We start from the raw sequence: 50802 nt of genomic DNA, 5'->3' as shown, positions 1-50802 counted from the left end.
CTTCTGCTGTTGTATTGTTTAAACAAAAACAAAATTGGATTCATAAAAAAGCGATATTGTCGATATTTTGACGATTATCAATAAAGAAATTTAAAAGCAATTTTGTTTGTGCTTAATTACACTTAACCTCACAAATTTATTAACGAAGGTAAAAAGGATCAATGATTTGATTAATTTAAATTTGACGGTTTCCCCGGTATACAAGCAACTTGATGTTTATGGGATACAATGTGATAATTTGATTTTTTAAATTTGCAACCAGTTTTCATGTTAAAATTGTTTATTAATTATGCTGCAAAAAGAACCAGTGTATAAAGAAAAAAATATTGTACCAAGGCAAGAATAGGTCAGTTGTATCTTTGGTTTTTGTAATGTTTGAGCTGTTGCTTTTGCGATTTGTTGTGGGATTTTTATCATGTTTAAGATTTAACTTTTCCTCGAAGTTTTGTTTTGTATTTTTGGAATATTGTTTGAGTAAGAAATGTATACGTGATACAGGGGTACAGTTTTGTATATTGCTTCGAAGTAGGAAACCGTATTTTCCCGTTCATACAAGCTTCTCAATAAAAGTATGAGGAAAAACAACTGAAAACGACACTTTGAAAGATTATCATAACTGTTAGATTGAGGGATACGATAAACGAGTATTTCATAAATCACATTTATGTTTTCCCTGTCTTATATCTCTAGATACGACAACAGTCGTCTTTTCATCGTACATGTCGTAGTTTTAACGATTGTGTAAACATTCACAATTTGACTGAATGTAGACTGACCTGGTATGGCATGCATCATTAAAAGGATAATCTTGTCTTGTGTAACAGTATTTGTCTGTTTGTCTTTTTGATTTTTTTAGCCATGGCGTTGTCAGTTAATTTTGATCTATGAGTTTGACTATCCCTGTGGTATTTTCCACCCCTCTTATACATTGTCGGCAGACCCGGTTTAGCCCATTCTTTTATCTAATCTTAATGTGTGTTATTATATTTTATTCATCGATTAATACAATGGGTATCACAGTAATAATGTTACGGTCTATCGATGTATACATCGTCTTTGTTCTTCTTACATGATATTCAACCGGTTGTACGAGGGTAATTAGCTTGATAAGTCATAAAGGCTTAATGATTCGATAAGTTCTTAATAGTACATTTATTATGAGTTAATATTAAAATGTGTTGAACGATGAACAAATCTTTTGCCCATTGACCAATGGAAATGTTATGAAGGATCCGCCATTAAACTATCTTTTAATATTGACTTTTCCCTAAGTACTACCAATAATTTCAAAAGTTGTATTTATCCGTTTGCAGGGTTACCATCAACAACTTTGAAGAACTCTGAAACGCACATGAATAGATCTGCAAAGTTTGCATCAACTAAAATAACATTGAATACGGAACTGGTACAGCAAATATGTATATGTATAGGGTTCCATAGACACCTGATTACATATTTTTTCACCATAGTAAAAGTGAATGGGTACTAAAACGTGGACAGAGGTAAACAAGAGGTGAAAATTTGATGGTTAACTTCCAGTGATGATTTTTTTCTCAAATGCATTAACATCGTTTTCTTTTTGAGCCATGGCGTTGTCAGTATTTTTTTATCTATGAGTTTGAATGTCCCTCTGTTATCTTCTGATATCAACAATCGTTGTTCGTCAATTTGAAATTTTGTCTAGAGTACTGTACAGGACAAAACTTTACTCATGCCAAGTTTTCCTTTATTTTTAACAAAGATAAATCCTGCTCATTTATTTTTAAAGTGCACTTTAAACAAAGACTAATAGGGGAACATCAATGGTGGTATAACATCTATTACTATGGTAGAATTTGGAGAGATGATATATAATACAAATTTATGTATTTCCTTTACAAAACGCTACAATAAAATATGAATCCAAAAGCCATAAAGTATAAATCTGTTCCTTTTGAGAAGAGTCAATGGAACTGTGGACAAGGGACCCCTTGGTACATAAAGTTAAATACTTATAGGGTTCTTCCTTAATTCTACTTGTTCAGTTGTACACTGTACATATCATTGTCATTTAGGATTTATTCTTTATTAATTTTGGTCACGAAATACAAATTATACAAACATTTCGACACGACAGACACTCAATGGCAAACAGTAAAAAAACCAAAATACAAACCTAATGAGTTGTTTATATATATTTCTCTTCTCATTTGTGTTAACATAATGTATCCCTCAGATACCAAGGATAAGACTGACATTATCATATATTATTTATTTTGATACATGTATTTTAATATAATTTTTTAAGCCAATTATCATTGTTATATTTTGTTGCCATATTTTATTTAAGATGATATCAATGTACCATTTTACTTACTTGCATGTTATAACATATGTATTGGTTTCATCTCATTAGTGAAAGTCACATGTCATGCATCCATTATAAAATCCACAATAAAACTATAGTATCTTTGAATAGAGGCGCCTTCACTATTTCATAAGGTTAATTAATTCCAGAAAATATGTTTCGTCCAGCAAAGAGTTAACCAAGAACAAGATAGAGGTACAAGAGGTACAACATACCAAAATATGATCTTATGCGGGAAAAGTCAAGTTATAACTATACTTTTGAAGGTATAATTCGTTTGTTCTACATGCCTTTGATAATATTCGTATTTAGAATTATACTCACCCTGGGATTCGGATCACAGAAGTGAATATAACTTAAATTCCACCATTTCGCAAGATAGATGATGTATTTTGTAATATTTCAGAGATGAGTGATCAGTGGTGGCCATTGATTATCACTTATCCCAGATATACGCGGTTAAAGCAGTATCAAATGACAGGGGTTAAATACTCCTTTCCCCCACACTAAGTGATCAAACGGGAGCGGTTGCTTTTTTTTTGCTGAATATTTTTTAAAGTAAAATATCAGGATGTTTCATTATTAGTACAACTAGAACACACCCGCGAAATCGCGGGCATTCAGAGCGGAGTTAAAAGTATGTAAAGTGTTGTTTGAAGTTTTATACCTCCTCCTTCATTTCCAAAATTCTTTGGTTTTCTATCAATTTCAATATGAACATACATTTAGTATGTTATGAACATTTAAGTAAGGAGCCTGTAGTTCAGTGGTTGTCGTTTGTTTGTGTGTTACATGTGTGTTTTTCGTTCCTTTTTTGTACTTAAATAAGGCCGCTAGTTTCCTCGTTTCAATTTTTTTACATCGTCATTTCGGGGCCTTTTAAAGCTGAGTATGCGGTATGGGCCTTGCTCGTTGTTGAAGGCCGTACGGTGACCTATAGTCGTTAATTTCTGTGTCATTTTGGTCTCTTGTGGAGAGTTGTCTCAACATAGCAATCATACCACATCTTTTTTATGGGCCAAGTGAGCTTTTCTCATCACTTTGCGTCCGTCGTCCGTCGTCGTCCGTCGTCGTCTGTTAACTTTTACAAAAATCTTCTTCTCTGAAACTACTGGGCCAAATTAAACCAAACTTGGCCACAATCATCATTAGGGTATCTAGTTTAAAAATGTGTGGCGTGACCCGGCCAACCAACCAAGATGGCCGCCATGGCTAAAATAGAACATAGGGGTAAAATGCAGTTTTGGGCTTAAAACTCAAAAACCAAAGCATTTAGAGCAAATCTGACTCGAGTAAAATTGTATATCAGGTCAAGATCTATCTGCCCCGAAATTTTCAGATGAATCGGACATCCCGTTGTTGGGTTGCTGCCCCTGAATTGGTAATTTTAAGGAAATTTTGCTGTTTTTGGTTATTGTCTTGAATATTATTATAGATAGAGATAAACTGTAAACAGCAATAATGTTCAACAAAGTAAGATTTACAAATAAGTCAACATGACCGAAATGGTCAATTGACCCCCTAAGGAGTTATTGTCCTTTATAGTCAATTTTCAACAATTTTTATAAAATTTGTAAATTTTTACTAACATTTTCTACTGAAACTACTGGGCCAAGTTCATAGACCAAGGTGAGCGACACAGGCTCTTTAGAGCCTCTAGTTTTTGTAATCAATGAATTTTGTAAAATATTTAATGAATGGAGAATTTCAGAAAAGGTATCAAAAGTTCACATGAATATTTTTTAGCGCTTATCTGTATATTACTATATAAATAAAGTGTATTTACTTTCAATTCTTAGTTTAGTAATCGATCCATGGTGGTCAATTGACATAGTATACAGACCCTCTCCATTTAATAAACTCTGAACAGAATTAAAATACACTTTATTCGTACTATTTGTTTGTTCAAAGTATACAGAAAAACGCAAACCGGAAGCATAATCTGACTTAAAATTTCGTCCAATGACGGGACAATATCCGGATGCCTTTTTTCTCGTTTTTCTCCCAAAATAACTCAATCTGAATAATCATATGAATGGATGACAAATGCGACTATGCACTGTACATATAGGACACAGAGTCGTGTTGATTAGTTTATTGTGGAAAGAAGAGAAGCGACACCAAAAATGAGGTCTTCTCGTTTAATAGTATAGATGATGCTTCGTATAACGAACTTTCCATTTTTTATGTGGTCATTGTTCTTGACTTTAGTTTTACAATTCAGTGACTATTTTAAAAAAGATTGAGATTTGGTGTATGGTATAATTGTAAAGTGTGTATTTCTGTCTGGCAGATGTAATTTGACCTTGACCTTATTTTCGTGAATCATCGATCAATGTTCAAATTGTTATGAGGTTTGTTTCTGAGAAACTTTAAATTTTCATGTGGTGTATGCAATGATCACAGATTAAATTTTTAATTTTCAAGAGATTATATCACCTTGACCTGGACAAATATATATTTTTTGATCATTTAAATATAAATTCGATGTAAATTATTGTAGTAAAAACTTGTGTATGCTTTCAATGTATTTTTTAATTCATTCATGAACACTAAACCAGGCGAGATATATCTATGTGTTCAAAATTGCTGATGAAGTAAAAACTACCAGTTTGAAATTTAGAACACATGCTCCTTATGATTTCGGTTTTCTATTTTATATGGTGAATTAAGATAATGACCCTACTTTTTCGTTTAACTGTAATTCAAAGTGAGATCGTGTTAAAAAGACCCAAACAGTATGCTTTCAGCAAGGTTTAATTGGTTGGTTGTGGTACCTGTAATATTCTGATGTTGAAGTCAAAACTACAAATGATCATCTGATCATTGTACTGTGGACACATGATCTTGTTTTAATAGATTTTGGTGCGGCAAGTTAAACACTAAAACAAGCGCATTTCATAGAGTAAGCATACTTAAAATTGTCGAGTTTGGGCAACACATTTTATCTCAAAATCGGTTTGAATACATTACGGACAGCGTATACAAATCCCGAGCTTACACACCTGATTTTTGGTTTTGTTTCTGTGGTATAAGAGGGTACCCACACCAAATCGTATCACTATATTCCTATATTCTCTTTCAGATAAAGATAAGTTGACCCTCTTAGATCCATCCAATATCATTTGCATAAAAATTGCTTACAATTAAAAGTTCACGGAATAGAGTAACACAAGTATGTGCGAACAGTTTCTTAAAATTGAGAGTTGTTGGCACATAATTTGTATTAAACAGCTTTTGCAGTACCACAAGCACGTCCCTAAAACGGCAATGAGATGTCAAAGCAATCCCGGAAGAGCATTCGCGATCCTGTTTGTTGCATTTTTAATATTATATGACGTCATTTAGTAAACAGTATTTTGAAAGTTGGAAATGAACTTGTAAGCACACTGTTTAATTCAGCTGGAGCCTGTGCTCTGTTTTTTGCTTGCTGTAATTTGTGTCTTAGTGATTAAAATATCAAGTGTTTGTTTTCCTATCCAATTATGTAACTCCTTCTTATTTGTACATTGCGTATTAGATCTAAATGATCAACCCGTTCTCAACAAAAGCTGTGCGAAAGATACCAGAGAGACAGTCATATTAATAGATCGAAAATAAACTGCATGATGACGCCAGGGCTTTAAAAGAAAAAGACAAACATACAAATAACAGTGCACAAGTCACAACATAGAAAACTACAAAATAAGCAACACGAACAATGAGGGTGGTCACAGGAGCTCAAGAAGGGTAATCAGATTCTGCTCCACATAAATGGAGTCATGTCTTTGGTGTTTAAGTTTAACAAATACAATATTGGCTGTCATCCGTAATTGCGTATGAACGCTAAGTGAGATCCCTGACTTTATACAATAATTGTAATAACATAATAGGTAATGATGCTGTTGTTGACTTATTTAAGGATGTACTAAGGTGATCTAAGGTAAAATTAAATAGATCAAGAATTCAAAATTGATACTTCAAGCTAAAAGAGTATTAGTTAAGGATCAAAATAAACTAAAAATATTGATAGGTTTTTGAACTCATTTTCGAGATATTTGATTTACAAAATATGGCTGGAAAAGGTTGACTCGTACTTTTAACTTATGATTGCATTGGTATTATTTGGGTCTCAAATCAAAAGAAATAAATATAGAATCAACTTAAATGTCAAATGATCTGTTATGTTCTATAATGTCTTGTTTTAAAAAGTATGTGTTATGGGGCTAGATATTATACCTTGTATTGTATGGAAAAACACCGAGGAGTCTGAACATTTGACACTTATTCCCAAACCTCATATAAGTACATCCTTAAAGTGTTATTTTGCAGTTTATCCTTTTTCAAAATTATTTCCTTATTTTAAAAAAAAAAGCATTATTTAGAACCTATAGTTTGGGTTATCTTGTTTTCCACATTCTAAAAATGACACATTATAAGTAGTGACATGATGCGATGTAAGAACGATATCTGACATTTTACACACAGTTCACGTATAATAGATCATTTTATTTTTTAACAAAATATGTACATATATTTAACTATGTTTTTCTGACCTGTTTTGCCAATCCAAAACCATTTTAAACCATTAAAAGAGAAAATAAAACAAATCACAGTTGACGAAAAATTAATGCCAGAAAAATGTGCCTTAGTTTAAAAATTTACGAAGTAGTAAATCTTTAATGCAACATTAAATGTCCAAATATTTCAGTTATCATCTGGATAAATTTTGGACTACATTTTGCTGACTTAGCTGATGTTTGAAAGATTTTTACCAGTGCAATACCCTGGTTAATGACCGATTCTCTGCTACGCCATATGTCCAACATTTTCAATGCTGGTCTTATAACTCCAGGGTGAATACTTTTAATGTGTTTGATTTCTTCAGCATGAAAGTCTAAAGTAAGTGCCAGATACTCCCAGTCTTCGTTTAAAACGAACGCCATCTTTTCCAGATTATCATTTGAAAAAGGACCTATGGAGGAAAATAAAAATTGCGGACAAATGCAAACACTATTTTAACTGTAGCAGATCTCTATTTCATACTCTAAATTAAGAATTTAAATATAAAGAATGGATAATTAAATACATATGAAGTATGTAAACACATTCGTATCGAATGCATAATGGTTTTTTTTCGTAAAGGTGTAGGCTTGTTTCCTGCCATAATCATAGGTTTAACATTATTGGCTATGCGCATTGTTAGAAGCCGTACGGTGATATAAAGTTGTTAATTTCTGTGTCAATTGGTCTCTTGTGAAGATTTGTCTCATGGACAAACATACCACATCTTCTATTTTATATGATATATATTGTATTAAATAAGTGTTGAAGATAAATATATGAAAAGATATGAAGATTTTTTTTAAATTTTCCATACATGCACATTGTATCATTTGCATATATTTGCTTTACTAACATACCTTTTCCTGGAGTATATAACTTTAGCATCTGGTTTACTTCTTTCTGTAATTTTTTATCGTGATGAGCACCAATAATTCTAGAAATCTGAAAAATACAGTTATGGACAAAACCATACCTCCATTTAAGTATTCGTCTAACATAGATGTAAATTGGCAGTTGTATGAGTCAAGAATTAAAGGTTTCCATGCTCAGCAAAAGTGTAGACAAATCGCGAGTTTTACCTACTAAATCATTAAATCTAAAGATATGGTAAGGTCATATAATTATAGCAATGTCACTGCTAGAGTGGCCAGCACTCCAGTGCATTTATAATGGTTGTTGTTTAAATTTAGAGTTATTCTTGAACAAACATACAGATGGCATATACCAGAAGGAGCACAACATTTTGTTTTACTCATCTACGTATAAAATTTTGCTATTCATAGTATTGATTGTCGAGTGATTGAAGAGTTTTTTTTATACTAATTAGAGTGACTAGTCCTGACCATGCAAAAAACATTTGCAACTAGACATTAAGCAACTTTCAATCAATATAGACGTTTACATTCGTGTATATGTGACCATTAAAGTTCTTCTACATGCAATACAATGCATGCCAAGTGAACTTAAACCATTGCTTATGTCGAAAATTCTTTCATTTTATTCGATATACTGTATATATATTGAGTTAAGCATGCTATCTCAAAAGGAAATCACAAGGTGTATAGACAAAAACCTTATTAATAATCGTTCATATTTAAGAAGCCCTTTTAATCTCTAACGTAATCACACTGTTTATTTCATAACCGACACGGATTCATGGATTTTTTAATGGTTTTAGGGATGTCGATTAAGTTTAAAGCAGAGATTTCATAAAATCGATTAATTGTGTCATATACGTTAACTTTGTATTGCAGATATATCAAATATCAGTCTTAATAAGCTTAACTAAAGGATAATCTAAAAAGCAATGATATCTTCGGTTGAGAAACGTCATTATTTCCATAATTAAAAACTACTATTCTTTAAAATTTCTAAAACGAATTATTGCTGACATAAAACGATATAAAAATGTTGATCATATTTTATTGATGTTATTATATATAATCATCAAGCAGGATTTCTCCAAAGAGGACGGGATTATTTTTATTTAGCTGCTTTTTGTTAACAGTATGAAAGAAGTCAGAAACTTTTGATATATTCTACAAACTTGACGTTTAGCATCAAACGAAACAGGAATAAGAGGCAATAGTGCAAAACATGATTGTTTCTATATAAATATTTAAATGTATATTTTACCTTGTCAGTTTCAGATGCATGATGGTTCGCCCAGTATAAAATAAATTTTTCGCATCGTTCAAGTTGTCGAGCTTCTTTGTTTCTATCATCTATAATTCTATATATGTTCGAATATAGATTTTTGTTGTCCGCTGTCAAAGTATTCGCATATACAACCCATCGAGTAGAGTCGGGGTTACCACCAGCCATTTGGCAGGCTATAAACTTTGCAATAACCTTAACTAAAGAAATATTGGAATAATTAATTTGCAAGTACTGAAATTATAAGCACATAACTAATTATTATATCACCAATTCGTCAGTACAATCCAGGAATCCGTCAATCATTCATATATTGCTGCATATTATGAGTAACACATCATTCTATTATGACTGATATACTACACAATTGTTTTTTCTGAAACTATAAGAACACAAATTTCGATGTTAAGGCATAGTTTAATAGGTGATACATATCTTATTTCAAATATTGTAATTCGATTACAACATAATAATGCAATCTATACCATTCAAACTATATTCTATAATAATATAATCTAGAATAGATGAATCAAACGTACATGTATTCTACCATGCTTAGATCTCCCCCCAATCAACACTAAATCAAATTGTCACAATCGTTAAAGTAAGGGCATGACAAAAACAAAACTTTGGTATATATTGGTTACGTTAAAATACAGATGAAGTTCACTTAAGTGCTCATAATTACAAATCTATAATGGTTTAGTACCAAATTAATGGTAAGATATTCATGTATTTTCAAAAACTATTACCTTGTATGTCTTCAGTAAATGGAAAGTTGAGTACAATTTCTTTTAATGGCTGAAATACAAATGAATATTTCTAAGGCAAAGGTCAACCTGTTACAACATTATTGTGTAAAACAAACCGTCTGTTATCAATGTAAATATTCTTGCAAACCATTGGAGACTACAATAAACATAAAGCAAACAAATACAAAACAATACAATTACTAAGTAAGTGTAATAGAATATAAGACCGGGTTCACACTAAACGCCATGTAGAGTAAACATGTTTACAATTAGTTTAATGCAATGTACACTAATTTCACATTTATTTTTTTCACATATATACACCTTGTTTAATTACCGGTACATACGATTTGTTCACACTTAAAAACAATACAGGCGGAAACCCCGTTGAAATAGAACAAAAGAATCGAAGCTCTTTGTTAGAGAAGGCGATAAATGCTTACTGTAATGTTTACTATAGTAACAAAAATTTTAAAAGTTAACAGAAAAAAATAAAATGACAATTTTTTTCTCAATTACGAAGTGTTCTATTTCCAAAACACCATTTGCATAAGGTTTCAATTTATCTATTACATAGTTAAGCAGAACAATTAGATATTAAGTCGACGACATGGGTATCTATCAAGTTGGATGTAGAAAATGCATAACCTCCGATTTTTTTTGAAAAAAATACCACAGACGGAGAACATATCAACCTATTAGTTCAGTAATTGTCGTGTCTGCCCTTCCATTATGTGACTCAAGAAAAAATTCTGAAAAATGGGTAACAATTCTATCGAAAAGAGAAAATCGAGTGCACCTTTTTATGTTAGGGCGTGTTTGAGTTGAACATTTTGCCTTGAAAACGTACAAATCAAGATTTTTTGATACATTATCTTGCTTTAGATTGTATCATTTTTATATATAAAAGCTACAGAGTGACTTTATAACATAAAAAAACACAGTACTAAAAGATGGAATATAATGGGTCAAGTGAAATACCTATCTAATGAATCATAAAAACAGGTAGGTGTGTTCGAATAACTATTTTTTTACTAAAAGTACTTGACGACAGTCTTTAAAGTTGGATGATGAAAATGCATATCTTCGAAAAAAAATATTTTTTTGTATGTGATAACTAAGGTTTATAGTCTTCAACCACAAAAAAAATCTAATCTGCGCTTCCACGAAATATTTAATTAGAATTTTTTTAAATGTTTATGAATTTTCAAAAATTCTACCTGACAACCGATAAGACAATAGTTTTAAGTTGAATCAATGCAGACAAGATCATTAACTTATGCTCATTAGCTAGTAGATAAATTTGTCTTTTAAAATACATCTGCCATATAAGGATCGTAATGGTGCTATGCTGATAAAATTTATCGGTTTACAAGAGCAAAATTGGCAGCACGTCTTCCCTACAATGGCTTTCATTTTTACGATTGTGAACTTTAACTGGCGTAATGGGGAGATAATTTTGACGAAGTAGAATCCTGACTTTATATGTCATTTAAATGTTCATAACGTAGAACTGATTGCAATTTTTTCGGACAACTTTTCAAGCAGCTAGGGAACGACCATTTAACTTGAAGAAAAAAGAGCAACTTTGGAGCCATTCATAGCTTGTTGTTCGGTGTGAGCCAAGGCTCCGTGTTGAAGGTCGTACATTGACCTATAATGGTTTACTTTTTTAAATTGTTATTTGGATGGAGAGTTGTCTCATTGGCACTCACACCACATCTTCCTATATCTAAAAGTAATGTTCTAAATGCCTAGTTTTGTGTACACTTGACCTATACAAGGCCTACATTGACTATCGACTGTATATAGACAAAACATGATTTACACTACATGTAAACATTGAGTTTTCTCAATGGGAACGTAATTGTGCTTAGTTTACGTGTGAGTTACACTATCACAACACCGAGTTTAGGTCAATGGGAACACGGCCTTAGATTAAGTGTTTTCCGTTGATCTAGAGAAGTTTGAAATTATATGTATTCCGGAATCTTAAATGTATATCTTAACATAATAACTATGAATAAAAATATAATTTCAAACATCTATAATACCAATTGTTTATCAACGGCAAAAAATACGAGAATGTCAGGAAAAAATTGATAACAAATTATGTTTTTGATGTGGGTGGAAGCTATTGTATCGCATTCTTATATATACAAAATAAACCAAGAATTTAGTATGAACTGGTTACCTATCAGAATCCCTTGAGTTTGAGAACGGTTGATTATGATTAATTTTCAGTGTTTGCGTGTAGTATTATTTTTTGTTAACTGTTTTTATTTCATTTGACCTCATTGCCAAATCATATATGAAAGAATATGCATGCTTTAACACCGTTCTAGTCTTTTCTTGAGTTTGGCACTTTTTTTCACAATTTGGCATGTTGTAAAGGGTACGTTGTTACGGGGGATAGAGAGGTGAGGGTTGTTAAACTAATAAACTTTAAAAAAAATTCAAAATAAAAAGTTTCGCTGGAGCTCTAAAATTCGTTTGATTTATTTTCGACTCTTTCAGGGAAAGCAATGGAAATTTAAAAGTTTGAAAGAGTTGTTTATACGCTCACATGCAAAGGTTTCAATGATTTAAGTCAATACCCTTAAATGATCTGACGAAAATCAAACTATTGATAATGATGAGTATTAAGAAATATCAGCACAGCATGCATTCCAACTTTTATGTGTTGCAACTCATTAAAAAAATAAATATATCATCATGATAATGTGTATTTAATTTTTATAAACATCGTGATAATCACTTACAACCAAAGCGTTTACTTGATACCTAGTGCTACAACGAATGTATGATTGTGTTTAATGAAGAACAACTAGACGGCTGGAAACGATATGGCCCTACTCTATCTATACAGTATAGTGTACTTTTTGTACCTATTTTATATGAAACATAATAATAAAAATTCAAAAATTATTATAATACCTTCGGTATGTATATTACGAATGAGCCTTTTCTCTGTAAAGAAAGTCTAGCAGGTGTTACTTGGTACTTCATATATCCGTGATAGGAGTCGTCGTCTGCTTGATCTCTTTTGTTAACAACTTCAAGGTGCATTGATATTTTTTCACATGGCAAATGTTTGAAAAATTTTATTTTCAAAGGTGTTTCCTTGTAATCTTCCAACCATAAATTAGATCCAAATTTGATTTCTATTTCCTCTCCGTCAACAACAGCAAGTTCGGCACTTTCTGGGGGACCAATAGTATATTCTAATTCCTTTAACATTTCTAATCTTTCAGCTTTTTCCTCGGGTTTAAGACATTCAATAACAAAATCATATTGGTTTGTTCTTTTCTGTCGGCAAACGATCGTCAGTCTCGATGAACAGTTCAAACTTTCTAGTATTTCTGCTGCTTTACATATGTCAGCGTTTGACATGTCTTCAGGAACAACTAAACCTAAAAATCTATTAAGAAAATGATGCTGATTAATAAACATCTACTTATCTTAATGATTGGATGATAAAAAATGAAACATAACGTGTTTTTATTTTTTATTTTTCTATTTCTCTTTTTTTTTTTTTTTTATTTCTGTTAGACAATGTTCGTTATCGCTACCATGTTTCTCTGTAAAGTTTTCATGGAAATTTTTTTCTGATTATCTCAAGTGTGTGTTGTTATGATTTTGTATAACAAGTTTGTTTTATATAAACTTAAATACTCTAAATAGTACCATTTTTTGGCACGAGATACACATTTCGAAAATAACATCTTTTTAGTGAAGCTTCAATATAATTAGATTAAGGTGGTATGGGAGTCTAAAATAAAAATGACAGAATTTGTTCATACTTTGCCAAAAAGTAGGATCTATTTATATATGTTGAAAAATATAATAAAAATGATAGGTCACCGCATATTTTCTTAAGCTACAGGACGTGACAAAATGACAGATTTTGTATGAATTATCGGCATCCCAATGGGAACAAACTGTGCCCCTCTACTTGCTGACTTGTTTTTTTTATTATTATGAGGCTGACTTCATGCAGGAACTTCTTAGGAAAAAAGATAAGAAGTTAGCAATATCCTTTAACTCTACTTTCCGCTATATAGATGACGTTCTTTCACTAAACAATTCAAAATTTGGTGACTATGTGGAACGCATCTATCCCATCGAATTGGAGATAAAGGATACTACAGATACAGTTAAGTCGGCTTCATATCTTGACTTACATCTAGAAATGGACAATGAGGGTAGGTTGAAGACAAAACTTTACGACAAAAGAGATGATTTCAGCTTTCCAATTGTGAATTTTCCATTTCTTAGTAGCAACATTCCAGCAGCACCTGCATACGGGGTATATATCTCCCAATTGATACGATATTCCCGTGCTTGCATTTCCTATCATGATTTTTTTTATAGAGGGTTACTGCTCACAAGGAAGCTATTAAACCAAGAGTTCCAAATGGTGAAGTTGAAATCATCCCTTCGTAAATTTTACGGACGCCATCACGAGTTGGTTGACCGTTATGGAATAACCGTTTCACAAATGATATCGGATATGTTCCTTATGTCGTAACTACAATCCCATTCCCTTTCATGAATTTGACCTACCGAATTAGACTATTTACCGGATTTGTAATCACATAAGCAACACGACGGGTGCCGCATATGGATCAGGATCTGCTTACCCTTCCGGAGCACCTGAGATCACCCCTAGTTTTTGTTGGGGTTCGTGTTGTTTATTCTTTAGTTTTCTATGTGGTGTCATGTGTACTATTGTTTTTCTGGTTTTTTTTTCATTTTTAGCCATGAAGTTGTCAGTTTGTTTTAGATTTATGAGTTTGACTGTCCCTTTGGTATCTTTCGTCCCTCTTTTATACAAGAAAAAACACCATTTTGTAATTAGAAACTAAACAAAATGATAGAATTGTTAAATACTTAAGGAAAAGATAGATTTCAGACAATGCTATGAGAATATCAAAAGAAAAGATAGGATCACCGTACGTTTTTTTCCGGCTAATATACAAAATAGGAACATTTCATATAGAATCCTTCAGATAATGCACTGTTTAGGTGTAATACCACCAAATCATGGTACATCACATCCGGTTGCATACGAAAGTAGGCCTAAAAAATATTCCCTTGAATTCGACAGTTGTAGAAAATTAACCCTGCATTTCAATGCACTTAAATTTTTCTGAGTCGTAAAAATGTATGTTGGATGTCTGAGAGCATCATTCTTTTTTTATTTGATGGTCTTATAAAATATTTTGGAAAGTTAAGGTTACATAGTTACCAAAGCAGGTAACCAGTGAATAACAGTGTAAAAATTGGGTTGTTTACTTCCGGTGATGATTATTTTCTTATATGCAATGAAATGTAGTGTGAAATTTTCACTGTATCACTGGAAAGGATTAAACTTTACACATGCAAAGTATTTCTTTGGTTGAAATAAAGGTAAATACTGTACATTTTTTTTAAAAGTGCCAATTTAACAAAGACTAATAGGGAAAAATCAATGGTGGTATTACACCTTTAGAGTTACCTCCCCTTGAAATGCCAATTAAAAATAAAATAAAAACAACCAAAACGAATCAACATTTGCAAATATATTAATATTTGTAAGTTATATTCTTATAAATTGGTTCTTTTAAATGAAAATTAACATTAATATCTGCATTTCAATATCATATTTCGCTAAATTGATAGAAAATATGGAACTTTGGTTCTCTGTTATTTACAATCCAAAATGGAGATGGAAGCCCATACCACGTTTAAGGCTAAATAGAATATGAAATGGAAGATGAAAAAAGATAACACAAACATGCAATGTATAGTAATATAAAACACATGAAAAACATGCACTCACTTAAATCTATCATTTCCGGCAGGAAGTTTCACAATTTTTGATTGAGGAAATTCTTTATTATCCCTCAAAGGGACAACTTGCCATGGCCTTCCAGAAACTTTGGAAACAACACAAACTTTCCCCTCTGTCTTCTGAAAATCTTAAATAAACACACTTAGTCTAGTACTTGAAAACACTTTTGAAACTAAAAATTGGTGAAAAAACATAGCAAAGTAATTTTAAAAATATTTTCTTATTGTTATTTAACACGTTAGATATATGTTATTAAATTTTAAAGTTGTTTTCTGGTGATCATAAATAAACCTAATGCAATATTTCTTTTTAGACATATACTAAATAATTATTCTTGATACTATGACCAATCTAATTAAAGAGGGCGAAGGGATTTCGTAAACATGAGATAAGAAATTGTAATATGATTAAGGTGACTCTGTTGTTTTGACAAGGGTGTATAATTTCTACTTAACTATTGGCCAATGATTATTCATCGTTCTTTTTCACGTGACATGTATTTCAAAGGAAGTTAATATTCACCCTGATTATCATTTCTGAATATTGACGAGTTTTACTTTGAATTTACATAGCTTTTGTTTTTACTCGACAGACCTTTATTTAGAAGATAATACATGCAATCGTGCTAGGCTTCATGTCATGTAATTTTGTCAATTAAATGTTATGATTAACATTGCCCTTAACGCGGGATGATTGGAATGCCACGAAACCAAGTTCAGCCCACCATTTTTATCATAAAATGCCGTGTACCAAGTTCGGAAAATGGCCATTGTAATGTTACAGTTCTTTAATGTATGTGTTACATTTTAATGTTGTGTGTCTGTTGTGTTGTAGTTTTCTTATACTTGATGCGTTTTAGTTTGTAACCCGGATTTGTTTTTTTTTCCCTATCGATTTAAAATTTCGAACAGCGGTATACTAGTTTTGCCTTTATTCATTACTAACGTCATAGAGGTTTTAAAGTTAGAGAAGGGGCAATAATTGGGGTTGAATAGCAGACCCCTTACTGGCGGACAACTCTAACCCGAGAATCCATGTTATAGATATGATGTCGTCTATAAAAACCAATGAGTGTACCTTGAATTAAAATGTTTAAATACCCAAATACAGTTGAAAGTTGACGTGTAATTAGGACCAAAATTAGAAATTTTCCAAATACCTAGGTTGTTTATATCTGTTTCCATTACTGTTAAGAACTAAATAACTATTACTTCAAAAGGACAGAGGTAAACCTGTATATTCTCTATTCTCTATTCTGAAACGGAGATTTATGAGTAAATGTAAGAGAGAAACGTTTAAAACTATATTCAGATTTGGCCACTGATCGTCGGATAGCTCCTACCATTTATGTATACATATATTCATAAATATTAGTCAAATTAAATTACAAAATATAGAACGTAACAGTATAACTATAACTTCGCATGAAATCAAAAGTCTTTTTTTTTTTAACTATTACCTGGATCAAAATCACTTGCAAAGTCATCCTCATATGTAGATCTATTGTCTTTCCTAGAAAGACGGACTTGAGCTTGAACAGCTTGTACTCTTTTTGCTATACCTGGCTGAGTCTTTGATAAACGTTTGATGAATTTGTCAAAGCCCCCATCTTTTGAGTAATGCAGCTGGCGGAGTATATGTCGATTTTTGTCGCCAGTTTGTTGAGGATCTATTTTCTTGAAAATAATTACATTGTATGACACGCATCAGATAGTTTATAACCGCCATTGACATGATTGTGAATTGCACAAGTCATGTCTTCTTTGACTGTCTATGTACTTTTGTCTTTCGATATATTTCTGTACTATTTTAACAACACAAATATGATGTTTATAGTATCAGTTGTACGTTCTTTTATTCAACCATGGGGATTAATTTTCGTGGTTTTTAAGTTAAGAAAGCACTTATGTAAATATCACTTTATAATTGACAATACTCAATAAAACTGATCTTCACTTTCACCGTTGGGGAAAATCAATAATTGCATTTCATAGTAACAGTGAGCACTTATCAAGAGTTGAAACCTGCACATTCTAACTGGCTTTTACACACCTTTTATCCAAGGACAATGCTTGTGGTATAAATTTATTACAACTTGAGGGCATTAAAGACACATTAGACTGTTAAATGACATTGATTGACAGTTCTTGGTCATTATGTATTACTGAACAAACAAAACATTGAGATTATTATCTTACTCAATGATGATATGTTTAAGTACAGAGCGGCGATACATGTAAGAAAGAAACACAAAACGCCTAAGGATAAAGCATAGATAATCATAAAAAAATAACACAACGACGGAATGTACAAGAACAGAGAGACATCATATGTAATAAAGAATCACAAAATAATAGAGACAGGATACAGCAAAATTGTAAATAACGTGAGTTATAAGTAATATTCATAAAGACAAATAAATACTACTATTGCTCATAATTAATATAACAAACAGCGTTGAACATATATTCCAAGACCATCGTGTATTATTTGTATTTTTTGTTGTTGTTATTTGAAGCTGCTATTACGGTAAATGTAAATGTTGGCGCCTGGTAAAAAGTCTGAATTCGCTGCATTAGTTTGCACCTGTACTTAATCAGAAACCTGTTGTTCAGTGGTTGCGGTTTGATGACGTGGTTTATAAAGTTTTCTTGTTTGTTTTTTTATAGAAATTACTGTTGGTTTTTCTGTTTTAATTATTTTACACTTGTCATTTTCGAGCCCTTTTTAGCATGCCATTGTGTGTGAACCAATGCTCTGTGTTGAGCTCCGTATTTTTATCTATGATGGTTTACAGTTTGCAAATTAAGACTAGAACCGAAAGTTGTCCCGTTCAGAATCATTAATACCACATCTCCATAAATCTATTGACTTTTCAGTTCGGTAAATTACATATAAAAACAAGTAACAAAAGAACACAAGATACACACTACAAATATGATAGTATTCTCAGTCTATGAAGTCCAGTTCATGGTATATAATCAGTGAACACCAAATAGATTTAGTGCATATACGTCATATATAGCTAGAGGAAATGTGAAATTGTGCAATGTCAACATATAAGTACTGCCGAATGTAGGACCTTAAATTATAACGGCTGTAAGGCAAAGGTGTCAAGTCATTGCTTTAATATGTGTTTCGATAAAAACAAGTTTTGATATTAAAGTGCAGTTTTAGACATAGATTAAAAAGACTTTACAGGGATCGATAAGTTAATAAGAATCGTATCTTAATGTATGTGCTTTACTAATACTTTCATCGTAAAACAAAAGTGTGTTATTCGTTCGGGAAAAAAATCTACAGATACAGCTTCAATTCCTAATTAAATCTTAGAATCTATTAAATATGTCAGGGTTATCCTTGTATTGATAATTAATTAGCTAAAATCTTCCAATTCTATAACGTCACAACAGACACGAACAAAGATAACGAGTTAGAATAACTTTCTTACATGAGATCAGACAAAAGAAATTAAAAAAGATGGAATTCTCAAAATCGTCCAGTGCGACCGTTTTTGTATTTGAAAATGTATTCATAATAAGTGACACTTCATATTCACTAATAAACAGTAATGGTATTTAAAAATATCTTTACCTTTAGTTCTCCTACAAAATCACTATCGAACACGTCATCATCAGCGATCACAGATTCGTTGTTAGAGTTTAAATTTTGAATAAGATATTTACTGCATCTATGAATGGTTTCCTGACTTACTGATTGTTCTTGTTGTAATTTAGCATCCGCTGAGAGAAAATAGAAAATGCTAATTATTGAGTCACTATTTCTATTTTTTTAAATGTGTTTTTAAAAATATCTTGCAGTATTGAGAGGCGCTATTAGCAAACATACGTCTATTTGAAAAAAATAGTATAAACATTCAATTTATACAGTCCGCCAAAATACAACTGGAAATATTTTTAAAACTATTGCGAAAAACATATTAATGTTTGGTGTTATGAATTACCTTTAACAGACACTAAGAAAATTCAATACGACCAAAAAGATTGAACTACAAAGCAGTCAAGCAACCGCTTATCAAAGGTAATCAGCGCGTTTAAAAATGCACTATTCCTCAACGTGTTCGAACGCTAGAATAGTTATCAAAAGTACCTGGATTATAATTGTAAACGCCAGACGCGCGTTCGGTATACATAAGACTCATATGTGACGCTCAGTTCAAAATAGTTAAAAAGCCAAACAAATACAAAGTTGAAGAGCATTGAGGACCCAAAATTCAAAAAAGTTGTGCCAAATACACACATGACAAGGATTTTGACTGGGACGAAAGAGCAACAAGCCATTACCACTATTTTGGGCCTTTTATTTGTGGTTTGTTTTTGGAATTCATAAGCAAAATTACTATATTTTTTTGTCGTGGAATAATTGATTTTTTAAATTTGAATTAAAAATCGATGCAATAAAAATAGGTGGTGCTTAAATTTTGGCGGACTGTATGTATAAAACTAAATGCAACACTAGTGTCTTATGTTTTTACTTGTCGGCTATTCTTATAGATCAACTACGGTTAAATATTCGTGTGACAAGACCGTAGTATATTGCGGATACCCATATCATGAACTCCACTCATTTAGTAACTGTGGAATCTTTCAACCCTTTTTATGAATAAAAATTATAAACTCGAACATATCAATACACTATAATGATAACTTCTCTTTATCAATAGACAACTCATATTGCCAACATACGTAACTAAAATTTATTATGACTTTGTCCTATTTTGTGATAATGAACTGTTCATGTAACCAGAACTAATGAAGTGGGAGAGCATTGAGGATCTCTGCAGGTCTAAAATGTATTAAAAATACAGCTACGATAAATTACTGTAGTATCAATATGTTTGGCTGTATTAAAATGGTGAAAAGTGAAATAATACAAAAGTACTGAATTTAAAGTTTGGGAAATTCTAAACGTAAAGTCCTTTTTAAAATGGCAAAATCTTACAGCAACCCTAAAAAAATCACAAAAAAACTGAACTGATAAAAAAAAGTCCCTAATCAAATGCCAAACTTAAGCGCAAACACATCAAACAAATTCAAACAAACTGTCATATTGCTGACTTTTTACAGACATTTTATTATGAAGAAAATAGGGGATATAACCTGGTTTATAGCTAGGTAAACCTCTCACGTCTATGACAGTTTAATCAAATGTTTTTGTTATAGCTACTTAAACCTCTCACTTGTATAATAGTTTCACAAACGTTTTATTTTATAGCTCACTAAACCTCTCACGTGTAGGATAATTTCATCAAAGTCCTCTTTTATAGCTAGCATGAAGATCAAATTAATATTGACAAGGTACATCAGTTAACTATGTTATATTATTTTCATAACATAAAACAAAAAAACTGTTGCAACAATTGGATTTCAAGTTTATAATTTCTGGAGCATTCAAACGCAAGAATGAACAAGCATAATATTGCTCAACACAATGGAACGTTTTGTCCTATTTAAAGTACGTACCAACCCATCCGAAGTCGTAAATTTCTATTTCACCGTCATTTTCTGTTTTGTTTTCACAGGCTACGTCTATATATGAACCTGCTGGTTTTACATTTCTCAGTTCTTTATAGAGTTTTGCTGCTTGTTTAATATCTTTTTGGTTCCATTGAATTGCCTAAAATTAAACAATTGTGTATTGCTGATTTAAAGTTTGATATAACATATAGAAGAGGGACGAAAGATACAAGAGGGACAGTCAAACTCATAAATCTAAAACAAACCGACAATGCCATGGCTAAAAATGAAAAAGACAAACAGCAAAACAATAGTACACACGACACAACATAGAAAACTAAAGAATAAACAACACGAACCCCACCAAAAACTAGGGGTGATCTCAGGTGCTCCGGAAGGGTAAGCAGATCCTGCTCCACATGTGGCACCCGTCGTATTGCTTATGTGATTACAAATCCGGTAAATAGTCTAATTCGGTAGGTCAAATTCATGAAAGGGAATGTAGTAACGACGTAAGGAACATATCCAATATCATTTGTGAAACGGTTATTCCATAACGGTCAACCAACTCGTGATGGCGTCCGTAAAATTTACGAAGGGATGATTTCAACTTCATTATTTGGAACTCTTGGTTTAATAGCTTCCTTGTAAGCAGTAACCCTCTATCAAGAAAATCATGATAGGAAATGCAAGCACGGGAATATCGTATCAATTGGGAGATATATACCCCGTATGCAGGTGCTTATTAATAGATAATTAATAGTGAATCCAATAATAATAAAATTAAGTTCATTATCAATTGATGTTATTGATTGTTAATGGTGAGGCGATAAAGAACTTATCATAATTTAAGGGCATTTGTTTTTCTATTTTTAGGATACTTTGAGGAACTAGTATAAGGTTATATATTTACTTCGTCTATTTATGGTTTCCTAATTATTAACTGATTGTTCTTGTTGTAATCAATTATCAAATAATTGTATTAATTGATGTAGAGGCGATTACTTTTATTTTTGCAATAAACTGTTTTTCTTCTCTTACGAATAGATTACTTTAGCCGTATTTGACACAACTTTTGGAATTTTGGATCCTCAATGCTCTACAACTTTGTCATGCATGGCTTTATAACAATTTTGATATGAGCGTCACTGATGAGTCTAATGAAGACGAAACGGTGGCTGTCGTATTTAGTTATAACCCTGGTACCTTTGATAATTAATTATACTTGTAAATGTTACTGAAGCTGCTTTTGCGAATGAAACATGATTGTCATAAATAATGACTGACTATGAACTGTAATGCATTTTAAAATTTATAACACATATATCGTATTTAACATGGTTAAATAAAAAAACAACGGTTATGAAGAGTTTTTTTACACGGCAATATAGATGTGGAAGTTCTTCTGTATTCAATCATTTTTATATTTGTGTAAGCAATATACCTGGTTTATAAGTGTAACATATATCTGTGTACTGGCAAAAAACGCACTAAAAAGTCAAATTGTGCAATTGATTCGTGTGTACGATCATCGTCTCAAAGAGTAGAACATGTACAAACCGTCAAATGTTTTTCTGACTTTAAACTTTATAAATCACATGCAAACATGTATCTTGTATTTTCTTGTATTTTTTTTTATTCGAAAGTGTTCATGTATTGGAGACATTAACAAGTTAGCAAACGTATGTCCTTCAATTTTGCACAGTTTGATACTTTATCATACTGTTCACAATTATCCATAAGAGAGTGTATGCGTGCACGCCCATGTTGTCCAAACAATATACTTTTGAAAAAAATAATTGACAAGACGTATTGTACAGGTAATTGTCATTTAATGACAGAGGTTGTGATTACATCGTTACTGGTCCAAATTTCAAAAAACAAATCTGAACTATGTTATGTATAAATACCAATGATGAGACAGTTGTTTGTTCTCGAAATGCTTTAGGAGGAATCTTTATTTTGAAATTTCTCTCCATATCAAGTTCGAATGCTTGACCCTTTTCATCTACGACTACTAATTCTCGTTTACTTGTAGCGATTGCAACTACCTGCAATTTGTGTAGCTCTTTAAAGGTCAGTTCTATTCCAACAAAAGTACGGTCCTAAAAATACATCGAACATAAATCATAGCGCAACACAACAGTTATATGAAATGATGACATACATTTATTCTATCATTTTAAATGTAGAATCATAAAGAGATTATTCAACTTATCAAGCTTTGAATGTGTTAAACATGTTAAGCGTAAAAAAATCAGAAATTAAATGTATCGTTTGCATCGTCAAATAGTAAGAAACAAACTCTATTACAACGACCCTTGGCTTTTAAATTTGACAATTTATCAGTTAGGAGTAGAGGTAGAATCAATATGTGTATCTAAAATTCTCCTGTCGAATAGCTATATAGGTAGACTATAAAACGGTTACCAATTTGAATCTTTACATTCCTTCCGCATGGAACTTGTACGATTGTCTTTTATGAAAAGTAAAATCACAATATAACTGAACTTCGAGGTAATTTCAAAAGGGAAAGTCCATTATCAAAAGACACAATCAAATGATAAAACACATCAAACGAATAAAAAACCAACTGTCATATTCCTAACTTGGTACAGGTATTTTCAAATGTTGAAAATCGTAGATAGAACCTGGGTTATACACGTTATACCACTTAATCTATCACTTGTATGACAGTCGCATCAATTCCCATTATATTTACAAAGTCACGTGAACAAATAAGACATGATTGGTAACATTTTCATAATGAACAACTGAAAGTAATACAAATATCATTGTGTACGTATGGTTATCGCTATTAATTTGGAAAAATTCTTGGTCTTAAATCTCGTCATACTACAAATTTTAAGACTTTTTTCAAGAAGATGTTATTAAGAAGAAACTTACATATTTATTTGGAAGTTTTATCTCTCGGAGGGGTTTTCCAGTTTTCCACTTCTCATCATTTAATTTAAACTTCAGAATAGACATCAAATTGTCATCGTGACTTACGATTGGTACATGTATCCTGATTGGCATCTGAAAAATGGAGTATGTATAAAAAATTACCATAACTGTATCTCCCAACACAAATCTATAACAAAAGGGTATTACAACAAAAACTTAATTGCCTTTCGTTATCATTTTCATTCTAGCGTAGTTGAAAAAAATATTACTCCAAACTATAATATTATATATGCAGGTTTTAATCTGATAAACAATTCACTTATTGAATAGAATGAAATGTTAATGTTTGTTAATACCTACGATAGTTTTCTGCAGTCATTACTACACTTTTTACTTGTCTATTTTATGTTAAGAACCAAAAGTGTGTCATTATATACACTTCTTCTTAGATTCGGTTACATTTCAAAAATTAAAAGCACACAAAATACAAAAGACTTAAAGTTTTTGCGTCGGACTTCAAATTTTTTTTCAATAAGAAATGCGTATAAAATCTTCATTAAATCTAAATCCGAAATTTGTATTTCGATGATGTCTTTTAAATGATCAATGTGTAGCGTTTTAACTCTCTTTATATTGATCATCATTTTGTCGCCATGATGGATTTGCTTGCTTTCAATATAAATGGTTCTTACACTAACTTGTACATCTAGATTGTATCGAAGATATTTTGAAACACCACTAAAACTCGAACCGATTTCAATTCTAATTTAAGACATTTGCGTTTTCACTGGATTTGTGGTCGCCAGCCTAGCCGTTACATTTCATTTCATTATCCTAACTTTTTGGTTTATAAAATAGGGTACGAGCACGTATAGATGTAACCATACATATAAGATATACCTTTGAAGTTATCTTCTTCTTTTTATTTGGGCTGATTGTAATATTTGATGATACAATTTCTTCGTCGTTTGTCTCCAAACATTCATCAAGTTTATCATCAGAGCATTTGCACTCAAAATCATCTTCTTTTATTCCATCCGGCATTGTGAATATAACGCAACATATTTCTTGTTTGAACTTGTTTTTCTTTTTGTTGTAATATCTTAACAGAAAACAAAGATGCACAGACAAGTAGTTCTTTTGTTTCAATTTTTTTTAATGGACAATGAATATTGATATTTCTAAATAGTTATCAGAGGTAACAGGATTATAATTTAGTAAGAAAGTCATACGGACGGAACTTATACATGTATACTATTGTACAGATGGATTATAAAATATTCTTTATGTAATTTGAAGCATCTTCTAAGAAAATGGTATACTGGAATATAAGGCATAGATAGATTGAAATTGTAATGTTCCAGAATCAACCCCTCCAAAAATCATCTTCTTTTCTTTTTCCTATCTATATTTGATACTCGGATGTTTTCGGAACCATTCATTGATAATATGGATGATAAATCTTGTTTTTCAACCAATATCTTCAATTCATATAATAATATTTGATCAATAAACTTAATAATATTAAAAATTTCTAAAATGAAAACCTTTAATCATCTTGTTTTCAATGAAGGCAACGTTAAAACTATTTGAAAGGGTTCGACTTTAAAATAAATTATCGGTTTTATATATTGTACAATACTACCTGATTATGATGGTGAAGTGTATTTTTTTTTATAAATAGCAAGTACAAAAAAACAACCTTACATAAAAGGTGGCCAATTTTCTTTTTTGTTCCTTTCAAATTGTTTTTTCTCCTCCTCTTCTTTCAGTTTTTGTGCGGCTTCTTCGCGTTTTTTCCTTTCGGCTTCTTCTTTTCTCTTTATCCTATCAGATTCTTCTTGTTGTCTTTGTCTTTCAGCTTCTTCTGCTTGCTTTTTCCTATCAGCTTCAATTGCGTCTTTCAGTTTTTTCTGTGTCTTTTCCTCTTCTGCTTGTCGTTTTTTTCTTTCAGCTTCCTTTTCGTCATTTATTTTTTTTTCAATTTTTTGTTCTTCATTTTTCATTATATTTATTTTGATGATTTGATTAGCCTTTTCTTTTTTTTCGGCTTCCTCTCGTTCTTCCTTTCTCTTCTGTTCTTCTTCTAATGCTTCCTTCATTTTTCTCACCTCTTGGTATGAATCTTTTTTTCGCTGACACTCAATTTGTCGTTTTTTGAAAGCAATCGTTTTATTATACTCTTCAGCATGTTCCTGTTCTTCTTTTTGCCGTTTTTCTTCTTCTTTTTTCTGTTTATATTCTTTAGATCTACGTTCATTATCTGCTTTACATTTTTTTTCTTTTTCTTTCTTAGCTTGTATTAGTTCTTTTTGTCTTCTCTCCTCAAGTTCTTTTTGTCTCTTGTTTTCGTCTTCTTGTTTTTTCTCTTCTTCTTCTTTTAATCGTAGTTTTTCTTCTTCCTCTTTTTTTCGTCTAATCTCCTCTTCTATCATTTTCCTTTTTTCTAATTCTTCTTGTTCTTTTTTCTTTTGTTCTTTCTCTTTTTCCTCTCGTTCCTTTTTCCTTTTTTCTAATTCTTCCCTTTTTCTATTTGCAATCTCTATTTCGTCTTTTCTTCGTTTTTCATCTTCTTCTTTTCTTCTCCTTTCAGTTTCTTCTTGCTCTTTTCGTCTTTTCTCTTCTTCTTCTTTTTTCTTCTTTTCAATTTCCTCTTGTTCTTTGCGTTCTTGATGTCTTTTCTCCTCCTCTTCACGTTGTTTTTCATCAATTATTTTCTGTTCCTCGCGTCGCTTTCGTTCAGCTTCTTCTTCTTCAAGCCTTTTCACTGCATTATGCCAATCATTTAAAAGTTGACTGATATCTTTAATTTCTTTTGCGGTATCTGGATTTGCTTCACTCATTATTGCTGGTATAATCTCTTCTAATTTTTTTACACAGTCAAGTAAGTCCATTAGCTGTTTTTCAAGATCATTTTGCATCTTAAGTGTAGCAACGTCATCCTTATTAGAATACCCCCTTTGAAAATATCAGTTTGTTATTACTACTTAGATTATAAGTATTTTCAAAATTTCTTTTGTATGTTTATATGATGTGTCCTAAATCGTTCAACATCCAATTTTCTAATTGAATGTTTGAGTTTCGTATAGACTTATGCGATATGTTATTAATTAATCATCTATTTATGTACATGTCCATTGTGTCAATTTAGATACTTTCCAAAAAGAATGAGTATGTTATATGAAGATGTGTCTTGTTTTCCTACTTGGATTAATATTTAAATAAGTGATCAAAAATTAAATAAAAAATATACCAAGTTCAAAGGGAAATTCATTTCAAAGTCATTTATTAAATGGCAAAATCTTAGGCTTAAAAAAATGCAAGTGTAAACACCTGTAATAACTATCATATTCCTGACTTGTAATACACTAGTGCTCAAACAGGACATTGTGGTTTATATTGTTCTATAGCTAGCTTAAGTTCTCATCAGTATGAAATCAACATTAAATTCAATCACTATGACAACAATATGTGGGCAAAATAAATAGTAATAAAAAGTAACTAGAGGCTATAAAGAGCCTGTGTCGCTCACCTTGGTCTATTTTCATATCTTATACGAAGGACAAAGATTGACTCATGACAATAATGGAAAAATTCTCCAAAAAACAAACAAAATAATATTATGTCCAAATGGAATAAGTATATTCCAAAAAAACATTTAAGGTGTATTCGTTTAGACAAGTGAGCTAATCGATTTTTAAAACCAGTTTATGAATTATCGGCAAGTCGCCATCTTGAAAACTAATGACCACCAATATCTAATTACTGGAAAGTCCTTGTACCCAGAATACCATGTTCGTTCAAGTTAATCAATGTCAAAATAGCTTGGTTGATATTATTTTAAAAAGTTATTTACAAGATATCATAATTTTGTAGTGGGTTAAATATTTACCCTTCAAGGCATTAGTCAGGATTTAGAGCTGTAAAGAACAGAAGATTGTACATCGGTATTAGCTCGTCGTTAAATTTACATTTTTTCTCTGAGATATAAGTATCAAGTATTTGAAGCATGTCTGTTTTAATAATGTTATAGTAGTCTCAATAAGTGGAAAAAGGTCCGGAGATACTCTTTTATTTTGTTTATTTTTGAGTTGTAACCAAACTGGACACACGTTCAAAGATGTATTCCGAAGGCTTCATAACTACCAGGGTAGTGTCAAATTGACACATTAGGGTATTCTAACGGTCGTCTTCTTGACAGGCTTAATTGTTTAATACACAATATACGAGGTACATGAATCACGTGAGTGATCGCGAGTGAACCAGGTAGGCACAGGTAAAATCTATAAATATACAATACTTATATACCTATATGGAGTTATTTTCTTTCAGAACGACAGGTCATTCTTTTTCAGAATCAACCCGGACGATACCATGTTTCAATGATATACGCTCCATGGCATGTACGATGAATTTTAATGTATACTTTCATAAAATAAATCCAGATTTAACATATTCGTGTGTAAGATTTTGAAAATCTTATTGAGTCAAACTGAATAGGTTGTTTGATTTTTAGTTGCTTGCTTAACGTCCAGTGGCAAATATGTTCAGAACGATACACACTAAATAGGAAATCAAACTGTGACCTACATGTATTTATATTCGTCTTCGTGTCAGTTCTTAACTTTTTAAAATGTATGTATACCTTTAACTCTATCAAATGATCAACTAATAAGATAATCTTATATTCTATTGAATAACATTAACGTGACTCACGAAAGGGTCGGGTTCGGAGGGTATATAATTATATCCTGATTATCTTTTAATAAAATGTATTGCTATTCAAAAGACAAACTTTCTGAATTTTTCATTCGATTCAAGTAAAATTGTTAAAAAAAATAACCACTTTTCCGCGATAGAAAATAGAAAAAAACCATAACCCTTTCCCCTTTTCCATAAGCTAAGTACTTACAATGTGTCTTGTATTTGTCATACACCGTTATCGGATTGTAACATTGTGTCTTACTTCATGCTGTTAAAGTGATATTTTTATTGTGTATGGAGAATAATTTTTAAAAGGTTTATATCTAAATTATTTAGTGAGTTTTATTTCACTTTGTAAATGAGCCGCGGGGCGTATTAAAACCTGAACGCATTAGAAAGGAATATCCCACTTTAGAGTTGTCGGTAAAATAGGACATGTAGGATACTAAGTTTTACAAATCTTTATAAAATTCATATTTTTTTGACGGTATATAAGTCAGATAATGCATATTTTAAGGTTTTTCTTGACGTAGAACACACCGCAGGGTATCATGATTGTTCAAAGAAAGACCTCCCTCCGGTCGGTCTTTCATTTGATCAATCCTGACACCCCTCGGTGTGTTCTACGACAAGAAAAACCTTAAAAGATGCATTATCTATAACAGATAAACTGTCCGGGATATACAGCCTGTGTATAATAGTTCTCAGAGGTATCAGTAATATAATTGTGTACGCCAGACGCGCGTTTAGTCTACATTAGACTCACCAGTGACGCTCAAAATATTTATCAAGCCGAGCAAGTACGAAGTGGAAGAGCATTGATGATAAAAAATTCCGAAATGATGTGCCAAATACGGCTTATGTTATCTTTTCCTGGGATAAAACAATCTTTAATTTTTTAGATAAATTTAATGTTTTGTAAACAGTAAATTCATAAAAATGACCACATAATTGATATTCATGTAACACCGAAGTGCTGACTACTGGGCTAATGATACCGTGGGGGACGAAACGTCACCTAGCAGTGGCATCGACCCAGTGGTGTAATTAGTTATCAAAGGTACCAGGATTATAATTTAGCGCGTTTTGTCTACATAAGACTCATCAGTGACGCTTAAATCAACATATTTATCAAGCCAAAACAAGTACGAAATTGAAAAGCATTGAGAATCAAAAATTCCAACTGTGTTCAAATTGTTGCCAGCAGTTGCGGACTTATCTTTCAGTTTCTTTTTTTCGAAATGTTAAACAAATATCCACCAGTCTAATTACAGAACTACTTGCAGATTATTGTTCAGAATGTACAAAAATGAAGCTGGGACAATTCGGAAAAGAAATGTATTATGAATTTAGGGTAGGACAGGAAATATCCAAGACTTGTAACACTTGTGGTAACACAATTTAAGAACGATTACAAGAACTGGTATAGTTCTAGCCCTTATCCACATGTTATCTATTTTCAATTGTTCTTTTATGTATGTTTCATCAGCTATTCTTTTGTTTTTTTTCTATATTTTTTGGTCCAGTCAAATATAATCAGTACAGTTTCGCAATGAATGCCTTTTTATGATTGTTCATTCATTTAACATGTGAAATAAAAATATCAATTTGTAATCGCAGACTATACAAATGCAGAATACATTGTGTAGCCAGATTTGTTTTCGTCTATCGAGACACATGAGATAAGAGAACTAGAAAACAAAAAGTCATATAAAAAACAAGAACGAAGCTCAAATCAAAGGTAGAAAAAAATATGTGAGTTAAAATTAATCTCCAGTGTATTGGAAATAAATGTATGTGTTTTACAGTATAGCTCTTTCCATTATCCAAATGATATCAGATAATCTACATTATTTTATAAGAGTAACCCTTTTGACCTCACTAAAATTTGAGACTATGTGTTATAGTAGTCTCATCTAAAATCTTATACAAAACGCTAGAAATAAAATGTAATACAGGTACACCTTGCATTTGGTAATGGCTTTCAAATGCCAAGATTTTAAGTGTTCCTGTACTGTTTCTGTCTGTTTGTAAAAACCACAAATATATGATAAGAGTGTATATCATTTCATTCTGACAACGGAATTTATTTTCCAGACTATAACCTGTTCATTTCAAAGTTTAGTAAGTTTTGAATTTAAATAAAATGATAATTAAATAATTCCACTGCTATTCTCCTAAATTTGTCAACACATTGAACATCTATTTTAAATTTGTGTATTAAATAAACGCGACCTCCTGTCTTATAATCCACTGATCCGAATAGTTAGAGGTGTCACCGAATAGAAGTTCCTTTATAATGTAAGTTCCAAAAGGAACAAATATTCTGGAATATTATTTCCACAGAATGAATATTACAGTATATGTTCCTAACGGAATACATAGTATAGACTATGTAGAATATTTGTTCCAACAGGAATAGATATAATGACCATATTCATAACAAAGTATCCATTAGATCTTCAGTTAGGGGGAACAAATATACGTTGACAGAGGCAATGCTAATTACCGATCTGCAAATAACATTTGACCTTTTTACAAACCTTCCACGAATATTGGAAGAGAATAATACACACATTGTATACACGTAGTAATAGCGTGGATAGTAATAGGTGTATAAGCGAAAACCTGTAAATTGTCTTAAAGGGGCACTGGCTGTCAAATTCATGTTCACTGTTTCCTATCAAATTATTTGATTTATAACATGTAAAACAATCATCCAAACTATAAAAAGTCTAAATAAAACAACAAACAAGGCACAGGAAATAAAATACATAGTTTCATTTCGTGTTTACGTGAGTCTAGACGCCATATGATTATTTATTGAGTTGACCTCTATAGTCATCTGATGACCATATATAAATATAAATATAGATATAAATAGATTAAGCAAACATGTGCTGATGAATTAATTAAGGTCTTTCAATTTCATATTACAAATAAAAAATGAATGTTTATCGTCTTTTTAACCTGTATTATAATGTTTATTTGTGAATCGAATCACTCAATACAATGGTTTACCTTTGTTTAAATTTAAATGTTGACACTCTCTTCCTTAATAACTTTACACATAAAACTCACGTATTATCCATCTTAAGCTAAGGGGTTAAATTAAAGTTCACATGAATGCGGATTCAATGAGGTGAAATTATTTCCTTGCAAGTGAATAATTCCTAATCGAAATTTTTTTTGCTTACTAGTATTTTGACATAATTGAACTTTATTGGCTACTAAAAAGGAATTGTTTTTAATTATTTCTATTCCATTACTGATTGAGCCAAAAACAGTATCTTAGGTTTTTCATATATCTCTTAGCTAGTGCCCCATTTAAAGTTTAAGTTATATACTTTCATTTATTCATTCTATCAGTTTTAAAAAGCATATATTTAAGCCAAAAACAATAATATTAATTTCTTGTGCTACAAAAATAAATCGAAATATATACGGCCAATATAGAAAATTTATCTCATGAATTTGTACAACTGCACGTCTGTGCGATTTATTTTCTTATTATCGGAGTGTTATCAGATATAGCATTAGACATCGGCGCGCTTACGATAACGTTAAACTATGATTAGAGACTAAGAATTTTAAGGATTGTAATTTAAATCCCGGCATGCAAAACAAAGAGAAAACATCAGTACCTATAATAGGCAGTAAGTAATATATTTTCTTTAATTATTGAATTTCTCCTTTATTACTGCACATATAATGATACAACTGTGTGAATATATATTTAACGACACAATGAACATATTTAAACCATAAGAAAAAAACGCAAATTTTCCCTTTAAAATATTTTGTTAAAATTTACAAAATGTAAAAAATTTATAAAAAAGTGAAAAATTATTTATAAAAGAGGGACGAAAGATACCAAAAGGACAGTCATAAAAATAAGGATTAAATCTAAAATAAACTGACAACGCAACGGCTAAAAATGAAAAAGACAAACAGACAATCAATTAAATTATAGTACACACGACACAACATATAGAACTAAAGAATACCAACACAAACCCCACCACAAACTGGGGGTGATCTCAGGTGCTCCGGAAGGGTTAGCAGATCAGGCTCCACATGTGGCACCCGTTGTGTTGCTTATGTGATAACAAATTCGGCAAATAGTCTAATTCAGTAGGTCACATTCATAAAAGAAAAGAGGATTGTACAAAATGTAGTTACGACGTAAGGAACAAATCCGATATCATTTGTAAAACGGTTATTCCATAATGGCCAACCAACTCGTGATGGCGTCCATAAAATCTTAATTTGCGAAATGTGATACCCACAAACATAAATGCATTGGGAGTAAAAAGTAAATAATCATCCAAACAAAGGCACACAGAATTTATATAATCAGAGCAAACAAGCAAAAACATTGGACAAGAAATAAAACAAAAACAAAATACCACAGCACAAAAACTCAACGACTTGATTCACAAGAAACGTGCGACGCCAAATGAACACTTCCAAACGTGAAAACAAACAATACACACACAAAAACCACAATAACATGCAACCAAGTAAAAAAGTGAAATATCTTCAAGGAAACTAGAAAACTGAAAGACCAAACCACAAACGCGTAAACATTATTTAATCGAGTGGTGATATTAACAATTTTCTAATTCTATTTCTGAAATTAATTCTAACATACATTTGATTTTGAAACCCTGTTACCTGTATGCCAGCATTACCCAATGTGAAATTATAAAGTTGTCTTGTTGTCTTCCTATGTGACGAATAAATTTTCGGACGTCAAGACACGTGAAGCACTGAATGTGTTTTTATTTCTTAGATGTTTTTTTTAAATTAGTAACATGGTGATGACTGATGTACCTATTTTGACAATTTCACTTGTTAAGTCTGTTTAGTTCACGCATCGTTCTTAATATTACGGAATTTTATGATAAAATTGAGAATGGAAATGGGGAATGTGTCAAAGAGACAACAACCCGACCAAATAAAAAAACAACAGCAGAAGGTCACCAACAGGTCAGTGATAATTAACGCCATACTAATTTCCAAATTTTACACAAGAAACTAAAATTAAAATAATACAAGACTAACAAAGGCCAGAGGCTCCTGACTTGGGACAGGCGCAAAAATGCGGCGGGGTTAAACATGTTTGTGAGATCTCAACCCTCCCCCTATGACTCTAACCAATGTAGAAAAGTAAACGCATAACAATACGCACATTAAAATTCAGTTCAAGAGAAGACCGTACAAAGTAAGAGGATTACCGCTATAAAACTAGGTTCATTTTCTACATTAAACAAATGTTGTCCATTCGTTTTTGATGTGTTTTGTCATTTGATTTTTCCAAGTGATTATGGACTTTCCGAATTTATTTTTCTCGGACTTCATGAGTCGATTTTACAAAAAATAATAAAACTAAGATTGATCTTAAGTCACAAATTCAGTATACATGTACTTACGACCAATCTCAGTCGTAGGTTTTATTTGTGAAATCAACTCCAGTATTTTTGTGATTTTACCTTTTCGATATCAAATGGCAAAATAAAGCTACAAATAATATCGCATAAGAGTCATGCGTTACAGTTACAGGGTAGAAAAAATACGTTTCTAAGGTAAAACATTATTTTTACGACGTCAAATTGTTACAAATCGGGAAAAGATGCATTTGTCGACTAATGTTTATCATTCAAACTGGTTTAACTTTTAAACGAGTTCATGAACTCGTCATGTTTTGAAATGACATTCTGTTTCATTGCACATGACGATGATTTGTACCAAATTTCAAGAAAAAGTCAATGAGGCATTTGATTTTAAATTTGAAAGACAGCAAACAATGACGTATCTTTTTACACTCGTGAACATTTTATAAATTTTAGTCATTTCTAAACAAAATATTTCATAAATCTATAGAATACTTATATATAACAGAACTTAAAGATAATGTTAAAAAACTGGATTGTATTAATATTTTAAAACAAAGAAGTTAATCGTTTCTGTCGGAAGGTGCACGCTTTTTGGGGAAATATCAGAAATGATGTCCTAATTTTACTCAACATGTGACAGATGAAGTACATGTATATTTTTATTATGTATTTGATTTGAGGAGGTACAAAATAGCATATATATCTGAACGGAAAACAATTCTCACAGTCAGTATATATAAAAAAGAATTTGTGGTATGATTGCCAATTAGAAAACTTTCCACAAGAGACCAATAGTACAAAGAAATAAACAAATATAGGTCACCGTACGGCCTTCAACAATGAACCAAGCCGATACCGCATAGTCAGCTATAAAAGGCTCCGAAATGACAATATAAAATAATCCAAACGAGAAAAAATAACGACCTATTTTATGTTTAAACTATGAACAAAAACAAATATGTAACATATAAAGAACGACAACCACTGCATTACATACTCTTGAATTGAGACAGGCACATACATACAGAATGTTGCGGGGTTAAACATGTTTACGGGATCCAACCCTTCCCATACCTTGGACAGCGGTATAACAGTACATCATGTGAACATATGATAATCCGTCAAAAAGGGCTTAACTCATCAGATGGATAAAAATACAATTTGACGTGAACGGATATGCCATTAAAAGCGGACACTGAACATGTTATAAATATTACTTGTTTCCAAAATATTTACCTTTTATCTGATCCTGTATTCCTGTGCTCTAAAACATCAAGTCATATTTATTATCTTTGGATAACATAACCGACAACAATTTCAGTTTTTAAATGTGTAACATGTGTTAAAAAGAGTTTGGTCAACTTTGTTTATTGATATATATATGTAAAATATATACAGTTGATATCGTTCGCTTAAAAATAACTTTGATGAATAGACTATTTTGAAGAAAAAAATTACAATATTTAGAAATAATTGAAACAATTTAAGTAAATCAACTCTATTATTTACAATCAAACTTTTCAAATGATATTTAAACAACCTCTGACATTATGAATATACAATTAAATACTTATAATTGTAGTGGTGAGGATTATGTTAGGATTAAGAACGAGCTTGGCTGTCTATACAGTACTCACACGGTCGGCTTAGAACCTAAATGGGCATTATAAAAAGGCCCGTACCAAGTCAGAAATATGGCAATAGTTGTACATTCGTTTGATGTGTTTTATCCTTTGATTTTGCCTTCCGATTATAATTAGAGACTCTCCGTTATGAATGTTCCTCGAAGTTCAGTATTTTTGAGATTTTACTTTTTACATATATAGTTCCTTTTGCAATGCTGGTTGCGAAGAGGTTGAAAGCGCCATTTTGGTAGACGGTCAGTTTGTAAAATGAGAGTTGTTATATCTTTCAAGTTTTTTTAGTCTGTACTTCATAATGGCTGCTTTCAATGACACGGTGATGAGGTCGAAAACCTGAGAATCTGCTGTTTGCAGATGAGGCTTAGACTTCGTTATAACATGACCTCGGATATCCAGCATGACTGACCAATTCATAATAAATAAATTCAGGGGTGGATGTAGGGAGAGGTTTTGAAACCGTCCTTTGTTTTTCGTTAAATGCATTCAAAATTTGTCATATATGATTGGAAGTCCCTTTTTTCTCGTTTGGGACCCACTCTAGAAAATGGCTGGGTTTCAGCGCGTCGCTAACGCTGGCTTACGGTGAAGTGTCTCTCTATAGCTATTTGTCGTTGAACCAACTGAAGTAAGTAAAGCCCCAGTACCACTTGACCACGATCGCACTACGCTCAACGCGATCTAAAATAAATTCAGATCGTGGTGAAATCGCAGTATGAACAGCACGATAATGTAATTTTTTGTTGCTTTCACGATGCTTCTACGTCCTGATTACGCTTCAACAGCGATCCCGCTACGATTATACCACGTTCCCAACCCGCTTTTTCAAGATTTTTCTACGATCATCACGTTCTTACTACCACCATACCACGAGTTATCCGATTGAAACACGATCTTACCACGCTTTTACTGTTATAATTGTAAGTTCTTACCACGATTATGAAACATGCATACCGCGATCTTACTACTTTATCAGTAATACCGTCAATATCGTGTTCCATATCAATACAATTCCATTCCTTCTAATTCTGATAAACATATAGATTTATCGGTCATGGCAACAAAATCTTCTAGAACACGTGGGCGTGGTTGTATGGGTTGATGTAGAGGCAGACGGAGCTCTGATAGTAACGAATCCTGATCAAGCGAGATTTTGGACCGACCAATCAAACCTAAATTACAACCTTCTGCTGGTCCATAAAGCTCAAAATGACGATATGCTTGTGAACGATTTCAGATATTACACAGATGTGTCAATAGATATAGGAAGATGTGGTATTAGTGCCAATGATACAACTTTCCATCCAAGTAACAATTTATAAAAGTAAATCATTATAGGCCAATGCCTTCAACACGTAGCATTGGCTCACACCGAACAGCAAGGTATAAAAGGACACAAAAAATACTGATAAACAAATTAAAGACGCGAAGCATGGTTGAGCCGTTAGAGAAAATTGACAAGAACAACATACAGACAAACAAAGCCTGGAGATGTATAATATATTTTATGTGAAAATGACAATGAGAATTTTTTGTAAACAGGAAATTTAAAAAAAAAATGACCACATTAATGGTATTCATGTCAACACCGAAGTGTTGACTACTGGGCTGGTGATACCCTTGGACACGAAACGTCCACCAGCAGTGGCATCGACCCAGTGGTGTTAATAGTTATCAAAGTTACCAGGATTATAATTTAGTTCGCCAGACGCGCTTGTCGTCTACATAAGACTCATTAGTGACGCTCATATCACAATATGTATAAAGCCAAACAAGTACAAAGTTGAAGTGCACATAAACGAATGAACAACAACTGTCAATATTTCTGACTTGGTACAAGCATTTTCAAATGTAACAAGTAGTGGATTAAACCTGAACCTTAATCTCTCACTTGTATGACAGTCGCTTCAAATTCCGTTATATTTACAACAATGCGTGTACAAAACAGACATAATAAGTAAAATAGTCAAAATATGGGTACAGCAGTCATCACTGTGTTACTATCTCCCCCCAAAAAATCATTTATAAAAAAAACATAAGCATCTATCAAATAAATGTTTTAGGTAAACGCCGTTTATCAGATTCTGCGAAATATTGCGAAATTGAGTATGGTCGTAGTATGAACGTAAGAAGAGCGTGATGAGGACGACAAGGGCGTGCTATAATCGTACTATGGTCTTAAACAGCGTGATGAAAACGTGGTATAGTCGTAGTGGAAGCGTAGTTGGGTCGCGGTGAGAACGAAATGGTCGTAGCGAGGTTGTTATAACGTCGCTGTGAGATCGTAGTGCAGTCTTCTTGAATAGTATCACGCTTTCGCTACGCTCGCATTGCGATGGTACAGCGACCTTTGCGATCTTACTACGACCTTGCAGCGCTCTCGCTACGCTTCTACTACGACCTGAATTCACCAAGACCGCACCACGACTGTTTTGAACATGCTCAAAGTTGGCCACGCTCATCACGATCTTGAAGACCTTACCACGACCGTGATACGACCATACTGCGATCTACAAGATCGTACTACGATCATTAAAATTTGCATTTGTTTTCACAGATTGTAGTGCAATCGTGGCCTAGTGGGACTGCGGTAGTACATATTGTTATTTACGTATAATCAAGAGACTATCCAGCACGTCTTGTCAGATGTTAGAAATTAGACGTAATGAGTGTAGTGTAAAGGCTGATAATAAGAAAACATCATCTTACCTGTCGGACTTAGTTCCTTGTCATCAACTGCAACTGGTATATCTATTATGTAGAAACGTATAATCAAAATTAAATCAATTATATTTGCTTTTAGAAATGCTTGATGAAATTATTTAGGCAACTTGGAAGATTAATTTTGTATTTTTTGTAGCTCAGACTTTAATATAGAGGGAGCTTTTATAATGTAAATTTATGATGTTTTTGTGCTGTTCAATATGCCAGAATTAACATATTTCATCCAACGGTATGTTTTTGTAATTGATTTTGAATAAATGACCTTTTTTCATCGATTTAGTTTTTATGACTCATCATGGCGAAACAAGCTGATACTCTGTCCGTCTGTCTGTCTGTCTGTCTGTATGTCTGTCTGTCTGTTTGTGTTATTCGCACATGTATTAGCTTAAGTAAATTTATCAATTATTCAATTCGTTCTCACAGTTAACTAGAAATCCATCATTCTATGATAAATGACGAAATGACACATTGTGTTTCTATGTATTGAATTAATAAAAATGAGTCGTATAAAACTAAAACGTCTTACTAGTGAAATGCGTTTATATACAAAAGAATTAAAAGGACCAATTATGACACTTTTTCGTGTTGTCCTCCAAACAAACTAAAGACAGTTAACCATTAACTTTATTTTAAGAACTTTTTTTCAATATCAAACCTGATTCTATAAAATACAATGACATGACAGCGTAAAAAGTAAAATTAATACAAAATTGAAGTTATTTACTAATTTAAATCTTAATTAAAAAAAATATATTACTTTATATATTGATCTAAGACTTACCGTGTACATACTTTGAGGCTTTTCCGTGTGACTTTGACATACCTTTCAAAACATTATATAAATCAAATTAATTTCCTTATTAATAATAAGTTTATTTAACGCTTCTAACTTTTTTCTTGTTTTCCACATTATATTTAATAGAGTCTTGTTAGCATTACACCGACTGACTTGCCTTGTATTCGTATTAAAATTAAATCAGTTTGAATAATAAAAAAAAACAGTCGAAAAATGCATCTCTCCCCGAAATGTCAAAGTTTAACGTCAGCTGTGTTATAACCTCCCCTCTAACTTAAAAAATAACTTTATGGTATAAATTTAAAGCTTGGATTTCGTAAAACGTAGATGTTATTGTCTCAAATTGAGCTATCTCCCTTTTTCTGAATTATACAAAAACATGTGTACTGGGATTCTTTCATTCGTCTTTTTAACCTGTGTCAGCTAACACATAAAACATCATCATTTTTGTATTATATATGTTTATTGTGATGATCCATGGATTTTGTCAGCGGTATTCGAACCACTAATATTCCATGATTAAAAGGCAGCACTCTTAACAATTTAGCTCTAGAAGTTCTTCCCGAACTTAACCAAATAGACAACTTTTATATCTCGACGTTTACACCATGATAATGTAATCGGTATCACGTTCCGTTTGATTTATTTAAAAATGATGTAATAAATATAAATCAATTCAATGTTTGGAAAATAAGAATCAATCCTTGATGCTACATGCATTTACAACAATCTTTAAAATAAACCATTTTACCATGTGCAGGTTGTTGACCATTTGAACCTGAAAACAAAGATTCAAATTAAAATAAGTTACATATTTGATGGGAAATGATTACAATTATTTGTCAGATAAAAAATACAATATGTAGAAATAATGGAAACAATTTAAGTTAATCAACTTTATTGTTCACAATTAAACTTTTCAAAATTGTTAATGAAATAATCTCTGACGTTATTAATATACAATTAAAATACTCATAATTGTAGTGGTAACCATGATGATGATGGGATTTTTAACGAACTTGGCTGTCTGACTGAACGGTACTCACACGGTCGGCTATGAACCCGAATGAGCATTATACAAATTCCTGAACCAAATCAGGAATATAATAATTGCTGTCCATTCGTTTGACGTGATTTATCCTTTGATTTTGCCTTTTGAATAGGGACTTTCCGTTTTGAATAATCCTCGGAGTTCAGTATTTTTTATATTATACTTTTAACTTATTCAGATCCTTTTGAATTGCCTGATCAGAAACAGGTAGAAAAAACAATTTTCATTGCCGGCTAGTATGTTTAACGTGAGTTGTTGACGATTTGATGTTTCTTTTTAGTAGGTACTCCACAATGGCTGCTTTCCATGACAGGGTGATGAGGTCAAAAGCCCGCGAAACTTGACGATCTGCTGTAGATAAGTCTTGGACTTCGTAGTAGATTATTTCTACTGCACTTAAGGATGTAATTAGGTGAGGTTATGGAATTTGTGTCAAATGTTCGGATTCCTTGGTGTTTTTCCATAGAATACAATGTAAAATATTTTGCCTCATAACAACCATTTATTTTTTCATGTAAGACTTAATAGCTTATGAAAGATCATTTACCAAAGTTTAAGAAGATTCTTGATTTTCTTTCTTTTGTTTTGAGACCCAAATGATACCAATGCAAACATAAGGTAAAAGTCCGAGTCAGCCTTTCCCAGCCATATTTTAAATCTCAAATATCTCGAAAAGGAAGTCCATGACCTACCAATATTTTTAGCTTATCTTTATCCTTAATTGATGCTCTACCAGCTTATAGTATCAATTTTAATTTCTCAGTTTCTTAATTTTTACCTAACATCACCTTAATACATCTTTAACTACATTAAAACATGATATTGTATGTCTAGGCAGCATTTACCCATCCACAATTGAAATGGAAGAGCAAAAGCAGAGGGATAACAATTAGTTCATTTAACACTACGAACTTTTTTTCTTTTTAATAATGATTGTATAACTTTTAGATTGGCCTTCGTAAAACGTAGATGCTTTTATTGCAAATTGAGTTATTTCCCTTTTTCTGTATCATACAAAAACATGTGTACTCACTGGGATTTTGTCATCCATCGTTTAACCTATGCCAGCTAACAAATTTCATTTAATTACTTTTTGTATTATATATGTTAATTTTGATATTCCATGGATTGTGTCAGCGATATTTGAACCACTAATTTCGTGATTAAAAGGCAGCACTCTATACCATTTAACCGAAGAAGATCTTCCTGAACTTAACCAAATTGACAACTTGTATACCTTGGCGTTTACAACATGATAGTGTAATCTGTATCACGTTCCGGTTTTTTTTTAAAATGATGTTAGAAATAACAATTCCATGTTTTGAAAATAAGATTCAATCCTTGATGGTACGTGTATTTACACCTATTTTAAAAATAAAACATATTTACCATTTGAAGATTGTTGACCATTTGAACCTGAAAAAAATATTTTAATCACAATAAGTTATAATGTAATTATTTCTATAGCGTTTGAAATCAGTATTATTTATACGACATTAAAAAATCCTTTTACATGTATGCTTCGATGTTAAAATTATATAATCCGGATTCAAAAGGCGGCAATATTAAGACCCTCTACTGTCTTTACTGTACTATTAATGGAGTGGGAATTGGAAATGTGTCAAAAACACTACCCGTTCATTGAGCAGACAACAACCGAGGGTCACCATAGGGTCTTAAATGTAACAAGAAACAACCGCACCATGTGTGTCCTTCAGCTGACCCCTTAAATGTATATTAGTTCAGTGATAATGGACGTTATACCTTACTCTGAATTTTATACCAGAAACTAAAATAAAAGTAATACAAGAAAAACAAAGCCTAATTTACTCAAACTAGTGATGTTAGGAACTCATTCTATGTTTAATTTAGTATTGCTTTCTGGGGATACTGTTCTCAACTTCCTAATCCAACACACAACATTCTTGAGCAAATCTTTCGCCCCTTGACAACACTCGTTGCGGTCTATGATAGTTATCAGGATAATGATTGAATACGCCAGACGCGCGTTTTGTCTACATAAGACTCATCAGTGACGCTCACTTCAAAATAGTTATAAAGCCAAACAAGTACAATGTTGAAGAGCATTGAGGACCCAAAATTTCAAAAAAATGTGTCAAATACGGTTGTGTTGGTATTTTTTAAGATAAGCTCTGGCGTGTCAGATGATAAAAAAGAATGAAATCAACGCAATTAATAAATTCTTGCGTCCGATGCGCTTTTCTGGATTTACCTTCATCAGAAACACTCAAAGCCAAACATTTTAAATCCGAATGTGTTTAAGTAACGAAACTGTTGAAGAGCTATTTGTAAAAAATACCTTGAATTAATAAGCAAATTCATCTAAAGACAACTTTGCTTGAGGGAGTTTAAACCTTAGTTTCTTAATAATTTTAAAATTTAGAAACGGACAATTTTAGTAAAGTTTGTTGAATCATATAAGTACCGAAACATTGACTACTAAGCTTATACCCGCGGGGACTGATAGTCCACAAATGATGAATAACAAGGAGGTTAGGGTGGCAGTTGTGGTAACTGAATGAATTTATAAAACCAGCAATCAACGCCCATCAGGGAATTCAATTCAGATATGAAATTTCTTATTTGAGAAATACATGTATTTAGACACAAACACATCAATAAAGGGCTGATTCATATTAACAGATAAATACTGGAAACCTTAAAATAAACATCAGTACCTTTCTCTCCCAAGTTTATGCCTAATTGAATCTCATTTGAAAGATATAATCATGATGAATTGAAAAACACTTATGTCTATATCATTTTTGACCAACTCAAAGTTGAACATATCTTATTTGTCATCTCTCTTCCAGAACAAATTATTTTAAAATGCATTCTCACTGTGCTGATGTAAGATACTGGTAACACTTTATAGATATAAAGCACGAATGTGAGCTACCGAATTAAACTATTAACCAGATTTGTAATAATATAGGCAACACGGCGGTTGTCACATGTGGAGCAGGATTTTCTTATCGTTCCGGAGAACTCGAGATTACCCCCAGTTCTTTTGGTGAAGTTCGTGTTGCTTAGCCTTTAGTTTTCTATGTTTTTACGTTTATTTTTCTGTTCGTCTTTCAATATTTAACTTTGAGTTTGACTGTTCCTCTGGTAACATTCGTCCCACTTTTATATCAAGATAACTAAAATAAATGTACAAACCAAAGGAAGCATGGTAGACTTCGACCAAGATGTTGCTATTGAAGTAAAAACATGCCTCATAATTTGAAGAAATATATACATGTAAGCACTAAACCTAAAACTTACATTTGATAATGGAAGCCATCAATTCTTGTACATATTTTCCAATTGTAACAGCCGAAGCTTGGAGTACTCCTTTAACTTCTTTCAACTCCTCTTGAATATGTTGAATGTATTGTGAAATATTTTGCATGTTTTCTTTGGTATTGCGTACAACATTCCCGTATTTTAAAAGACACTTTTTGTCCCGATCTTTAGGGGTTGGCACTTGTTTTAATGCGTCTATATTTTGACTTAACAGTTTTAAAGCTGCTATGTCTTTCATTTTTCATCCGGGTTTCAGTCGCATCTAATCTAAAAAGAATCGTATAAATATGATATTAGATATGAACAAGAAGACACAACTTTTAATATATCAAGGTAGTTTTTATAACAGTGCAACAATGAGTTCAATTCAAAATGCACATACATAGACTTTTTGTCAACTTTCTCTCTGTTATTGCAATCATTCAAAAAAATTGTGTTCGAAGAATCTAACGTTCCAGTTTAATTATACAGACATATATTACAATGAAATTAAAAATAAAAATAAAACAATAGCATTAACATATGTTCCAAAAATGTCAATACAACTTGTTGTGAAATAATGATCCTTAAAAAAAGACAATTGATCTTTCAAAATAACTTTTAATCAGTTAACAAATAATAAATGTAAACAATGCCAGATTAATAATATTTGCCTCCATTAGTTTTCGTTTAAAGAAGGTTAAACAGACTAGTGACTCGGTTGACCTTTATCAGAAGAAGATAGCTTTTTGCATTGTTCCCCTTTCACCAGTTCCACTTCGTGCAAAAAAGTAAAATCGCAAAATACAACAAAAAATTAGTAAAAATGGCACTCAATAATTTATTAAAATAACTCTATATTAGTTGACAAAATTCCGGAATTCATTAAAACATTCTGCTTTAGCCAATTCCCTTATTTGACCCTGTAATTAGAGATCTCTAAAAAAAAGTTGTCTCCCCTATGAGGAACACTAATTTTTTTTCAATGGAGAGCTAGCAAAAAGTACAAATCTACTTGCGCGTAATAGAGGTTTCTCAAAATCTAACGAACGAACGATAATCGCCCTAACTTGGCTTAACTTGCCGTAACGAGAAAAGAGGGAACAGTAATTTATCTTATAATATTGGATTATCGACTGTGCTCTTCTTCCCGTTGAAATGTCTTTTACATGTAAAATATGCATGCTTGATTTCTTAAAAACATTTTGAATCAAGTACATATTATTTTTATCTACTATCATATAATATATAATATACAATTTACTGTTCGATCAACACAATTGAAAGTCTTATTGATCTACTAAATTTAAGCGAAGAATATATAATATTTAATCAAAGGACAGTAATCGTACAAGAAACTCTAATAAACATTATGAACACATCACTATTTAGTATATGTGAAAAAGGTAAATTTACATATATGGATGGAAAGGATGGGAATCTTAGCTAGAAGTTGATTAACGGTAAAAATTCATTCATGGGCATGAGGTAAAATAAATCAAGGAGTGAACGCCTTTCGATTTAAATTTAAAAAGAAAACATCCCAATAAGTTTCAGGATAACTTCTTTGCCCCAACCTCTAAAATCCAAATGATCTCTTCTTATTGATAATATATTGTTAAAAATTGGCAGACTTAACAAGTAAATACAAGAAAAATATTGAAATACATATTTAATAGATATAGGAAGATGTGGTGTGAGTGCCAATGAGACAACTCTCCTTCCAAATAACAATTTAAAAATTAAACTTATATATTGTGGTTTTTTTTTTGTTATCATGGCCTTTCTTATTATATGTGTGTATGTTTCCATTATAGTATAATTATAAGTATATACATAATTTTGTTTTCTTGTTTATTGTTTCCGTTAAACTTATATGGCATACTGTGCATATTTCCCCCTGTTTTTCATATTTCTCGTTTGTTTTTTTCGTTAGGGGTGTAATTTATAAAAAAATATATTTTGATAACTATGTGACTACCAGTTTTGTTAGGGCTGTAGCACTCATACTTTCAACAAGAACATACAAAACTCTAGTTCTAACGATAGATCGAGTGCACCTTTAAATTTAGCTGATTTACAATAAATATTAGAAATACAAAGCTATGTTACGACATATCTATCCAAGATACTCTCCGACACGAAAAAACGAAACTCATAGTAACTCAAACGAACTGGACCCATAAAAGGGACATGTGGATATATGAAATATATCAAAGTTGTGTTATCTCAATCACTTGTCAATCCTTTACCAAACGCTAATTTTGCAATGAAATGAATGAAATAGTTGCCGCTGAACGTTAAACACCAAACAATCAATCAACCAATTGCAAACTACATGTGTTGATTTTTTTAATCAAGGACATTATAAAAAAAATCTTTTTGAATGAATAAGGGAGATAAATCGAACGCATATATACGACATGTCAACAAACGGAACTCAACGTAAGAAAACGAAACAGTCGACAACAGAAAATAAATTGGAACACGGATGTTAAATGACAAAAAATAAAATTCAAGGTCGCAAAAGAGGATATTTAAGTCGTTAACTGCAACTTATCATTAGACATTTATTATGGATTTTATTATAACACAAAATACTGTTCCGTGCATAACGATACGTTCGTAGCGTTTCGACCGTTCGTAAGAATTTGAGAAACCTCTAATGTGAGGAATTTATAATGTTTTCAAATCTTTTAACAACATTAACTTGTTGTTTAGATAAATACTTTTGACATCAGAAATTGTTTTTCGTGAAAAATTAGTTAAACCGCCGAAACGTCACTTTCAATTTGTGATGGTTTGCATTGGCAATAGCCAATTTTACCCGGTATGGAACCAGTCTACGATTGAAGAAGGGAAGTAATTTGTTTTAAAAGTGTGAATTAACAGAATCAAATCGGTAATTAGCAAATGGACTATTGCAATAGATCACTTTCGAGTTATCATGTCCTTTACCGGAAAAGTTCATCACTACGACAGTCATTTACCAACTGAAGGGATTTACCTCATATATCCCTGCACTACAAATAAAGTTCAACAAGTGTCTGCGTGAATACAAAAAAAAGATTGTTCCGTAGTTACTTATTCAAAATTCCCGAATGACAACTGAGTGTTGATCATCAATCATAAGAAATTAACTTGCCAAATAATTTGTGCAATATAGCATAATACTATTGTAAGCGCTCGCTGAACATAGGAAGAATTGTCGATGTATGATGTTCACTTCAACCAAAGTTATTGACGGAAATGCAACGAGCTATAAAGCGGTCTATTAATTAAAAATTGTTGAACGATTGCAATATCTTAAGGGCATACGATACAGTTACAGGGGAGGTAATGACGTTGGTAACGTAAAATGTTATTTTCGCGACGTCAAACTGTGACATATCGGGAAAAGATGCATTTTTCGACTGATTTTTATCATTCAAACTGATTTAATTTGAAAACGATTTCATGGACCCCTATTTTTTAAAACAGCAATTTGTTTCATTTTGCAGGGAGTTTATGTGACCCAAATTCTATAAAACTGTAAATAGAGGATTTTTTTTTATTTTGATAAACATGCAGCAAAAAATGACATATTTTCCTCAATTCATGAACATTTGATAAATATGAGTTATTTCTGAATAAAAATTGCACAATGTTTTAGGATACTTATAAAATAAGGAAATTACCGACTATTTAACAAAAAACAATTTGTGTTTATCTTTTATAACAAAAAATTTATGTCTTTCTTTTGAAAATGAAATTACGGCCTCAAATCTGAATTTTGAGCAAATATACAAAATTTCGACCTCATTTTACTCAAAAAGTAGCACATGGAGGTATATTTTTTTTATTATATATTTGATTTAATCAGGTAAAAAATAGCCTATATGCAAATTTTCACGAACTTGTAAATACAGAATCAAAACTGTATCGTATGCCCTTAAAACAATCATACTAGTCATAAAGTATATAACTGCGATATTATAAAATCATCAAATGAATTTGAATAACAAGTGAAAAATTTACTTACCAAAATATTAATGACATGGTTCATCCCCTTTTGTTTCTAAAATGTATGCTATATGTATCTGTTTATAAATATATAAGATGCTTTATATCAAGTCGTTATTAATATTTGTAATGCCTAAACACAATAATGTAATGATAAATGCGGGCAATTATGATTACTAGGTGTGTATATGTATATTTGGAAATCAGATATATGTAAACGCTTGGCAAATTAATTAAACAAATAAGCTTATATATTGAAAACTTCCTGGTGCTGTCTTTCTAGTGGTCCAGATCTGTTAAAACGTAAACACTTTGGGGTTTAATATAAATGTTAGATTATACTGCTGATATGAAACATTTAAAGATACATTTGTAGATCAAATATTGTTTTAATTGCCAATCAATAAAATGGATCATAATGCTAATTAAAACAATGACATGCATTAAATTGACAAATATGATTAGGGGAAGCACCCTCTAGAATTCCCAAGACATATTGAAAATTTTCAACTGGACAATTAATAATTGACGTAACAAGTATCATGTATTCATCATGTTCGATACCGAAAGCTCCAGGTCACATGATCTATCTTTAAATGTTTTCAAATATATGATAACAGTGCAATGATAAGAGAAATCGGTGATATTTTTGATTTAAAGAACATCATTTAAAAAGCTTCATGTTTTACGAATATTGGAATATTGCTACAGCAACCCTATTATATTTAATTTAGATGAATCATGACAGATTTTTTTTGGAACAAATATGTAATTTCGGCAATGGAATTATTGATGTACTCAACGTTATATCTTTGTAGCTTAATCATGATTAACCTAATATTTTACCAAAACAGCTTAAAGAGTTTTGATGCTTCAAATTTTTTAAATGAGTTAGAAAAGCCGCATTTGATCTACATGAATTTGATGATAAAAGTGTCATGCAGGTACGTTGCTGACACACATGCACTTTTAAAGGAAAGAAATATATTTCCAAGTCAGGTACCATGCATGAATATGAATGCAGAGCTTAAAGGCGTCATTTATAAGAAAACATATTGCATGATAAATAGAGAATATCATATGGCATTTTCAATATCGCATCTGTAACAACCCGAGACACCAGTATTATCACAAGATATCTGCTCGAGGGAAATGATTATATAGTTTGGGGTTGATACGCTGTGTGATATTGAAAGATCCATATCATATACACCTTAATATATACATAATACGTATACCTCAAGTAGATAATTTTTATGTGACTTGACTTTATACAGATATGGAGGTTTGAAATGACGTCATACAGATTATAGGTTTGACATGACGTCATAGAGATGACAGGGACTGCAATCGATGACGTGACGTCATACAGATGAAAGGTGTGATAAAGCTTTTGCAACCGTGCTGATATCGGTATCATCACGAGGATATGATGCAGCACGCTTGCTAATGATTGTATTACACATACAATTTATCTGTATGTACTACTAAGTTTATACTAAATATAAAACAATCACTGAAAATAAAAACTGGATATCATATAGTCGTCAACTCAACTTTGTTACCAAAACTAAGAAGAAAACATCCATCACCCTATATATTGATATTTTGTAGAGAGGTGTATGTGCTGGTGGCCAGAAATCAAAAGATTTATTGACAAACGTTGAAATCTTTCTTACAAATAAAGGAAATGTACACGAAAAAGAAACCGTCCTTTCTGTAAATAATGTTTTAATTACAAATCAGGTGGAGGTGTGTGAGATATGTAACAGATAATAGTCCAGATCTTGATCAGAACAGTTTAACCTTTTCTACTACTGATTAAGACTTCGCTGAGAAAATGATTACGTAAACGTTTAAAAAAGCCAATGGTATAGATAGTACTGTCCATGGATGGTGTAAACTTCCTACTAACACCATACACCATAACACCATACACCTTGCACCATTACACCATACACCATACACCATTACACCATACACCATACACCATTACACCATACACGTTACACTTTGGCATCATATACCTTACAACTTACATCATACACCATTACCAATTCTATATACACGATCCGAAATTACCAATAATGCAATTAAATTTCAAATATTAAGATTATTATTATTGTTTATTTTTACAATCCAAACAATTAAAATAAAAAGAACTTTGTTGTCAACTAATGAAATGTCGTACACCAATTAATCACATCATTCCCGATCTCACGTTACACAATTTCACCATTCCTCATACACCATTACACATTCCCCTTACACCATAGCACCATACACCTCACGCCATTGCACCATATGCTATTCACGTTTTTTTTTTGTAAGTTCACACTATCCAAGGGCTGTCCATCACTTAAATTACTGCATTTCGCTACACTTTCTAATGTAAAGCCCCTTACAGATATTAATAATTTATCATTATCTTCTAAAACTTCCGTGACTATACCAAGGAAGCTTGAGTTGCACCTATTCACAAAACAAATAGTATTGTCACGGGTTTGGGTAGCGTGTACGTGACACATTTAACTCTACTAATAAAATAAGGATGTGGTTCATGGGATTAGGAAAATACGTTAATCAAATCGAGAAATAATGTAATACATGTATACAATATATGATTTATTTGACTTCTATTGCTATTTTTATGACAGGATTTCAAACGTTACAATTAAGTTAATTTGTTCTTTAGTTGTCTTTTTCTTTACTTTGACTTCATGAGCTAATCTTTTTAAACGGGTTAGTCTGCCTTGTACCAAATATTCGAGCCTTATATCAAATCAATATATCGAGATTAACCCCGTATATGAATAAATATATGTACGCAAATGTTCTCTTTTCGGAATTATGTCCGACTAGAACTCACTTCAGTCACTTTAATGTTGAAGTATAAATTTATATTTTCGTCTTGAATAGCTTGTTTCTTCTTGAAATTTGTAATAAATTGTGAGAATCACCTCAGTAAAGTAATTTTAAAGCTTAAATAAGCTATAAAATATATATGTTTTTATATTAAAGTCATTAAATAAAATAAATTTTCTCTGTACCTTTTCTTTTTGTGAATTCTGTAATTTTTCCCGTATGTCCTATGAGGGGGGGCGAGACCATTTTCGGGACGCCGGGATCGGCCGATTTTAGCAACGGGAATTCGGGATTGCCTTGTTTAAAGATCGG

At 31.8% G+C, this 50802-nt stretch overlaps 2 protein-coding genes across 2 annotated transcripts; both read right to left on the bottom strand.

Moving 5' to 3' along the window:
- Positions 1 to 6840: 6840 nt before the first annotated feature.
- On the bottom strand, positions 6841 to 24149 carry LOC143080257 (uncharacterized). The gene is made up of 11 exons (XM_076255997.1): positions 24022 to 24149; positions 23025 to 23219; positions 21121 to 21274; positions 19232 to 19380; positions 17097 to 17313; positions 15626 to 15764; positions 12739 to 13222; positions 9802 to 9850; positions 9029 to 9249; positions 7750 to 7834; positions 6841 to 7301 (listed from the first exon to the last, which is right to left on the bottom strand). The coding sequence occupies exons 1-11, from the start codon at positions 24103 to 24105 to the stop codon at positions 7006 to 7008; spliced, it is 2073 nt and encodes a 690-aa protein (XP_076112112.1). The 5' UTR covers positions 24106 to 24149; the 3' UTR covers positions 6841 to 7005.
- A 1546-nt stretch (positions 24150 to 25695) lies between these two features.
- On the bottom strand, positions 25696 to 35384 carry LOC143078487 (uncharacterized). The gene is made up of 3 exons (XM_076253347.1): positions 35361 to 35384; positions 26133 to 26979; positions 25696 to 26015 (listed from the first exon to the last, which is right to left on the bottom strand). The coding sequence occupies exons 2-3, from the start codon at positions 26940 to 26942 to the stop codon at positions 25725 to 25727; spliced, it is 1101 nt and encodes a 366-aa protein (XP_076109462.1). The 5' UTR covers positions 26943 to 26979; positions 35361 to 35384; the 3' UTR covers positions 25696 to 25724.
- Between the last annotated feature and the right edge of the window lie 15418 nt (positions 35385 to 50802).

This window comes from Mytilus galloprovincialis, chromosome 6 (genome assembly GCF_965363235.1).
Source record: "Mytilus galloprovincialis chromosome 6, xbMytGall1.hap1.1, whole genome shotgun sequence".
NCBI classification, from domain to species: Eukaryota; Metazoa; Mollusca; class Bivalvia; order Mytilida; family Mytilidae; genus Mytilus; species Mytilus galloprovincialis.
Note: the sequence above shows the minus strand (reverse complement) of the source record. Positions and strands in the feature narration are given on the sequence as shown.

Coding starts and splice junctions, on each gene's coding strand:
- LOC143080257 (XM_076255997.1), bottom strand. CDS start 24,105: ATGTCTATTCTGAAGTTTAAATTAAATGATGAGAAGTGGAAAACTGGA. Junction 23,220..24,021: donor TAAAACTTCCAAATAAATAT/GTAAGTTTCTTC, acceptor ATGTATTTTTAG/GACCGTACTTTTGTTGGAAT. Junction 9,250..9,801: donor ATTTACTGAAGACATACAAG/GTAATAGTTTTT, acceptor ATATTTCTTTAG/TTAAGGTTATTGCAAAGTTT.
- LOC143078487 (XM_076253347.1), bottom strand. CDS start 26,942: ATGCAAAATGATCTTGAAAAACAGCTAATGGACTTACTTGACTGTGTA. Junction 26,016..26,132: donor AAAAAGATTCATACCAAGAG/GTGAGAAAAATG, acceptor ATGAAAAATGAA/GAACAAAAAATTGAAAAAAA.